Source organism: Lygodium microphyllum, chromosome 27 (genome assembly GCF_053477565.2).
Source record: "Lygodium microphyllum isolate KBCC chromosome 27, Lygodium_microphyllum_v1.1.10, whole genome shotgun sequence".
Classification (NCBI taxonomy): domain Eukaryota; kingdom Viridiplantae; phylum Streptophyta; class Polypodiopsida; order Schizaeales; family Lygodiaceae; genus Lygodium; species Lygodium microphyllum.
The window spans coordinates 68,773,010-68,845,098 of NC_141161.1; the positions used below are offsets into that span (position 1 = coordinate 68,773,010).

Below are 72,089 nucleotides of genomic sequence, written 5' to 3' on the forward strand. Positions count from 1 at the left end.
TTCCTACTCTCTTTGTTCTAAGTCTCCTAAAATCCGCAAATAGACAAAGATGGACCATAAGAGGAGCAAGCTTAAGACAAGACTAAGAATTTCAAGTCTGGGGATAAGGACATAAAGTCTGGGCATTAGCCTTTGTCACGCAATTTGAAGTTGTTTTTTCTGATAGTAATTTCTCAGAAAAGTCCAAGCTTAGGCATGTATGCATGTACTTGAAAGACACAGCTAGCAATTAGTGGTTGACTCTCATTTTGGAGGGAAGGAAACCTACAACTTGGGAAAAGTTCAAGAAGAAGTTTTATACTGAGTTCTTGCCTCCTAATTTTGAGAATGGTGTCAAGAAGGAGTGGGTTGGCTAGGCCAGAAAGAGCATGAGAAGGTCACTAGTTATGTGGACAAGTTTTGGTCTACTCTTCTCAAGGTTACTCCTTTCATGGAGATCAAGATGAAGAGAAGAAAAGGAAGTTTGAAGTCGGCCTACTCCCATTTTACACAGAACCATGAAGGCGTATCCACATGAAACCTTATCTTGCATGATGAAGTCTACCATCATAGATGAAAGTTTGCATACACCTGGTACATCTTGAAAGTTGGAGATGAGTTCTTATAGAGCTAGACAAGAGTAGCTCTATGATCAACCAAGAGACAGGACTAATCAAAGAAGACCTACCTCTACCCATGGCCAATATTCAAAGCCAAAGGGTAACAAGAAGAAGCACGAGTATCTCTCACCCTCAGAGATACAAAAGTACAAAGAGGAAGGAAGGTGCTTTCTTTGTGGTGAGTTAGGGCATATGAAGCCTGATTGTCCTCACAAAAGAAAGGAAGCAAATGTGATTAAAGATCCTCCTCCGCCATCCTCAAATTCTATTCCAGATGTACAAGCTAACACTCATTCAAATGAGAAGAAGAGACAACTCTTAAAGGATTGGGGGACACTCAACAATCAACGAGTTTTGATACTCTTTGATCTAAGGTCCATAGATAATTTTGTGTCAACAGATATTGTTGAAAGGCTAGAAATTCCACTAGATCGATTGGGAACACCAATTGGATTAGGTTCGTCATTTGAAGGACTTACAACTAATTTTACTCCTATCCAGGGGAAGTTGAATCTTAGAATTGGGAATTACCACAACTAATTATCTTTTCTACTTGTGCCCATTGGTAACTATGATGTTATCTTAGGTATGCCTTGGCATTACAAGATTAGACCTCTTTCCAATTTTGTTAAGAAGACCCTTGCATTTCAATACAAGAGTCGAAACATAGTATGCATTGTTGATACTGGAGATTGTCTTGTGCCAATGGATAGTCATGTTATCATTTCTAAAGAAATGAAGAAAGTTATTTCTGTGTACATGATTTTTGTGAGAGAGTCAAAAGAAGCCAATGATTCAAGGGCACTTGATGCCTCTAATGAACACACAATACCAACTAATGCTTCTAAGTCTCAGACTTTAAAAGAACCCCTCTCTTTAATTGATCAAGATAGACATGATTTTGTTAAAAAATATGAAGATTATTTTGGTGATTCACTCACAAGAGAGTTACCTCCTAAGTGCCCGAAAGATCACACAATTGATCTTATCTCAGGCAGTTCCAACCGCCTTACCGAGTAAGTGCAAGTCAGCGGAGATCCTAAAACAAGTAAATTAACTATTGAAAAAAGGGTTGGTTCAACCTAGCTCTTCTCCATACTGCTCTCTAGTCTTACTTGTTCAAAAGAAAGATGGTTCTTTCCGTATGTGCATAGACTACATATCTTTGAACAAGATCACAATCAAGAATCATTTTCCTATTCCAAGGATAGATTATATCTTGCATAAGTTGCAAGGGGCTAGTACCTTTAGTTGCATTGATCTCAAGAGCGGCTATCACCAAATGTGGATAGCACCTAAAGATGTTCATAAGACAGCTTTTCGTACAACGTTTGGACTATATGAGTTCTTAGTCACACCATTTGATTTTACTAATGCACCCGCCACATTCAATCGAATGATGGAGAGAATTTTCAAACCTCACTCAAAGTTCACATGTTTCTTCTTTGATGACATTCTAATATTTTCACGGTCTGAAGAAGAGCATAGAAAACATCTATCTATTGTTTTTCAGGAGCTTCACAAGCATAGACTACATGTCAATGCTAAGAAGAGTGATTTTTTTCTTTCAGAATTTCATTACTTGGGCTATATTGTTTCTCACAATCTGGTGAGAATGGATCCCGAGCCATTTTTGAATGGCCTACACCTACTTCTGTTCATGAAGTTAGAAGTTTCTTGGGCCTATGTTCATACTACAGGAGGTTCATATGAGGTTTTTCATATGTTGCATCTCCTCTACATGACCTTACTAAGAAGTGAATGCCTTTTCGTTTGCTGATCAAGGCAACTACAAGCCTTTGAAAGAATTAAGTTTCTTGTGACTCAAGAACCAGTTCTCACAGTTTTGGATCTTCAAAAACCTTTTGAAGATCCAAAAACCTTGTGACTCAAGAACCAGTTCTCATAGTTTTGGATCTTCAAAACCCTTTTGAAGTTCACTGTGATGCTTCTGGGATTGCATTGGAGCCATGCTTAACCAAGAGCATCATGCAGTAGCATTTGAGAGCCGACACCTCAAGGATCATGAGCTACATGCTCTAGTATATGAGAAAGACCTTTCGGCAATGGTACATCCTCTTCAAGTATGAAAACACTATTTACTTGGTGTAGATTTTGTTATTAAAATAGATCACCAAAGTCTAAGATACTTCCTCACTCAGAAGAAGCTCTCAGAGAAACATATGCATTGTGCAAATTTCTTATCTATGTTTCACTTTCAAATCCTTCACACATTTGGAACTAAGAATGTGGTAGCAGATGCCCTATCACAGTGACCTCGAGTGAATGAAATCACACTATTTACCATAACAAGTTCATGGATTTACCCAAAATGTATGCAACTAATTCCGACTTCTCAACCATATGGGATCAGCTTAACTCAAGTCAGTTGATTACACCTTACTCAATTCAAGATGGTTATTTGTATCATCATCAAGCAATTTGTGTAGCATTACCATTGCAACACAAGGTAATGGATGAAGCACATACATCTTCATATGTTGGACATAGGGGTATTCTACCCACTACTCAAGCATTGGAAAGATATTTCTTTTGGCCCACTCTTAGAGTTGACATTCAAAATGACTATTTTTATTGTATGTGTATTGTGATTTTAAATTACGTGAATGAATACTGTGATTAAATTCATCAATTTAGGAACTTGATTTTATATATACAACTTAAATGTGTTAGGTAGGTAGATAACTAAACTATTCAATAGAGGGGAGTGGAAAGGCCTAATTTCTAATGAATCCATGCTAAGACAGGGTGGTCTCGGTAAGCTGAGAGCTTCTCACCAATTTGATACATTAGAGTATAAGAAAAATTGACTCTTAGAAACAATAAGGACCTTGACTCTGTACCATTTTAGGAGAACGGAGTGAGACTTTGCCTTACAAACAGAGGGCTCAATGTACTCATACTCCCCCTCATTTCTCACTCTTCTTGAACCAAGTGTGATACAAGCCAGCTTCAGTTTGGGTAATCTAGTGCAAGTAGGTGCTTGAAGATTGATGCTAATTAATAACCCCAAATAGGAGACCTTAGCTTACTTACAAACCAAAATTCACATCGATTCTCATGCGAATGGCCAAGATCTTCCATCGCAAAGCGGACTTGAGAGAGTCTAGTCAGTAACCTCATGTTATTCAAAAAAGTACCGAGTAGTGTTGCCTTGAAAAATCATATTGATGGACCACTAAATTTTACTGTTATGGACATGTTAAGTAGACACATCACACATGGTATTAGAAAAAAATTGAATTAATATATAGAAATATTTGTTTGTAACCTTATTTAAGGAAATGTTCAATGAAAAAAAAAGATTCATCCTTTAACTATTGGTAGAATCTCTTTCAAAATAATGAAGGTTGGTAAAAATTCTTGGTATTCCAAGCAATGTTTACCTCGATGATACATTCCCTTGATTTTGATTGATGATATCACTTCATGAGGATATTGGACTATATATATAATCGTTTGCCACCACTATATCAAGAGCATCAATGGATGCGAATTGGGGCCTATTGCTTCATCAATATCGATCAACTTTCGTACCTTCAAAACAACCTTGAGAAAACCAAGTGGATGGAAGACCTCAAACTAATCAAGCTGTTTATCTTCCAAGAGTCGTCCCTAAATCCCATCCTCAACATAGGCAAAGAACGAGTTTGCCAGAAGTGTTTTCTTTATGATCAAGTGCTTCATATTCTCCCAAGTGAGCACATTGCCATTCTAGGGTGCTTGCACCACCACAATTATTATAAAAATGGTTTTCCAAATCTTTCCCAAAAATACGAAGTCCTAAAAATATTTGATAAACCTTCAATCTACAAAAATACAAAGACCTAAAAATATTTGATAAACTTTGATGTATTTGAATTGCATAATTAGAATTACTGTAATCCAAAGGTCTCTTTAGCTTGATTCCCAAAACTGTGTACTTGATGTAATAATGATCTGGTTAGCCCTATTACAAACCGTGAGTAATAAAAAGGATCTTAAAATTTTTCAAGATTGTGTACTTTTTGTAGTACTAACCTTATCTGGAAAAATTAAAAATTTCATGGATTCAAGTCACCTGAAAAAGACCTTAAACAGAGACAAAATTTGTAAGCTCACAAGATGTGAAAATAATTTTACAAATGTTAAAAAAACAAGGGCATTGCACCTTCCATATCTATACTTACCCCGGCCAAAGCATAAGAGAAGAAATCCCTTCTCAAGAAAATCAAAAATGCTCAAGTTTTATGGCAAAGAAAAGGATGTCGAGTCTAAAGCGAAAATTTGGATCAAGTCTATGGAAGATTACTTCATTGTTGTACGAATTGCTTCTCCAAATTAGGAAATGATAGCTAAACTAAAGTTGATAGGCGAAGCTTGGTGACTTTGGCGGAAGTAATGTTGCAAAGACCAAGGGGTTATGGAAATGACCATTACTTGGGAAAAGCTAAAGGAAGTTGTATGTGAGCAATACCTCCCACCAGTCTATCGTACACTAAAAATGAATGAACTCTTTAGCTTGAAGTAATCTAGATTAACCTTGGAGGCCTATTATTCTAGATTTGTGTCCCTTTTGAAGTATGCTCCACCCATGGACATCACACAATAGATGTAAAATTTCTATCATGGGCTAAATCCTCTATTGGATACCTGTCTCGAAGCAATGCACCCCATCCAACCTACAAGATGCATTAATTTGAGCAAGGCCCATTATACATGAACTTGAATGAACATCTAAGAGTGGTAGATTTTGGGGACAAAGTTCTCCATACAAGGGACTGTGAGGATATGTCAAGAGGATCCAAGGAAAAAATTAGCTCGAGGTCAAAACAAGAAGGCCAAGACAAGTGAAATTGGAAACTTTGTACCCGCAGTCAAAAATAAGGAGTTACCGAGATGTTTCCATTGCAACAAGTCTCGCCACTTCAAAAGACAATGTCTAAAGCTAGATCAACCAATCTGCCAAGGGCAATTTTGTAGCCAAAATCAAGTAGTTCGAACCACAAAGGGGAAAATTGCTAGAGTAATAAACAAAGATGAAGATCCCACTTTAGAAGCAGACATGGAAAGAGCAATGGTCCATGTTTCTATCAATAAGAAGGGCCCCAAGCACCAGTTCTTAGTAATCCAAAACCCGGCAACCTACCAAAGTAAAACCTTTGAGATTTTGATTGATTGTGGAAGCACCCACTCATTTATCTCACCAAAGTATACAAAGAGGCTAGGAATAAACACTAAACCTGCATCTAAGTTGTTAATGGAATTGGCAAATGGGAAAGAGGTAATTATACTCAAAAGACTAGAAGAGTGGAATTTAACTTAGGAGGCAATCTTTTCAACATGGGGTTTAGAGTCATGAATGTAGAGCTTACGAATGCTTGTTAGGAATGGATTGGCTAATCCCCAACAACGATACTCATATTCATTGTGGAAAAGGTCAAATAACATTCCTCGATCAAAAAGGAGAGTTAGTAACTACTCAAGGTGAAGATGGAAACCCTATAATCCAACTAGCAAAAGCTTCTTAAATCATGAAGAGGTTGAGAAAAGAAATGCCTATCTACCTAATCAAACTTAATAAGATTAAGCAAAGAAGGAAATCTGATAAATTGTTCCAAAAATCCATAAATTTGAATTTTCCTTTCTTAAATGCAACCTCCTCTCCACAAAATGCAATTCACTTCGTTGTTCTTTAATGTTTAACTAATTAATTTACTTTCATTTTGGATAGTCTTTCTTTCCTCTCTTTGAACTCGATAACAAACAAGAAAAAAAAATCTCTTTCTCACTCTTTCTTACACGGTTTATTTTTTAAAAACCTAGAAATTTCCCATTGCTAATGATCCTCCTCTCTTACCTTGTCTTACCGAGAATTTTTTTTTAACAAAGTTGTGCTCATTGATGAAATAAATTGATATATAGTTTTAAAGTTTCAATTCAATGTTGAGGCTCAACTTCCATATCACTAATGTGTTAATAAAAATAAAGAAACTATTTTTGAATATAGCACCAAATTTGCAAATTAACTATTTGGATTGTTTCCTTTACATGAAAAAGATAAACTCATATCGACTTATATGTTTACTCCAAATTATCACTCATCCCCAATACCCTTGTGAAACACAAATCAAAGTACACACATACTTTCATTTAGCGTATAGTTGTAAATAATAAGTTTTTACGTAAGTAATTTTTTTTAAGAAATACATTTAAACTCGTGCCTCTTCCCCTAAAGTCTCAAAATTTTAAGAAACCTTTTAAAATAATATTTTTAATTTTCTTTAATTACCATAATTTTTTTTATGAGTACACATCATTTTTCACTAATAAAACCCTTATTTTTATCCAAAATGATCCAAAATGATTGGTTTTTCAATTTTAAAAATATAGGAAACCTTATTGGAAAAATCTAAAACAAATTCACTAGACTTCTCATAGTATAAACTTTTATCAAAAAATATATTTTTGTATTAATATGATTTTATAATTTTTAATAATTGTTTTATATCTATTCTTCACCAATTTGATGAGTTTTTATCATTTTTTTATTTTTTAAAATTATCAAGCATGATTTAGAATTCATATGGAATACAAAACATACACATTAGGTTTGAATTCATAGGTTAACAATATTAGACATGAAAAATTAACAATTTCACATATTCTTAATTTATAAATAAATGTTGTGCTTGCTTGGGAAGTTTCAGGTTTTGTAGTTGCGTCTTTGGGATCGATTTCTCTGCAATCTAGCCCAGAGTATGTCAATATAACCAATCCTCTACTCAGCATCAGTTTGAATTTCCACTTCGATGCTAGAATGGGTGTTTGTACTCCTTGGCTCCTTGAAGGTCATCTCCAGGGTCTAGATGTTGATAACTAGCCTTCCACTCACTAGTTTTCTCCCCCATCTTTAGCACTTCATGATTCGTCTCAAGCCATTTTACTTTAATGCATGAACTATGTTCTAAAGATTTTGTTAAGGTTACAAGAAAATATTAATCAAATGGTTTTTGTGTGTCGATTGAATGCAATATGCCACCATGTTCATGCAATGTGTCAATTTTTTTGTCACTTTGAGAGAAGGAATAATGGTGCATTGATCAAGGGAATGGAAAGATGGACTCTGATGATGAATTATTGAGCAAAATACATTGATCAATATGCAATGATGGGAAGGGCTGATAATGGACAAGAGAGGTCGATGATGACAAAGACGATGATGATTCTTTTTTTTGTGTTCAATCAATGATGAGAATGGTCAACATCGAGTGCCATCTCTAGACAATCATGCCCCCTCCTTCCCTCATCAACATGGTGCTCCCCTTCTTCTTGGCGCTATCATTTCTTGCACCTTGCTCTATCTCACTCTCCTATGATTAGGAGACACACAACATATGTGGATCCTTCGCCCTCTCTCTCCTTTCCTGCAATTTGCACCCTCTCTCCCTCTTCTCTTCTTGGTGCCCCCTCCCAAGAAATCTCACGCCCTCTCTCCCCCTCCACAACTTGCAATGACCTTTATTTTCTCTCTTTTTTTTTTTCTTATTTTCTTCTACTACCCTTCAACTTTTTTCTTAGTTAAAGCTTCTCCCTTCCCTGAAGAGGATGGCAAACCCTCTACATTCTCTCATCTCCCAACAACATCCCCTCATCACGGGGTTTTTTTCTTTTTTCCATCTCATTTATTTCCCTTCTTGTAACAATTTACACCCTTTCAAAAACAGTCTTTGGATGTAGCAACTCCCAAGTGCACCCACTACAACCAAATTTTTAGCATTTACTTCATGCTAAACAAGATGACAAAGAACAAGCTCTATATGCCGTTGAATTGGCATTGCCTCACAACTAGCATTTGAAACCAGCCCTGGTAATGGATCATCATCTATAAGTAGGGATCTCCCTTTTATTTGCCCTTGTGTTGCTCCACGAGATTCACACTTTGCAAAGTGTCATATTCCTCTAGCAATTTGTGCAAAAACAATCTAAATGTCTTGATCTTATCATTTCTAGAAGATCTTTAATCCTTCCCTCTCTGTCTTAACTTGCCTTGCAACTTATCATTTCCACAAAGATTGGCAATGAGCCTTTTTTCCCTACCACAAATCCTATAACACTATGCTCAATGTAACATGTTTATTTTTCCTCTTGCTAGACTGCGGAGACCATTCTCCAAAGACACCAACTACAAATATCGCATGTGCATTAAATTAATGTAAAAATATGGCAATAATGTTTCAAATATATACAAAGTCTTGAAAAAGGTTGCAATATCTAGCACATTTCTAGGTGTTGTCAACCTAAAACCACCCCACATGGCCTCGCAGTTAGGAGCATCTAAGAACTTCGCATTTGTATGATTTTGTAGTCCAATGAATATTCTTCCCCACACTCCTCAAAGGGAGTCCCTAAACATACTGGTGTTATATACCACATAGGCACACACAAAGGAAGCACCCTCAGTTGATCATCGTGGCTCCACTATGGCTTTCCTACACCTCGGGGATTGGCCCCAAGATGCGCCGTGAACATAAAACACATTTGAAATAAACTCCACTCTTTCAATTAAACAATCCAAGAGATAATGAATAATCCTCACCAAATAAACCCCAAGGAACCGAATAGCTAGCCCTATGGCTTAGGATACCTCACACTCTCAACACAAGTCATCACTCATACAAATAGGTGCTATGTATCCAGGATATGATACCATATGGTGCATGCAATGCCATTGTCTATAATCACCCTACTCAAGCAAGTTTATTCATTAGCAATTAGTAACGTAAAAGTGCAAAGACAATTCTTTTCATGCTTTTCTTCTACTATGATGGTGCTTCGTTGCTTAGGGATAGTACTGAGCTTTCTCATGCTACTAGACCCTTTTAATTTTAGATGACAACGAACCCTAGATAATATGCATTATGAAACATCATAATTTAGTGTACTTTAACCACTCAACAATCCCCTACTCCTTACCATTTAAAATTTTGCATGTGTTGATAGGTTTAAGGCATGGTTTTTTATGTATTTTTCTTTTATGAAAGTGATTAAAACTCACTCTAACAAATAGATAGGGCTGAACTAAGGCTAAATCTCATGCTTCAGCTCTATCATATGTTCACAAACATAAATCTTACTTTTTCTTATTTTTTTGATGCAAAAAATCTAATTTTCTCCATTTTTCTCTTATTTTTTAATTAATTTCTAGAAAATTATTGATAATTACTGATTTTCCAATTTAGATTGATTGATCTTATAGAAAATTATTTTGTTAGCATGTTTCAACCCATAGGAACAGCATATACACACCAAAAATCCAAAAAACAACATATTTACCCTTAAACTGCGTAGTCTCGGATTTTTTGTGTTTAGCATAAAATTATTATACGATTTTTTTTGTGATTTCTTCAACATGACTGATCGAACAGAATATAGACAATCAAACACAAGCATTTCTAACCATTTCAAACCAAAATTGATCACATAAAACAATGAAATCGATGAGACTAACTCATAAAATCGCTCATTATGACATACGTTTTTCGAACTTGGAGGCATGTTGAGGCTCTTCCACGGTTTCTGATGATCCATCCAACCTTGATTCACATCTCTTTTAACTCCAGCATCATCTCACAATCAAAATCATCCATCTCAACCCACGCTCTTCTCTTTTACATTGATCCATGAGAACAAACCACAAGTGGAGATAGGAGAGAGAAATACTAAAATCAGATCTTTTTGTAAAATGTGTCATTTTCTACACCGTTTATCACAATGGAGGGTGAATGAAGCTCATTGCCCGGAGCATTTCCCTCATCTCCAACTACATAAGAATCACATTTTTTTAATGATTTTTGAGGGCGTTGAAAAAAAGGGTGCCCCCCACGTTTTGAAGAATCATGTCTTTTGGTTTCCTAAATCTTAATTTAGTTTAAGCTTTGTTTTTAAAAAAAACTAGTTCAATTTTTTGTGTTCACACTAAGGAGGAAGTGGTTTTTTCGCTTTCGGAAGGGCAAACGAGCTCGCATTCAAGATCTGTCTAGACCACTAGCTTTGTGACATTGAAATCTATAAAGTTGGCCTCCGTCATGCACTTTTTAGCTTCTGGATCACATAGCTGCTTCATAACGTGAAACCTTGCAGGGATTAAATGGGGGGTCAAACGAACTCCGATCGACAAACCGATACTTGCATTGGGTTCCTGGTATTGAACTCCATCTAGGAAAACTCTAGCTCATCGATCCACAACCATTTCATTTTGCATGAAAATTTTGGTATTTTATGGACTCCCATGCTTTTTTCACTTCAAAAAATGGCCTCTAGAATCCGCTCTCAAATATCAACATTTTTTATGATTACATTTTAGTGCACTTCTTTCCCATTGCTAGTTCAACTACATGTCTCCTAGCATGAGTTCAGGTTCCAATCATAACTTTCTAATGCACTTAGGAGACATGAATGAATGAGCAGCACCACAATCAATAAGATTTCAGAAATTCCTACCTTGGTGCTCTACAAGCACTTCTAGGACAATGAATTGGTATTTACCCTCTTGATTATTGATGGCCACACAAATAGTGCCTCTCTCAAATTCCTCATAAAAGGCAAGATCATCTTCCACTTCTTCTCTGGCAAAAGGAAACAAGCTCAACCACCCACTCCTTGTCCTGCTCCCTATCCTTGCCCTTGATTATTGAAGTTTTCCTTGGCTAGAGGGTTACGAGGAGGGCTAACATTCTTTGTTTGCATGGGACATTCAGCCTTGAGTGGCCTAGTTGGTTGCATCTAGAGCAATGGGGTTCGGCCCCTTGATTGGGATTTACAGGGTGAGGATGGTTGCTGTTGGGTTGGTGATTTGAACCATTGTTTACAAGGTTGAGACAATCCCAATTCGAGTTTCCCATCTGACGATTGACCCTAGCACTCTTTAGATAGGGAAATCCATGGTTCAAAAGGTAAGGGTAGCCTAAAAATTCCTTCTAGGGAGAGATTTCATCAAAGATTGAGCTCTCTATCAAGGCTTAAATCCATCCTTGAATGGGTAACTAAAGGCTATGAAATCTTTGACTTTGAAGATGCGTTGCTACTATGTGTACTACTTGTTGTGTCATTATTATTTTGGGGGTGTACTTTAGGAGAGAAACAAAACAAGAGTGTTTTGGTAGGCTGGAATAGGTATCTTCCTTGGATAGCAACCTTGATTTGTTCCTAGGGTTGGGATATCTCAATAACAGCCATGTCGTGTGACATCATTATTTCCACCATAAATAGGCTTCTCCTGTGAGACGTAATCAGGCAATCGTAGCCTGATTGGCTACACTCGTTCCAGTCATGGAAAAGTAGTATTCCATTTACTTAACCCATGTCTCAACATTTGTTTCTATCTTTAAGCATTCACTATTAAACTCAAGTGGTTTAGTTGCTTTAATAAAAAATTCTTTTCATGTTGATTGACCAAGAAAATTTGTAACGAGGGTACCTAAAAGATATATAATAACCTTAGACAAGTGGTGTCTTGTATAGAAAGGGCATGGATGAGGTTTATCATCGTTGTGTGGTGCTTGATTGGGTGCCATTCATTTTACATGAATGCCACAATTCAACATGCGGGGGTCATTTCACTGGACGGCTTACCACCATCGAGAAGGCTTTACGTACTGGATATTGGTGGTCAACAGTTTTCCAAGATGCTTTCAACTATGTGAAGTGTTGTGATATCTGTCAAAGGTACGACCCTAGGGAGAACCATAAGCGGCTACTTAATCCCATTCTAATGACCTTTCCCTTTGAAAAGTAGGACATTGATTTCATTATACCTATGCATCCTTCGTCTACAATGTGGAAGCATTATATCATTGTGGCAACTGACTATATCAAGAAGTGGTATGAACCTTGTGCTACAATGAAGGATAATATCAAGGAAACATCTAGTTTCATTCTTGAACAAATTGTTGGCCCATTATGGTCTACCCAAAGAGATAGTGTGTTGACCATGGGACAAATTTCTTAAATAAGGTTATAGAAGCTTTGACTAAGGCTCTGAAAATTAAACACAATAAAACTACACCTTGTAACCCCCAAGTGAATGGCAAGTAGAGAGCACTAATAGGCAACATGTGGAGATTTTATCCAAGACTGTATCAGAGGTCAAGCATGATTGGGACAAGAAACTTTACGTGGCTATTTGGCTTACAATACGACATTCAAGAGAGGGACACCCCATGTAAATTAGTATATGGGGAAGAGTGTGTCTTGCCCTGGAAGATTGAGTTACCTCTACCGTGAGATTTGCTTTAAATCATTATTTAAGCGAGACAAAAGTATTGCAAGAGTTATTCACTTCTTTATCACATCTTGAATGAAATCAAATTTCATACTTTGTTTCATTAACAGGTAGGGAAGAAGCGGATGAAAGTGCTACACAATCTATGTGCCAAGAATTATAAATTTATTAAGGTTCAATTAGTTCTATACTATGATGCACGTCGTGAGCTATTCCTAGGAAAGTTAGAATCCATGTGGAATGACCCTTATAAAATTGTTCATATAGGGAAGAATGGCTCTATAGCCCTTTTAGTAGAATTGCAAAGGTTAGAGTTTAAGGCTACAGTGAACTTCAATAAGCTAAAGCCCTATTATGTGTAGGGGCTGACATAGGAATTGGTGTCTTTGCTTGTCTTCCAAGATATAGCTTAAACTTTAGAGTGTACCAAGGCTATTGGATGGGAAAAGTCATTCCTTATCTTGAGCATCCATACATAGAGCACTGCTACCAACAAGGCATAATCATTTGGTAGAGTAAGAGATATCACATTACTGAGTGGTTGGATAGATCCATTGTCATGCATTTTTTTGAAAACTAAAAACCCCTAGTAAAACTATAGCTAGGTTGGACTTTTTGTAGCTTAGTTGTTTGCATGGATGTTTGTTTTTTCGTTTCGTTGTTGGATTTTCTGTGTTTATCTCGCTTAGAATTTGTTTTTGTCATTTTGTTTGGATTTTTTAGTGTGGAAACTTGATGGCCTTGGTCGAGTTTTGTATTTTTTTTGGACAGGTTAAGCTAGAGTTTGCCAATAAGCTACTAAATATTATGGAACATGTATATTTTCTTGCCGAGACATTTACACATCATAGGGTTTATGGGTTCATGAGCATTTCATTTTGCACTTGTTGGATATACTGCGCTCGAGGGGTCATCTTCTGAATTTATCAAAAACTTCCATGCCATATTTGGATTGAAGCACATTTTTACACCATCGTTGAGCACTAGCACGGCATGAGGCTTGCTACAACTATATGTTGCATTAAAGTTTAGATGCAAACTTACTTGAAAGAGCACCTTCATTGAGCACGCATTATTTCGTGCACACACGAGGGTTGGGAATTTTCACTGAGTTAGGTGCCTCTAGTTGAGTGGGTAAGATGGTTGGATGAGTTTGAGGGTCATGAAGGATACTGCTAGTTGTGAGATGGATTGTTTTCCTAGTCAAATCATGAGGACCATATTTTCTTGAGTGGTTGTGAGATCTTGAGTGGATGGAGCAGAGTATAATATTTTCTCGTTGAGTGTTGAGAGGTGAGGATAAGGATCTTAAATAATCAAGGAATTGTATTTGCATTTCACATGACGCATGGGCACATGTAAATAGGCTGGGCACTCTATTTTCCAATGCATACATCTTTTGAGTGGAGCATTGCATGTTTGTTTGCATCACATAGATCCAAATCTGCATCTTTTCTCAAATCATCAATGGTTGAGCACGGAGTACATTTCAATGGCATATTCTCTAGGACACATTGCATAAACAAAACCAAGTACATATGGAAAATATCAGTCTTTGAACACTCAAGGGAGGAGTTAATCGAGTCCGAACTTTTGATCTTGGAGGAGACTTCTCTTCAATTTAAGTTGAAGATGGTTACATTGGTTACTATATATGAAGTTTAATTTTGTGATTTTCATGTGCAATAGAAGACTTTCTAATTATAAAAAGTCATGTATAGCTTCGAGCAAGATGCTAAGTTTTCAAATTTGGGTTTGATAATTGATGTTTCAAGGTAGGATGAAGAAGAGAAACTTTGTAAGGAAGAAACATACAATACTAAGGATCGAAGCATACAAATTATAGTTTACCAAAGACGATCAATGGAATCAAGTAGTATTTTTGCTCTAATTGGACCATCATCAAAGTGGTTCACATTTTGAATTTGATGGAGATGTTGTAATGGAGCTTACTTGTGCAGTTTTGGTCTAGTGGAAGTGGCAACTATGTTCCAGTTTGTGGTGAAATAGAGATGGAGTTACATGGGATTATGCCATCCAAAAGTGAGGTTTCCTTGGATGGTGATGACTTTGCAACAAGAGTCAATGTCAAGCCTTTGCTTGGAGTGGAAATATTATCACTAACTAAGGTGAGAATGTCATAATGGCCAATTAAAAGAAAATTACAGGCGGCCAGCATAAAATCAATGTCAAGGATGCTAAACGAATGGCCACATCAAATGCGCCATCGTTGCCACAAATGCTTTTGAGCGTTAATCAAAAAAATCTTCAGGATCTAAATGCAGAAGTTTAAACTGTCGTTATGCAATCATGAGAGAGCACGAAGGACCTATAAATCACAATATGAAGAGCCTTGAAGAGCCAATACACTCCTCTCATGAGCCAGTGTCAAGTGTCATGACTGGCCATGAGCCAGTCAGGACAAACAATGTTATCTTGAGAGGGGGGAGTTGTTATCTTGAGAGAGAGGAGAGAGGAGAGAGGAGAGAGGAGAGAGGAGAGAGGAGAGAGGAGGATCCCATACAATTGTATGATTGTTCATGTGTGACCATCACATGACCACCAAGCTTGTGTAAACTCGGATATTGGAAGCGCAAGGAGTTGAATCAAACTCAAAGAGGTACGAAGTATTTGGTTTTTTATTTCAAACTCAAGTGTTCGGTTTTAGGTGTTGTTGATTAGTCTACTCAATAGTGTTTTTTTAGATATTTTTTAGAGCTACAAGAGGCATTGTTGGTCATTTGGTTTCACGTGTGGCTTGTGTGGTGTTTGCAAAATTTTAAATTTTTCTTGTTTACGTTGTTCAGCAACAAAGTCAATTATCCTAACCAGTACTCATTAACATCTTGTTATTAGGTTCTTGTTATCAGGTTGTGAGAGAGGTTTGTCTCGATCACCGCTCTCGCATAACACGTTATGTGGGACATTAAGGTCTATTGCCGACATTGTTGTATGGTTTTTTCTAGTGCCCCTATTTTTAGTGAGGAAAAAGGGATTGTACATGTCATATATTCCCTCTCTCGGCTAGACTTGACTATAAGTAAGAGTAGGTTGATTGGTATGGCGTGGCACATCAATGAAGCTTTGGTCTATACATTGTATTTTAATGGAGCTTCTCAAGGGCCCACCAAGCATGCAAGTATAGGGGGTTGTCATTAAAGATCCCCATCATAGAGTGATTATGAAAATTGAAGTTTATTTAGGCATCACTTTCACAAATAACATGGCAGAATATAAGACCTTACTCATGGGGCTAAATTTAGCCAAACATGGTGGTATTCATCATTTATTCATAAAGGCTAGTTGGTGATCAACTAGTTGAATGGGACATATAGCATGAGGTATCCCATTCTCCATGGATGTATTATCATGCAACCATGGACATGCTTGAGATCATTGAGTTAGTGACTCTTCAACAGCTATAGGCACTAGCCGGGCCTCTATAACACTCACAAGTCAACCACACATGGCCTTGTGGCCAGGAGCATCTAAGGGACACACTGCCCTAATCACTACTGTAGATATTGCATTTGCAATAGAAAGTAGTCCAACGTTTGCCCTTCCTTACTCAGAGGGAGATGCACTACTCTAACATAAAGAACATACAAGTAATCTCCACTCTTATATACTTTGAACGATCGAGGAGATTTGATATTTCCTTACCAAGCTTGCCCCAAAAAACTGTTCATCTACCCTATAGCTCGGGTTTCCTTACACACTCCACATAGGTCAATGTTTGGAAAGAAATTGCAATGCGTCCAAGTTTGATACCATGTTATGTTATCAATGGAATTGCTTTGCAAATTCCGTGGCTAATTATGCATTTTTTGAAGATTTGTTCTTAACTGTGGTCATGATAGTCTTCTAGAATTACCCAATGATATCAACCCAGGGCTACTTTGGGGATTACTCATCGTTGACATGTCCTATTGCTTTGGCTGGGGCTGTTGATGGCTAGTGTGGATAATGAGTCAAGTAGCAATTGATTACCTTTTGATCCTTTCGTGGGCGCATCAAGTTATTCAACATCATATCCATCAAACACCCCTCCCCCCTTGATATTTATGCAGGGAGTTTGGCCAATAACTTCATAAATCTAATGGAGGGCTTGAGTGGCCCATCCCTTGGTTTGGTTTTTGTGCTTCAGGGGAGAGATCTTGAGGGGATCAAGGGATTAAATCAACATTATTTTGCTGAGATTGTTGCTTTCTTGATATATTTTATCATGCCAAGAAGGCCATTTTCCTTAGTACGTGTATTTTTAACCTGTGGGCTATTATTTGAGTTTGGTTTTACAGGTTAGTCCCTTCACAATCTAGGATGGTGTTTTGTGCATTAAAGTGGAATCTTTTTAAATCCCAAGTGTCTCTATCACCTTGTCTCTTGTTGGTTTCTACTTTATGATTTGAGGAAAAGGAGTAGGTATTACTTATGTATCATCTTCCATGGATCTAAGGCCAAGACTTGGACTCGAGTTTAAGTGTCATTGCTGAGTGAAATGCCTTGATTGCTAATTTCTTATTGGAAGGTGCTCATAGGATGATCTTGGGTGCTATCCTTGTCAGTTTCATAATAGGTGGTTGCCTTTCTTCTGTGAGGTAGCTCTCCTGGTTAAGAGGATTTAATTTGATTGCTTGTCATGAGATAAAGTTCCCTAGTGTGTATAAGGGGTCAGGTTTGGAGTGAAGCTGATGGGCTGAAATTTGTTGCAAGTCCCATCATAAAGAAGCAAAAAGAAAACATTGTGCTAAAGATACTTGTTACCTTGTGAGGGCTTGGTAGGTTCTTGGGTTCGAGGCTAAGGCCAATGTTCTATCCTCCTTGGGATGAGACCTAGTCATGGGATTAAAAGAGGTTTGGGGGGGGGGGGGGGGGGGGGGGGGGGGGAAACATTACATATGTGCCGTGCCTTGCAAGGCTGTTGTAGATTCTTGGGTTCGACCGATGCCTTGATCTCGTCAAGGCACTGCAGTCAACAAAGAAATGGTCGACAACCCATCCCTACCTTTTTTTTTAAAGAGAATAATATATATGGTGATGGACTGAAAGCAAGTTTCCCAACAAGGAATAATAGGCTTAGTGGTTATTTTCCTTGATATTTGTGGATCCTAAGTAATAGGGAGTCAGCCTGGGCCTCTTGCTAATGCTTGTGAGCCTTATGCGAGGGTGGATTGTCCATTAGGTGGTTATCGGGCTAGGCTAGGATGGCATTTGGGTCACCTTGTGAGTGTTTGATAGCAAGGATAATTATTGAGTAACATTCCCTTTGGGAGACCCTCATTTCTTGGTCCTAGTCTTAGCTATTGGAACCATGGTCTATGGGGCAAAATGTTTTATCTTTTCTTTGTTTTCTCTTTTCTTGTCCTGCTTTCATGTTTTATGTTGTCTTGCAGGTTTGGTTAGTGGATTCAACAGGCTGAGTCGCCCTATTGCATGGTCACCAATAATAGGTGGATTTTAATGCGCACTTTATGAGATTTTTAGAGCATTTTGGTGGATCCATAAGGCACTTTAAGTGAAAATTGAAGATTTGAACCTTCAAAGTGGCCATTTGTGTAAAGCATTTGAGGCGCATGATGTGGATCATTTTAAAGCTAGAGGTGAAGCAGAGAGCAAAATCAAGTCTACAAACAAGGAAGAAGCGTCCAGCCATCATTTGCACATTAATTTGGCACACTTGAAGTGAAATTTTACATCGAGAGACCTTATTTCGTGGAGAAACGTGATGTGGGCAGCCAAGGAGGCCAAAAATTGACCAAGATTTGAAGAGGTGGACCAATTTTTGAGGGGGCATGGGGGCCAAAGGCTAAAGGGCACATTATTGTATGCAATTCTTGCATGAAAATTTTGTGGAGAGAGAGGAAAAGAGGGTCAAAAAAAATGATACGATGATTTTATGCCTTTGTTGATTACTACGCACAAGATCTCTACCATTTATCGCATGTGAAACATGAGAAATGGAAACCCCTCTCTCCCCTCGCAATGATGTCAATTTCGTGGCCTGATTTGAAGAATAAAGATTCCTAGTTTTTTTGTCTTCCTCTCTCCTCTGCATTCTAGTGTTTCTCTCTCTTCCCTTCCTACACACATAAAGTATGTTTTTCTGAGAGGAAGGGGGTTGGGAGGGAGTAAGAGTGGAAGAGATGAGAGTGGTATGCAAAAGAATGTTCATGGTACATTGCTAGAGTCCGTGGAGAATTTCCAAAGGGTGTTAGTGGATATCTCAAGCATCAACGACCTTGGATTCCACACAATGCCTCCTACGTGTTACAGTACATAAGCGGCCTAAGCGTAAGTGCTCTAAATTTTATAACAAACGAAATCCAAATTTTAAAAAAATTGGTGGTGGATAAAGAAAGGCTTGAACTTAATTTTTAGCACTTCACATTTACTATTTGTTTTTTTTTTTCAATTTATTATAATATAAATAACCAAAAAATAAGAATAATAAAAAATAGCAAGAATAATAAGAAATTACCAATATATAGTAGTATGTTAAGAATGTACTAAGGAATCAAAAAATATAAAATATATCTCAAATTCATTCTCAAAATATCAAAAAACAAGGGATTTTATGTCCTAATATGGCAGTTTCGTAGCACGCTCGGTGTCGTCAATTGGACTAAGTGCAACAAGGAGTTGAAATTTTGATAAATATTGTTGAAATGGATCAAATTCTAATGCACATCATGTATAGATCATTCTTATGTTATTTGTTTACTCAAGGGTAACATGAGTTGGGATACTCGGTGCATATGAGTTTATGTAGCAACGCATATAGCTAGATTGTATTTATGAGAAAATATTGAAAGATTGTTAGCCACACATTGGTTTTTGCATTAAAAATGCTTGATCACCTTTCATTTTCTTTATGCATGCAAGCATTATTTTGCACACACCAACACATGGTACTTGTTTTATATTGACCGAGTGTGTGAGGAAGATTCAAGCCATTTGGTTGCAAAGGTTCAAGGGTATCTAAGTGAGAAAGAGTGGAGAAAGTGTAACAATCTATGAAAAAAGATGAGGACCAATGGGAAAATCCTTATCTGGTTCAGTATGCTTGTAATTAGAGGCCACAGCAATTAGCTAAGGAGGAGCCTATGTTGCATTTGTGGTGTGCTAGACACCCTATGTTGGGTACTCCTGCTTAGACTTTAGGGAAGGCAGTTAGTTTATTGGACTACAATGTAGCATGTTATTGTTTAGAGAGAGTTCTACTAATTATAGCCAGTCATTCAGGGCTACAGGGTCATGGGGATTAGTTGTGTGAGGTTCGACAGTGAGCTTAGAGTGACAAAGACGCTATCAGGCCCTTTCTAGGTCCCAACATGAGTGTATGAAGACAGACTACACAAACACTAGATTGCATAGACTAAATGTTGTTAATTGTCTGTAAGCTCAAGTTAGAGACATGTCAATCGAGTTAAATGATCTAGCTGAGTTATTATTGATTTATAGAATGGATAGAGAAAAGAAAGCAAGACAAATCAAAGGAAATGGGGTAATTTAGTGTATGAAGGTAGGTTGGGTAGACATAGAGAAGAGGATATAGTAGATTATTGAGAGAAGAGGAACGGAGCAAAAGAGCTCAAAGAGAAGGGATGGCCAAGAGTTTTTGTATTTTGGAAAATTCTATTGTACCTCCAAATATATTTCCAATCAAACAACAATTTTATTTCTTGACCAAAAGCTAGAACATAAAAATATTCAACAAATCTTAAAAAGACCTCTCAAAATTTTACTTTCTTGTTTTCTATTTAGAAATAAATTATACCACATCTACTAATCATTTTGCATAGAAAAACAAGCACCATACTCCTATAATCTATCTAAATATGAAATTTGATTGAAAAAGTGATGTTGAATTAGGAGAGAGAAGAAATTTGAGCAATGGTGAGGAGAATTATTTCACTATTCTTCTCTTCATTTTTCCTTGTTTTTAGGAGGTGGGGGGGACTAAAAGTCCCAAAAGAGAATTCGTCTTTTTTCTAATGCTTGCAATTTGCTCCTATAATATACCATTATTTTTTCACTATTGCTTAAAGCTCAAAGTTCGACTCTCTTCAAAGACTTATAACAAGGCTTTTCATAAGATTAGTACATGCAAACGAAGAAAACATCCTCTCTTAAGGAAAAAAACCCCGCAAGAGAAGGAAATTTGTCACTTAGTGTGAGACCTACCTCAATATTCTCAAGGCTAAGTTTGACAAGCTTGCCCAAGAAGGTGATCATAGCAATGAGTCCTTGAGGACTTCTATGATATGCACCCACACCCCAACTTGTCTAGAAAGACTCCTTCCTTGCGTCTAAAGAAACAATGAAGGCTCACTTGAAGAAAGCCTTATTTACTATCACCCTGATGCCAACCTGCTTTAGTATACAGATTGGAAGATGTTATGAGAAGGAATCTACGAATATCTCACTAGAAGTACGAGATCTCAAAGTGCCTGATTTATGCTTTAATTTAAGGCACTTACAGCTCTCGTAATTACATTTGAGATATTTGCAAATTTTTCCTCATAATATCTTCCACTCGTCACCTTAGAGCAAGTTGGCATCAAAAGTAGAGAATGGATTTCTTCAAGCTAGCCTTCACGGTTTCTTTAGAGGCAAGGATGTATTGGATGTTCCTTGACAAGTTGGGTGTTCCAAGGCAAGGATGGATTGGATATTTCTTTAGAGGCAAGGATGGATTGGATGTTCCTAAACAAGTTGGAGTGGGAGGTGTCAAAACCAAGAAAACATTGTTGCACAAGATGGTATTTTTCTCAAAGAGATATAGGAGCGACCATAGTTTATAGAAATCTAGAAAGTGAAAGTAGACAAGTTCAATCAACAATATGCATTGAAACTACAACTCCTTATGGAGAATCAATCACTAGAGGAGGGGATGTCAACATCAATAGATAGGTTCCAATAAGCTCAACCTTCTTTAGAAATTCTAAAAGATCCCTTAAAATTTATCCTTATTTAAATGTGTGTAGAAATTCAAATCTTGTCTAGAAACTTCAATGCTTATGTCATCACTTATATTAATTGTTATCTTAGCACCTATCAAGAAGTCTCCATGGACTGTTATACATACAAATGTTCGGATACAAGCCCTTCAAAATTCTTAATATTACAACATTCCCAATTTTCCACCAAATTATCATCATCTATTTTATAAGGTTTATGCAATTGACAATTCACATTCTTATCAAGTGCTTGTCATGCTAATAGCCTGAAATTGCCACAAGGTTTTCAAGAAAGATTTAACTGCAAATAAGGCTTTAGAATGGAGATCTACTTGATCAATTTAGATACTTTAACAATGAATATCAACCCTATATCAATCTTCAAATCTCTCAAGCCATAGCTCAAATTTGAGTATATATCAACTACCAGATGACATAAGTCTTCATAGATATCACCATATCAACTAGCTTAACTATCAAGAGCTAATTCAAAGGAAAGCGGGTAATAAAGCGACTGCACATATGGTAACGAATTCAGGATACTCATTGCCCTACACTTTTTATAAAAGCCTCAAGATTGTTGATACTATTAGTGCAATAAAGGCACCCCTACATCTAAAAAGATTAATATCTTTTGGCAAATGCAACTAGAGGTAAATGAAAAGTCATGGTCATTAATTGCAAAATCTACAACAAAGTAGTGAAACAAGTCACACTTTACTAGGCTTGTGATTTTTTAGTTTTAAAAAGGGTTTGCATCCATTGACATTACACTCTTCTCGAGATATGTGGAATTTTGTAGTATTTACTCCAGATTACTTAACAGTATCCATACAAGCATTTTCATATAGGAGGTAAAAGTCCACACTTTATAATAGCTGAATTCTCTCTCTCTCTCTCTCTCTCTCTCTCCCCCCTATATATATATATATATATATGACGCACATGCACATGTGCACAGACCCCTCTCTATGTATGTATATATGTATTTAATGTGTTAAACTAGCTGGCAAGCTGCAATACCTGAGAAGAGCTGAAGTCGAAGTTTATTTGTATTTATTCTGCTTCATTTTAAGAGTTTCAAATCTTGTGCTGTAAGACCTTATCTTTGGATATTTTTCTATTTTGTGTGAATTCTGCTCAAAGATCAATATTTCACTCCAAGGCACCACATGATGTGGTTGGAACTTCATTGAACAACAATTGGGACATTGCATGCCTTCCATACACCAAAAACAATGCACTTAACGAGACAGGTATTCTCTGTCAGCGTTAAGGTGTGTTGCATAACACATTATCCAGCACATGGATGAGTAAACATAAGAAACTGGTTGCTCGTACAACCACTGTTTCCAAACCCAATAATTCTAATTTTCAGCCCTTTTCAGCAGTCTTGTTTCACTAACTTAGGCTAACTAGTGAAGGATGCAAGAAATCAAAGACTATCCACAATTTTTACAAATTGGCAAGTCCACATCACTCACTCATCACCCATCAGGCTCTGCTAAAACTTTTGATCTCTGCTTCCTTTTCAGATCCTGGAACTATCCTATGTGTGGATAAGAGGCTGGAGCCAGCAGGCAACAGATCTCAGGAAGCCCTGGCTTTTTCAATACTCTGCACAAGCTCATCAAATTTGGCACCCTTCACTTCTGCAACCTCCTGTCTATTCTTAAACAACTTAAATGTTGGAACTACTCGAACACCCAGTTTCTTAGCCAAAGCCTGTCAAAATTCAAGATAGAGAAGTTAATGAAACTCGTATTGCAGAAATGAAAGAAAAGACTTGTAGCATGCATGACTTCTTCCTATTAACATGTTCGGAAGCTGTTTGAAGCATTTGAACCATTAACATACAACCTTGTTTGCTTGATTGCAGTCCAGCTTCAAGAACACAACATCTGTATACTTCCCAGACAATTCAACTATCTTCGGATACATTATCTTGCAGGGCCCACACCTGATCAGAGGCACAATACGTGAACCTCCTCTCTCTCTCTCTCTCTCTCTCTCTCTCTCTCTCTCTCTCTCTCTATATATATATATATATATATATATATATATATATATATATATATATATATATATATATAAAACCTGGCAGGGATTGTGAGACAAATAGTTCGATATTGTACAAACTGAAATGGAGAAGGTTTGAACTTTAGTATACAGCAGAAAAGTGAGAAGGGCCCACACCACATTACAAGAAAGTTATCCTCAACTGTCTTAGAACAAAGTTTCAGTCTATATAAGCATGTACTTGACACTCATTTCATATATATAGTACTACCATTCTGTGTCACTCAAGCTTGTGTTTGTGAGTCCAAGTTAATCTATCTTGGAACCTAATTCACTTGAGTTACAATTCTTTATCTCAATCATGTTTTATGTTTATAACCTTTGTTTACCATAGCTAGCACAGCTCTAGATCCGTGTTTCTCAACATTACCGATGCAGACTGTGCTGGTCAGCCTAACTGCAGGAAATCTACTTCAGGATACGTGTTCACGTTCACAAGGAGAGCCGTCTCTTGGATATCCAAGCTACAGAAGTGTGTTGCATTATCTACTACAGAGACAGAGTATGTGGCTGCCACTGAGACATGCAAGGAGGCTTTATGGCTTTTCATGTCTAGTGAGAGAGCTTGGCATTACACAGGTTCCTATCCTCCACTGTGACAGTCAGAGTGTTATCATGCTAGCACGAAATCCTGTCTTTCATGCAAAGACAAAGCACGTACATGTGAAGTATCATTTTATTAAGGATGTACTTGACAGCAAGAGCATTGGGCTTCTCAAGGTACATACTAACCCTACAGACCTCACGAAGAGTCTCCAACAGAGCGGGTGCTCATTGCCACTGAATGATGGGGGTTGGATGGTATATGTGTATTTCAGCCTTGTACATATATAGACTTAGTTGATTCTTTCCTCTACCTTTAGGCACGTTGCCGTCAGGTGGGAGGGTGTTGGGAATAAAGGATCACCGTGCCTTTTAAGGTGTTCAGATGTGCATGCACCCTTACACATGTACTCTACATATATATATATATATATATATATATATATATATATATATATATATATATATATATATCTCAAAAACCTGAAGTGGTACTTTTGAGATTGTACCCACATCGAGTCTTGTGCTCTCTATCATGAGGACATGTATTTTTGAAACCCCACTTAACATGTGGATTAATTTTTAATCACATGGTTAAGAAAATGTTGCATATATGAGGTGTAATTGGGATTAGAGTAAATTTACGAGCAAGGGACTCGATAAAATTACGAGATGTCAAAGGCAAAAGTTGCTATAAGTTATGCCGCACAGATACTTCGTGGTATCTGGTGCCAATTGTTCGCCTAGGTCATTCATTTGGCCATAAGTCTCACTTGGTGACACTAGGGAAGAAGTGTTTAATGGCACCTACCACCAATCTGATGGTCAAAGGTGACACAGAGATACTCGGGAATGGAAGTTGCCTAACCAATTTAATTATTGACCAGTCTAATTATTTTTCAGGACACCAAAATAATTATTAGATTAATTTTCAGTATTTAAAGACTGAAAATTAATATTTAATTATGGATAATGCTGGAAAAACCATTTGGGAAGGTTGCCACTTGTCAAAAATGCCCATGTTGTTGGGATAAAAGCCTGGTAACCTCCGTGTATAATACACACACATTGTACATGTGAACGCACCCTTTACATGCCCTAAGTATAAATACATTTTATTCTTTGTGTACCAACACATTGTTGGTACATTCGAATCAACTCGTACTTTCACTCTGCTCACTCTCTCCAGCCGTCACACTCTCACTCTCACTCCTGCTCAACCTCCATCTCTCTCAGCTTTGCCCCTCTTGATCCAACAACTAATATCAGAGCAACGGGCTCTGTGCACGCTTCCCAACTCAAATACGACCTTCAAACAGGCGAGCGACAGGCAGGCAACTTGCTGCAGCTGGAGACCGGCGTGACGGTTTCTTTAGGCAGGCACGACGGTTCTTGCAGGCGGGCGATTGGGCGACACGCGAGCACAACGGTTCCTACAGGCAGGCAATTGGGCGATAGGCGGGCACGACAATTCCTACAAGTAGACGACTGGGCAACAGGCAAGTGTCGATTAACCAGCAGTTTGCATGATAGTCAACAACCTCCTGTCAGTCTCCCAAAATCAAAAAAAAAATTTAATTTTTTCAATTACTCTCTTCTTTTTTATGGGAGTTCACACGCCAAAAGCACACATCTCAGATCTATGAAGATTTGAGCCAAAAATTTATGGCATTTCTCAGATCTGACATCGTTCATGCCTGACAGTGACTTTCGAGTCAGAAATTGCAAACATTGCGAGCGGTGACCTAAATTAATTTGGGGATTTTGCCAAATTGGTCAAAATTTTGCCCCTTTGAGCAAAATTTCCTGACATTTGATCCCAGAAAACTTAGGGCTTTTCATGTATTAGCAAAGTCTTGTTCAGTTGGGTGAAATTGACTCACATTTATGCAATTTTAAACTTAAAATTTTGAAAATTTACACAGAATTTGGTAAATTTCTGCACTTTTGCCCGTGTAGTGTCTCGTTCATGTACAAACAGCAGATATTTATTTCTGGTTGAGGAAAAACAGCAGTGTATTTCGCCGGTTCGGCTTGTGCTTCCGCAGATTAGTGCATTTACTCCTGTGTTTGTGATAAAATGGCTGCAACTTCCTCCAGTTCAGACATCAAGAGTTTGATGGAGATTAAACGGTTTGATGGTCATGGCTTTGACCTTTGGAAAGATCGTATGCAGGGCATTTTGTTCCTAAAGGATTGTGAGGATGCTTTGCAAGAAGATAAACCCGCACTAATGTCTAATGCAGATTGGGCAAGAGAATATAAAAAGGCTGTGGCTTACATAAAGATGGGTGTCATTGATGACATTCTGACAGACATTAAGGGTTTAGACACAAGTTATGCAATATGGGAAAAGCTGAAAACTACTTATGAGATCACCACACTTGTTAATCAAGTGCATTTAATGCGCAAGTTGATGAATATGCGACTGGATGAGTCAAAGCCTGTAGCCAGGAGCATTTAATGCGCAAGTTGGTGAATATGCGATTGGATGAGTCAAAGCCTGTAGCTAAGCACTTGAGTGCATTTACAGGAATTCTAAATCAGCTCAAAGATGCAAATTTGGACTTTGATGATAAGTTGAGGGCGATCTTTTTTATCATGACACTACTGGACTCGTGGGAAACCTTGGTGGTTTCACTCAACAATAACCCCAATCTCTCATATGATGGGGTGAGGGGTTCTATCTTGAATGAAGAAATTAGACATATGTCTAGTGGAGAAGACAGCAACTCAACTTACAATGTAAGAGACGGGGCTGAAAAGAAAAATGCAAATGCAGGACACAAAAACAAGAGCAAGAGCAAAGGAAAGGAAAAGAGTGATATTACTTGCTATCACTGTGGTCAGAAGAGCCACAAGAAACCTAATTGCAGGTACTACAAGAAGGAACAAGAGAGAAAGAAAAATGCACGAGATAAAAAGAAGAAGGAAGAAAAGACAGATGCATCGAAGATAACCAAAGGCAAAAAAAAAGGCCAATGTGGCCTCTAGTGTGGTCATAGAGGAGCTTTCAAATATAGAGGCTGATGTATTATGTGCAGTTCATTATGATGCCCTTGTATATCACATGCAAGATATGCAAATTATCAAGGCTGATGTGATTGATGCACTCTTCTCAATTGATGACGGTGTCACTCAGACTTGGATTGTAGACTCTGGTGCCTCTTTCCATGTAACTCCTTGCTTGGAGTGTTTTGCTATGTTCAATGCAAGCAGTTATGGAAAGGTGTATCTTGGAAATAACCATGCTTGCAGCATTGATGGAATTAGTACAGTACACTTGTCTTTAGACAATGGTCAAGAGCTTGTGCTAAAAGATGTTAGATATGTGCCTAGCATTAAAAAGAGCTTACTATCTATTGGTTGGTCAGCTTGACTTGCACAGCTACACCACACTATTTGGTAGTGGTTTGTGGAAAGTGAAAAAGGGTTGCATGCTGATTGCAAAAGAAACCAAAAAGGGCACTTTGTATTGTTTGCACTGTAAAGCCTTGAATGGCAAGTTTCTTGCAATTGCTGAAATTTGCAGCCACTTGGAGTTATGGCATAAGAGATTAGGCTATATGAGCCAAAAAGGACTTGATGTCCTTACCTCTCAAAAGAGGGTTGATGGAAAAGGCTCTAAACTTGACTTTTGTAATGAGTATTAGTTTGGAAAGCAAATTAAAAAATCATTTTACTCTGGTGTCTCTCGGAAGTCCAATGTCTTGGAATTAGTGCATTCTAATGTATGTAGTATGCCCGTGAAATCATTGGGTGGTACTGCATATTTTGTCTCCTTTATTGATGACTGTTCCAAGAAGATATGGGTGTACTTGCTGAAAAAGAAAAGTGAAGTGTTTGCTGTTTTTAAAACTTTTCATACATTTGTGACCACTCAAACAGGTAGAAAGCTGAAATGCTTGAGAACTGATAATGGGGGTGAGTTCACGTCGACTGAATTCAAGTCCTTTTGTGACTTGCATGGTATTAAGAGGGAGCTTACAACCCCTTGTAGCCCTTCTTCAAATGGGGTGGCTGAAAGATATAACATGACTTTATGTGAAAGAGTGCGGTACATACTGTCCACTGCTAATCTCCCTCGTGCATTTTGGGGAGAGGCACTCAAAACTGTGGTTCACATTTGCAACCGTTCTCCAAATCAATCCTTAAATAATGGCATCCCTAAGGAGGTTTGGTCTGGCAAATCGACCTCATATAACCATTTACGCATATTTGGCTACGATGCTTTAGCGCATGTTAGGGATGAGCTGAGGAACAAACTTGACCCAAAATCCACCAAAGGTATTTTCATAGACTATGGTGATGAGGGTGAATTTGGCTACAGAGTGTGGTTACCTCAGTCCAAGAAAATTATTCGCAACCGTAATGTTGTGTTTAATGAGGCAATTTTGCTAAAAGGTACTTTAGCCTCTAATGAAGATCTGAAAAAGGTGAAGTTTCACGGTTTACAGCCACCTATTACTTTAGAAAATGAGTCTCATGGTGCTGTACCACAGGCCGAAACTGATAATCAGCCGGTTATTTTTGAGCCAAATGATGATGGACAGCAAATAGAAGCAAAGGAAGTCATAGACAACAAGGCTTGCAGATTATGAAAAGGCAGGTGCTGGAAATGAAAATGAAGTGTTGTACAGCATGAATAGCATGCTGAAAATGGCTTACAGCAGCCAATAAATGCTGAAAATAATATACCTCCAAATGTAGACCCAATTCCTGAAAATGTTGATCATTGCATACGCAGGTCTACACACGTAAGAAGGCAACCACATAGGTTTGACCCCTCCTTGCATTATGTGATGCTTATAGATGAGGGTGAGCCTCTTACATACAAAGAGACCAAGCCATGTGAGTTCAGCAGTAAGTGGGAGCTAGCTATGCAAGAAGAGATTAAATTGAAATCAGCTTTCTCATGAAAGATTTGGGGAATGCAAAGCACATTTTGGGTATGCGGATTCGTAGAGATAGAATGCAGAAATTGTTGTTTTTATCTCAAGAAAAGTACGTTGGAAAGGTACTGGACAAATTTAACATGGCTGAAGCTAAGCCTTTTGGGGTACCCTTACTTGCTTATCTCAAGCTTAGCAAAGCCAACAGCCCGAAAGATGACGTGGATTCAAATGCTAGGGAGTTCCTTATGCATCAGCTTGTGGCTCTCTTATGTATGCTATGGTTGCTACTCGTCCAGAAATTGCTCATGCAGTGGGAGTTGTTAGCAAGTTTATGTCAAATCCTAGCAAAGCACATTGGAAGGTTGTTAAGTGTATTCTTTGATACCTTAAGGATACACAAAGAAAAAGTATTTGCTATGGGCAGGGTGCACGTAATTTGCAAGGTTATTGTGATGCACACATGGCAAGTGATTTGGACACTTGTAGGTCCACCAGCAGGTATGTCTTTATAGTTGCTGGTGGGGCAGTTTTTTGGTGTTCCAGGTTACAGAACATTGTTGCACTGAGTACCACTAAAGCTAAATATATATCAACTACTAAAGCTTCTAAGGAAGCTATGTGGTTGAGCAAACTTGCAGATAATCTCGGCATGTCTATGGTTAGTGCAGTTTTGGGATGTGATAGCCAGAGTGATGTGTATCTGGCTAAGAATGCCATGTATCATTCACACACAAAGCATATAGATGTGCGATATCACTTCATCAAACAGATTCTGGAAGATGGTCAAATCACATTGACCAAGATTAAAACACAAGATAACCCTGCATTGTTCTCACTAAAAGTCTAAGTAAAGCTTAGCACGAGCATTGCATTCGACTAGTGGGAGTTGGTTAGCTGGAGTTGGTTAGCTAGAGGTTTATATCGAACGTTTAAGTGAAAGGTTATTGGAATAAAGGCCCGGTAACCTTTGTATATAGTACACGCACATTGTACATGTGAACGCACCCTTTACATGCCCTAAGTATAAATACATTTTATTATACCAACACATTGTTGGCACACTCGAATTGACTCGTACTTTCACTCTGCTCATACTCTTGTTGGGATAAAGGCCCAGTAACCTCCATGTATAGTACACGCACATTGTACATGTGAACGCACCCTTTACGTGCCCTAAGTATAAATACATTTTATTCTTTGTGCACCAACACATTGTTGGTACACTCGAATCGACTCATACTTTCACTCTGCTCATACTCTCTCCAGCCGTCACACTCACTCTCACTCCTGCTCGACCTCCTCTCTCAGCTTTGCCCCTCTTGATCCAACACATGCAAGATTTAAAAATGTCTTTAGAGGTTGGAGAGAGGCATTTTTAGTGTATTCAACTTGCAAGAGAGAGGGAGAAGATGCTGTTGGTCTGATTTGCAACCATTGGGAAACCTTCTGAGGCAGCCAAGGGCAGGAGAAGACTAATCAACAGTAGGTGACAGCATCTATAGGCTGTTGAGACAAGGCAGCAGTAGTAAATGACTGATTTTCTTCCGTTCTTTGCATCTACAAGTTGTTGAGACAGAGCAGCAATAGTAAATGACAGATTTTCTTCAGTTCTTTGTGAAGAAAGTCTGAATTTTCTCTCTCCTCAACATTCTCATCTCCCAACCTTTCTACAACCTTGCTCTAAAGATTACAGCATTGAGATCACCAAAGGCTAAGAAATTTCAATTTCTCTGTTGTAAACTCTAATAGAAATTAGGGTTTAGCAGCAACCTTGAGAAGCTTGCCAAAAATTGGAAGCTCCAAGACTTGGATTCAATAAGATTGAAGCTATTTTTAGCCTATTCAAGTGGACGGACCAACAAATCATTGAATTTGGGGCATTTTCCATCTTCATCAAAGCGGGTGAAGGCCAATTGATTGTCCGAATCAAGGGGCAAATCAAATTGAAGACTTACTAATCATTTTGGACAGCAAGGGGAATTGGAATACTGAAAGGGATTGGGAGAACCCCATTGTACATCAACTTCTTCTTCAATTAAGTTAAATAAATACCGAAAGGAGCACTAGTTTTGGGGCCAATAGGGTATCCAATGTCCAAGATTATATAATAAAGTGTGCATTTCAAGTTTGTGAATTTGTTAATTGACGTAAATAATGCTTAATCAAGTTATTTACCACCCTATCCAAGGAGGAAGGTTGGTTTCATGGCTCCATTGCCGGGATACCACTCAATCCCTTGATTTGGTGGGCCCGAGGCACTTGATTGCAAGCCAAAGCTTTATACTAGGGCTGATTTTTAATCTGAGCTAAGAAATTACAACAATATGTATTCATACAGTGAGATGGACTCAAGCAGTGATGATGCCTCTCAGTATGAACATTCACATGGGAATGAAGGGAATGCAATGCCTAACCTTGGACAAGGCTCAGACCATGGACAGCAAGCTGAAAATGTTGTTGTTAGGCAAGATGCACGGCCTTCGAGGCATAAGAAGACTAATAACCAGCAAAGTGAAGAGGAGTTTAATGACCAATTCAAAAATGGGATGAGGACAGTAGCAAATCTCTTCGTTGAATTGGCAAAGAATCCTTACATTTTCCCGATTTTTGAATGCTCCAAAGAAGGACAGCAAAGGCTCACCTTCGGGATAGCAAGATGCACCAAAGATAATGCCAAACCCTTCATTTGAAGCTCCCAAAGATGCTAATGAAATAAAACAGTTGGTACCTACAGGGCAAGAAATGCAAATGCAAGGCCATCACGGAAGTACCAATCCAATGGATTTTGGACAGCCAAGCATGCATGCTATGATGGGGAAGCCATGATATTTTGGTGGAAGCACGATTTTTCATGCTATGGTTGAACAAGAACCACATACGGGAATGTATGGCACAAATCCCTATGGTATGCAGCAACCAATGCATGGTATGCAAGGCCCAATGTGTTCGGGTATGGCTAAAAATATACAAAACCCTATGTATGGCAGCATTGGCTTGATGCCTGGGGAACAAAGTAGCATGTTTGGTACTACATCTACACCCCCGAATGCTTATGGGGCTCAAGGAATGACCACTGGTCATCCAAATGCTTCATTTGGGCTTGGTCATGATGTAAATACAGAAAATGCACCCTTTTTGCAGCAGCCAGTGTATGACAACTTGACTCCCAAAGGGGAAGCAAAGGACTATAATGAGGGTGGAAAAGCAATGAAGTTTGAGTCCTTTAATGGTGCACAAGATAGGCCGAAAGCTTTGACCTTCATTCAGCAGTTTGATGCAGCCTATTTAGGGGGAAACTTCACCGAATCCTCTAAGATTCGAAAGGCAACCACTTTCTTGAAGGGGAATGCATTGCAATGGTGGTCCACGCTCTTGATGCAAGGTAGAGCACCGTCAACATGGATACAATTCAAGCAAATGTTTGCATCGAATTGGTTGATTAGTACCTTTGAGGTGGACATCATGACAGCTTGGAACAAGCTTGATGCAAAGGAATGCAAGAATTTAGAGCAATACAATAAGAGGTTTTGGGATGCATTGCTGCCCGTCACTTCTTATCGTGCCGTACCCCTTCATGAGCAAGTGAAAAAATATGTATGTGGACTGCCCAAAGGAATCAGGGATTTTTGCATAAAATCCACCGTGTCTAGCATGTCTCAGCTCATAGAGACTGCTGCTACAGCCGATGCTTTGTTGCGTGGAAAGAATTCCGGCTTCCAAGAGAGCGGGAGAAGCCGAATAAAAAGTTGTTTAAGGCTGAGAAAAGGGGCAAATCTGAAAACCACCTTGAAAAGAGGCCAAAACAGCAAAGAAGGGCTCGAAAACATTGGCACATCGTAGAGAATTGATGGCTGCAAATAAATGCTTTATTTGTGAACAGGAGGGTCATATTGCAAAGAACTGTCCCAATAGGCAGCAAGCTACAAAATCAGAAAATAAGGGAGATCCTAAGGGTAAAAGGCCCAAACCATCAGTGGGATTGATACCCGATGTTGTTAGTGATCAGCCCAACGATGATGCTACTGAGTTGTGTAGAGCATGGGGCAAAATTAGAGATCAGCATGCATTGATCTTCTTTGATAATAGTGCACGAGCCAACTTCATCTCTACTAACATGGCAGCCCGTCTAGGCATCAAAGAGGATGAGATGGGAGCCATGGGGAAAGTTGGAATGGCATGTAAGGGTCATGCAAAACCTGTCACACCACTCATTGGAAAGCTTCGGTTGCACATACAGGGATATGTGGACAGCGAAGAGTTTTACATTGCTCCACTTGAGGGTTGTGATGTGTTGCTTGGTATGCCATGGTGCCACCGTATACATACAGTGATTGATTCATGTGCAAAAGAGATCACTATTCAACATAAGGGAAAGACACTCACACTTGACGTAAGAAAGGGAAATCTGTCCTTGTTGTATCTGCAGCTGCTATTTCTAAAGTAATGAAAAATCACCTTTCAACGTATTTAGTTTTTGCTAAGGATAAGGATGATAGTGAGAATGTTGGGAATATGTCTAAATTAGAGAAGGATCGCATGTCATTTCTGAAAATGTATGCTGATTGCTTCTCTCAGTCACTTCTAGGGCAGCTACCACCTGAAAGACCCGAAGATCATGGCATAGACCTTATCCCTGGAAGTAGCCCCCCTAATAAACCACCCTATAGAGTCAGTGCAGCCCACCAGGAGGAGATTATGAGTCCGGTAAATGAGCTGTCAGAAAAAGGGCTGATTCAGCCTAGCTCATCTCCTTTCTCTTCTCCAGTGCTTTTGGTGCAGAAAAAGGATAGTTCATGGCATATGTGAATTGACTATCGTGCTCTGAACAAGATCACAATAAAGAACTACTTTCCGATCTCTCGGATCGATGATGTTGTGGATAGATTGCAGGGGACAGCAATATTCAGCCGTGTAGATTTGAAAGTGGGTATCATCAGATACGCATTAGATCAGAGGATGTGCCTAAGACAACTTTCAGGACATCTTTTGGGTTATATGAATTTCTTGTCATGCCTTTCGGACTTACGAATGCTCCTGCCACTTTTAATCGGATGATGGATCGCATCTTTCGACCACATAGAGCATTCGTGGGTACTTTCTTTAATGACATGATTGTCTATTCAAAGAATGAGACGGAGCATAGAAAGCACTTGGACATTGTTTTCAATGAGCTACGTAAGCATAGGCTAGTTATCAATGACAAGAAGAGTGAATTCTTTTTGCATGAAATCCACTTCTTGGGACATATTGTATCGGCTGATGGTATTCGTATGGACCCTGCTAAGGTTAAAGCAATACGTTCATGGCCAGCTTTGAAGAATGTTCATGAGATCCGCAGCTTCTTGGGTTTATGTTCTTACTATAGGAAGTATGTACGCGGGTTTGCTGAAATTGCATCTCCATTGCATGCTTTGCAAAAGAAAGATGTGCCATTTAGATGGACAGCAATGGAAATTTCAGCATTTGAAAAGTTGAAGGAAAAGATGACTTCAGATCCTATGCTTGTGTTGCTTGATCTAAGGAAGTCATTTGTGGTTCAGTGTGATGCATGTGGTAACAGCATTGGGGCTGTCCTTATGCAAGATGACTGAGTTGTGACTTATGAGAGTCGAATTCTCCACGGTGCAGAGAGGAATTTACAGGTTTATGAGAAAGAGCTCTTGGTTGTAATTCATGCACTGTCTATGTGGAAACATTATTTGTTGAAGGCTGATTTTACAATGCAGACAAACCATCAGACTTTGAGGTACTTTCTGACGCAAACAAAGTTGTCAGAGAAGCATATAAAATGGGTAAATTTTCTCTCTATGTTTCATTTTCAGATTGTACACATTGATGGTAAAAAGAATGTTGTGGCTGATGCACTGTCACGTAAGCCATAAATTTCAGCCGTCACTATGGTTTATCACACTGAGTTGGATGCCATGAAAGAGCAATATACTGCTGATTCGGACTTTGCTAATGTTTATGATCAGCTTTGCAATGGCCAAAGGCATGAGCATTTTATGCTAAGAGATGGATTTTTGTTGATGCATGGACGACTGTGTGTCACAAAGCAGTTGAGGCCTAGAGTGATCATTGAAAGTCATGCTCCTCCATATGCACGACAAAGAGGTATTGATGCCACACTCAAGGCAGTGGAACATTTCTTTTATTGGCCATCTTTAAGACATGTAGAGCAGTATGTTAGGGCATGCATCATATGTCAGAAGGTAAAGCATCATAGGCAAAAGATGCCAGGCTTGTTGCAGCCCTTGCCTATTCCAGATAGGCCTTAGCACAGCATTGCTATGGACTTTATCTTTGAGCTTCCTAGGACACCTACAGGGAATGATGGGATATGGACTATTATTTGCAAGTTTAGCAAACAAGCCCATTTCATTCGGGTGAGAAAGAAGATAAAGGCTGATCATATGGCACAATTATTTATGCAGCACATTTTTAAGTATCATGGTATGCCTGAGTTGATCATCAGTGATCGAGACCCTCGGATGACCAATCTATTCTGGAAGGGGTTGTTTGAGAATATGGATACCACGCTGAAATTCTCATCATCCTTCCATCCGCAGACAGATGGTCAATCTAAGGAAGCAAATTCCACAGTGTTGGATCTTTTGAGGTGCTATGTTCCAAACCACAAGACACAGTGGGAGCAGTATTTGCCATTGGTTGAGTTTGCATACAATAATACGGTGCATAGTTCCATTGGCAAGGCTCCATTTGAGGTGGTTGAGGGTGGAAAGAAAGTTCCACCTATTTTGCACACTAAGGATAAGATCTTGCAGAGGGCGATTATGTATTGCTGCGTTTCGAAAAGGCAAGGCTGAAAAAGATGAAGGGAAGAGAGAGGTTGTATCCGAAGTTAAGCATGAGATACTATGGGCCCTTTCAAGTGTTGGAAAAGATCAGCGATATTGCATATCGACTGCAATTACCTCCACATTGACGGATACACAATGCCTTTCATGTCAATTTGTTCAGACCTTTTCGTAGTGATGTGCGAGAAGATGTATCTGTTGAAATTCAGCCAGAGGTTGACGAACTAGATGAGATCTTGGTACCCGAGCAGATTTTGGCACATAAGGAAAGGAAGGTCAGAGGTAAAGTTTCCAGAAGATATTTGGTGAAGTTTCAAAACTATTCACCAATGGATGCAAAATGGATGGAAGAGGATGACTTGGCAGACCATCCTCAATTGTTGCAACTTTATCTCGATGCCTTTAAGTTAGAGCCGACTTTGGATCCGGCTCACTCAGGTTCAGCAAAGCGGGGGTCCGAAGCATTGCCTGATGCTCAAGGGGGAGATAGCACTTCCACTCCACCGGTTTTGGACAACTCTTATATGTAGTGGATCTCGGATGTATTCAGCATGCATCCAAGGTACTGTGTTGACAATATGTCTGCTATGAGGTCACTACTCGGTATACTAGTCACTATGAGATACATGTATATGAGTATGGTTGTCACCGCGGCTCTGAGACTATACTTATACATGAGTTTTTGGACGAGTTTGACATGAGTTTTTTCCTCAGTTTTGACATCAATTTCTGATTAGTTTCAACTCAGTTTTTGATCAGTTTGAGAACCGTTTATGATCACTTTGGGATCAGTTTTGCATCAGTTTTTGCATCAGTTTCTGATCAGTTTTTTTTACCATCAGCTTGTGATCAGTTTCGAGTCACATTTGCAGCCATTTGTGATCAGTTCTCATATCAGTCCATGATCAGTTTATGATCAGGTCATGCTCAGTTTTTAATGGTTTACAGCTGATTCCATGGACAGCCGCATGTAAACGAATGTCATCGACAGTTTCAGCCATGGTTTATGCTGAGAATATGCTTTACTATCATTTTGAAGTCAAAAGAGTTGAGAAACATGAGTTATGGATGCATCCAATGGTTTCTAGCAACAGTTTTGGACTGTTTTTCAGTTTTCTATTATGTTTTGCTGGCTGGAAATTTTCAATAAGTTTTGCGCATATGCAATGGTTCGACAACAGTGGCCAATGTTGTGATGACTGTCATACCAAATTGAAATTCCAGTGCAATATACTTTTCCTTTGGCCCAATGCAGTGCAATCAAGGACGATTGCAAGGTTTTCAAGGGGGAGGTCTGTCACGGGGACGTGAAATTTTGAGATGCTTTAATCTTGCTAGTAACATTTGATTAAGTTATTAATCAAATGTGCAAGGTTGTTTAGCACATGTGATGCACATGGCAGTTATTTCATGGGAACATGCCAAGGACCCCAAGGATGCAGTGGGTGTTAAAGGCAAAAGTTGCGTTAAGTTATGCCAACTGGGTTCTGGTGGTCAATTGGTACCAGGTTGGACCCTAGGACAATTGTTTGGCCATTAAGTCACAGTGGTGACACTAGGAACTAGCATTAATTAATTAATGCTAGTCTAAGGGTCAACAAAGATTGGGAACCACTCTGAGTTGCAAATGGCCTGTTGGGGTATAAAGGCCCGATGACCTCCATGTGTATGGTACACACACACTGTACATGTGAACGTACCCTTTACGTGCCCCAAGTATAAATACATTTTATTCTTTGTGTACCAACACATTGTTGGTACACTCTTATCATCTCAAACTTTCACTCTGCTCACACTCTCTCCAGCCGTCATACTCATACACTCGCTTTTGCTCGATCTCAAACTCTCTCAGCTGTGTTCTTCCAATTCCAACAACTGGTATCAGAGCCAAAGGTCCCGCACGCTTCCCAAGACTGACAAGTCTGGTCTGACTTGACGGGATCAACTGACAAGAGCTGGGTGCAGCTGTCAAGTTGACCTGAAGGACCAAGCGGGACCAGGACCAGTCAAGGTGCTAAGCGTGTAGTTGACGACAAGCAACAACAACGTGACAACTAGGCAAACTGGGAACGAGGCGGCAACTTGTCTAGGCGGTGTGCGATTGGAAACGAGGCGGCGACTTGTCTAGGCGGTGTGCGACTGGGAACGAGGCGACGTGCAGGCAACCTCTGCGGGCGGTTCGCGACTGGACAGGCGCAAAACGTCTAAGGGTGACGTGACACGACAGGAGTCAACAGAACCCCCCTCCCCATTAGATCCTTTGTTTTTTCAAAAACAAATCAAGTTTTTTTCTCTAATTCCCTCATTACCACTTGCCACTGACGAGAGTTCACACGCCAGAAGCACAAATCACAGATCTGTGAGGATTCCAGCCAAAAATTTGCAGCTTTTCCCAGATTTGATATAATTCATGCCTGTCAGAGACTTTTGAGTCAGAAATTGCAGACATCGCGAGCGATAACCTCAATTAAATTGGGGATTTTGCCAATTTTGTCAAAATTTTGCATTTTTGGGTAAAATTTCTTGACATTGGATCTCGAAAATTTGGGGCTTTTTATGTATTGGCAAAGCTTTACTCAGTTGGGTCAGATTGACTGACATTCATGCAATTTTGGACTTGAAATTTTGGGAATTTGCGCAGAATTTTGGTAAATTTCTGCATCTTTTGCACGTGCAGTGGTTGGTTAATATATAAACAACAGAGATTTATTTCTGGTTGAGGAAAAACAGCAAGGTACTTTGCTAGTTCAGCTTGTGCTTCCGCAAATTAGTGCATTTACTCTTGTGTTCGTGATAAAATGGCTACAACTTCTTCCAGTTCAGACATCAAGAGTTTGATGGAGATCAAACAGTTTGATGGAGATCAAACAGTTTGATGGTCATGGCTTTGACCTTTGGAAAGACCGTATGCAGGGCATTTTGTTCCTAAAGGATTGTGAGGATGCTTTGCAGGAAGATAAACCCGCACTAATGTCTGATGCAGATTGGGCCAGAGTGAATAAAAAAGTTGTGGCTTACATAAAGATAGGTGTCACTAATGACATTCTGACAAACATGAAGGGTTTAGACACAGGTTATGCAATATGGGAGAAGCTGAAGACTACTTATGAGATCGCCACACCTGTTAATCAGACGCATTTAATGCGCAAGTTGGTGAATATGCGACTGGATGAGTCAAAGCCTGTAGCTGAGCACTTGAGTGCATTTACAGGGATTCTAAATTAGCTCAAAGATGGAAATTTGGACTTTGATGATAAGTTGAGGGCAATCTTTTTTATCATGACACTACTGGACTCGTGGGAAACCTTGGTGGTTTCACTCAACAATAACCCCAATCTCTCATATGATGGGGTGAGGGGTTCTATCTTGAATGAAGAAATTAGACATATGTCTAGTGGAGAAGGCAACAACTCAGCTTACAATGTAAGAGGCGGGGCTGAAAAGAAAAATGCAAATGCAGGACACAAAAACAAGAGCAAGAGCAAAGGAAAGGAAAAGAGTGACATTACTTGCTATCACTGTGGTCGGAAGAGCCACAAGAAACCTGATTGCAGGTACTACAAGAAGAAACAAGAGAGAGAAAATGCACGAGATAAAAAGAAGAAGAAAGAAAAGACAGATGCATCGAAGATAACCAAAGGCAAAAAAAAGGCCAATGTGGCCTCTAGTGTGGTCATAGAGGAGCTTTCAAATATAGAGGCTGGTGTATAATGTGCAATTCATTATGATGCCCTTGTATATCACATGCAGGATATCCAAATTATCAAGGCTGATGTGATTGATGCACTCTTCTCAGTTGATGATGGTGTCACTCAGACTTGGATTGTAGACTCTGGTGCCTCTTTCCGTGTAACTCCTTGCTTGGAGTGTTTTGCTATGTTCAATGCAGGCAATTATGGAAAGGTGTACCTTGGAAATAACCATGCTTGCAGCATTGATGGAATTGGCACCGTACACTTGTCTTTAGACAATGGTCAAGAGCTTGTGTTGAAAGATGTCAGATATGTGCCTGGCATTAAAAAGAGTTTACTATCTGTTAGTAAAGCTTGACTTGCATGGCTACACCATACTGTTTGGTGGTGGTTTGTGGAAAGTAAAAAAGGGTTCCATGCTGATAGCAAAAGGAACCAAGAAGAGCCCATTGTATTGTTTGCATTGTTAAGCCTTGAATGGCAAGTTTCTTGCAATTGCTGAAATTTGCAGCCACTTGGAGTTATGACATAAGACTCAAGAGATTAGGCCATATGAGCCAAAAAAGACTTGATGTTCTTACCTCTCTGAAGAGGGTTGATGGAAAAGGCTCTAAACTTGATTTTTGTAATGAGTGTCAGTTTGGAAAGCAAATAAAAATTTCCTTTTACTCTGGTGTCTCTCGTAAGTCCAATGTCTTGGACTTAGTGCATTCTGATGTATGTAGTATGCCCGTGAAATCATTGGGTGGTGCTGCATATTTTGTCTCCTTTATTGATGATTGTTCCAAGAAGATTTGGGTGTACTTGCTGAAAAGGAAAAGTGAAGTGTTTGTTGTTTTTAAAACTTTTCGTGCATTTGTGACCACTCAGATAGATAAAAAGCTGAAATGCTTGAGAGCTGATAATGGAGGTGAGTTCACATTGACTGAATTCAAGTCATTTTGTGACTTACATGGTATTAAGAGGAAGCTTACAGTCCTTTACAATCCTTCTTCAAATAGGGTGGCTGAAAGATATAACAGGACTTTATATGAAAGAGTGCAGTGCATGCTGTCCACTGGCAATCTCCCTCAAACATTTTGGGGAGAGGCACTCAAAATCGCGGTTCACATTTGCAACCACTCTCCAAATAGGTCCTTAAATAATGGCATCCCTGATGAGGTTTTGTCTAGCGAATCGGCCTCATATGACCATTTACGTATATTTGGCTATGATGCTTTTGTACATGTTAGGGATGAGTTGAGAAACAAACTTGACCCAAAATTCACCAAAGGCATTTTCATGGGCTATGGTGATGAGGGCGAATTTGGCTACAGAGTGTGGTTACCTCAGTCCAAGAAAATTATTCGTAGCCGTAATGTTGTGTTTAATGAGGCAAAATTGCTGAAAGGCTCTTTAGCCTCTAATGAAAATCTGAAAAAGGTGAAATTTCAGAGTTTGCAGCCACCCATAACTTCAGAAAATGAGCCTCAGGGTGCTGTACCACAGGCTGAAACTAATGATCAGCTGGTTACTTTTGAGCCAGATGATGATGGACAGCAAATAGAAGCATAAGGAGGTCATGGACAGCAAGATAGGCTTGCAGATTATGAAAATGCAGGTGCTGGAAATGAAAATGAAGGTGCTGTACAGCATGAACAGCGTGCTGAAAATGATTTACAGCAACAAATGAATGCTGAAAATAATATACCTCCTGATGTAGACCCAATTCCTGAAAATGTTGATCACTGGGTACGCAAGTCTACACACGTAAGAAGACAACCACATAGGTTTGACCCCTCCTTGCATTATGTGATGCTTACAGATGAGGGTGAGCCTCTTACATACAAAGAGGCCAAGTAATGTGAGTTCAGCAGAGTAAGTGGGAGCTGCCTATGCAGGAAGTGATTAAATCTCTATATGCAAATGATACTTGGGACCTTGTGTCATTACCAAAGGAAAGGAAGCCACTTCCAAACAAATGGGTGTACAAAGTCAAGACAGTTGATGGGAAACCCAAGTACAAGGCAAGGCTAGTTGCCAAAGGTTATGCACCAAAGGAAGGGATTGACTTTCAAGAGGTCTTCTTTGAAGATGACCACTTTACGCGTGCTTTTTGCTCTTACTGCTGTTTTGGATTTAGAGCTGTATCAAATGGATGTAAAAACAGCTTTCTTGCACGGTGACATTGATGAGGAAATCTACATGAAACAGCCCGAGGGCTTTGTAGTTCCTCGAAAAGAGCAGATGGTGTGTAAGCTAAAACGCAACCTGTATGGGCTGAAGCAAGCACCATGGCAGTGGTACAAAAAGTTTGATACTTTTATACTATCTCATGAGTTTACATGCAGCCATGCAGATCATTGCTTGTACATGAAAAAGGATACAGATGGCAGCCCCATAATACTTGTTTTGTATATGGATGATATGTTACTAGCTGGGAAAAGAAAGACTAGCTTGGATGCTCTCAAAAATCACCTGAAATCAGCTTTTTCCATGAAAGATTTGGGGAATGCAAAGCATATTTTGGACATGAGGATTTGTAGGGATAGAATGCAGAAATTGTTGTTTTTATCTCAAGAAAAGTACATTGGAAAGGTACTGGACAGATTTAACATGGCTGAAGGTAAGTCTTTTGGTTTACCCTTACCTCCTTATCTCAAGCTTAGCAAAGCCAACAGCCCGAAAGATGACGTGGAAGCAAATGCTATGAAGGGAGTTCCTTACGCATCAACTTGTGGCTCTCTTATGTATGCTATGGTTGCTACTCGTCCAAACATTGCTCATGCAATGGGAGTTGTTAGCAGGTTTATGTCAAATCCTGGCAAAGCATATTGGGAGGCTATCAAGTGTATTCTTTGATACCTTAAGGGTACACAAAGAAAAAGTATTTGCTATGAGCGGGGTGCACTTAGTTTGCAAGGTTATTGTGATACAGACATGGCAGGTGACTTGGACACTCGTAGATCCACCAACGGGTATGTCTTTACAGTTGCTAGTGGGGCTGTTTCTTGGTGTTCCAGGTTGCAAAACATTGTTGCACTGAGTACCACTGAAGCTGAATACATATCAGCTACTAAAGCTTCTAAGAAAGCTATATGGTTGAGCAGATTTGCAGATGATCTCGGCATGTCTATGGGTACTGCAGTTTTAAGATGTGATAGCCAGAGTGCTGTGTATCTGGCTAAGAATGCCATGTATCATTCACACACAAAGCATATAGATGTGCGATATCACTTCATCATACAGATTCTAGAAGATTGTCAAATCACATTGACCAAGATTAAAACACAAGATAACCCTGCAGATGTTCTCACTAAAAGTCAGTAGAGCTCAGCACGAGCATTGCATTCGCCTAGTGGGAGTTGGTTAGCTAGAGATTCATATCGGACCTTTAAGTGGGAGGTTGTTGAGATATAAAGGCCCGGTGACCTCCGTGTATATAGTACACGCACACTGTACATGTGAATGCACCCTTTACGTGCCCTAAGTATAAATACATTTTATTCTTTGTGTACCAACACATTGTTGGTACACTCTTATCGTCTCGGACTTTCACTCTACTCACACTCTCTCCAGCCGTCACACTCATACGCTCACTCTTGCTCGATCTCAAACTCTCTCAATTGTGTCCTTCTAGTTCCAACAATGGCCTAGCCAATTTCATTACAGATGGGCATGTCTAATTTTGGGCAAGGTCAAAAGGGTTGAAATTAATTTTCAAAATTAATTAATTCTAAAAAATTAACTTAATGGCTGAAAATGCATTAGGAAGGCTACCACTTGGCAAAACTTTCCCATGCAACTAGGGAGAAGACTGTTGGAGGGTGGTGGAAGTGGAATTGCAGCCATTCGGAGCTTGCTAGAGGGAGAGGAGGTGATGAGATTTGACTCTGAGAGGCGATGACGACTAATCGCGCGCCGCGACAGGACAAGGGGCAGCAGGATTTCTCTTCCGCCTCAAGAGAGGCAGCCGTAGAAGAGGAGGACTCGCCAGCCAAGCTACTATTTTACCCCCCTTTTGAAGCTATTGATGCCATCAGATTTGTCATCAGAGCTACGAATCAAAAGATACATTTTAGCTTATTTTCTCTCTCTCTACAGCATTCTCTCATCTTCTCCAGTCTATGCTCAAGCATTCTCAGTAATTCTCAACCATTGGTAGCAGAGTACAGCCAAATTTGGGGACAGCATAGAGTTTACTGCTGTAAACCCTAAATTACAGCAACAATTAGGTTTAGTAGCCACCTTGGGACCTGTGCCATCAGTCAAAGGCATTGTACACTGAAATCAGCACTGGAAATTCGTGGAATTGTGAGGATTTCAGATGTCAGCCCATCTATTGTGAATTTGGGGCAGCATTTGACCAGTTGGGGTTCCATTAGAGCAAGTCCTGGGTAAAAATCAAGGGGCAATTTGCCCAAATGCTTTCCTGATTATTGGAACAACAAGGGGCTTTTGAATCAGCCAAGGAGATCGTGGAATCTCGGCTTGTAATTTATCCATCAGTAATTGAAATTAAAGAAATACCAAAACAGGCGCCAATTTTGGAGCCAACAAGGTGTCCATTGTCCAAGTTTATAAAGATAAGTGAGCATTTCAGTTTATGTTCATTTACTAATTGCTGTAATTAAGTGCTTAATCAGGTTAAACCACCCTATCCGAGAAGGAAGGCTGGTTTCAACAGCCTATGCATGTGGTCACTACTACATTAGTGAAGGCACCGGACTGCAAAGCAAAGCAAGGGAGAGATTTGATTGAGGAGAGATGAGAGAGAAGATGAAGATGGTTGCCACTTGGAGAAGAAGACCTGCTACAGCAAAGTGACTACGAACAGCAGGAAGGAGAAGAGGAGGCTGAATCATGAGTGCAATGATCAAATGATCATGACCAGCTGCCCTAAATTGGAGAAGATCAGCAATCTCACCAATGTCTAAATGCAAGTTAGACCTGCTGTAAAAACAGCCAATTGCATGTCAAGATGGCTGACATGCCTCATAAATGCCCAAAATGCATTAAAAAAGAGTCTTCTGCCTAGAGTGGCATGTGACATGCTGGGCAATAGAGAGGCAGCAGAAATACATACCTGGGTGCCTAATGAGGCTGCAGCAAGTTGCTCACAAAATAGGGAATTGTGAGAGTGTGCAACAAAAAGGAAAGCAAACATGGAGCAAATAGAGAAGACTGAATAAAATGCAAAAGGGAGAATGAACAAGCTAACTGATGATTAGATGATACAAGGTTGCGACAATCAGCCCCAACACGCAGCACTGAGCATCAGTGCAGGCACCAAACGGAAGCAAGGGGATGAGAGAAGAATGAGAAGGGTTGGCTAAATGATGGATGGATGGATGGTGTGAGGAGGCAAATTGCCTATAAATAGGCAAATTGAGGCCACAAATAGTATACAACAGGCCAAGCCTAAAATGTGGGCACCTAGGTCAACCATCCCAACTGACCAAAATGGTCGCTGTGCCTAAAAATGAAATGCACTGATAACACCTCGACATGAAGTGTTTAAAACACATAAAATGACAGGCAAACACAATGTCTAAGCTCCGAATGTCCTCATCCGACTCAAACTAAGACTCACAAGCAAAGGATGATCGTACAAAACACACATGTTTGCTAACATCTCCTCTCAAATCTTGGATGTGACAGAAGGCCAAGGAAGATGAAATGGATCTAAGGGTGGCAAGAGGAATGCCATTGCCGACAAAGTCTACCAATGAAGAATAATATCCATGGACGTCCAAGCAACAATTGATACCTTAGCCTCTGAGAAAATTGGATAACATGGAAATCAAGGACGTACTCAATATTGGCAACCATCATATGTACTTGTGTTACCATTTCTTATGGTTGTCTTGGCTATCATCAACCATTTTTAAAACTAAGAACAAGAACAAGGACCAAGGGCCATGGAATGGGTGTGCAAGTGGCAGGAGACGGTGGCTCAACAACAAAGAAAAGAGGTCGGTACATGAAGGAAAGACTCGTAGGAGACTACAATCCCTAAAGAAGCTTCTCTAGTTCCTGGGAATCCCCCTTTGAAACACAAAGGCCTAGAGAAGGGGGGTACAAGGGAACCACCTAAAAATAGGATGGGGGATGGGAGAGAACTTGTGGGATAGGTGGTGCACAACTGGAAATGGGTATGGCAATGGAAACCTACCTCAAATGGCCCTTCACGATGGAAGGCAAATGTATCCCATATAGCCCCCTCTCTTGCCAACTTGTTGGAACAATGGCTCTTGAAGAACACTCAATAAAGACAACCCGAATACCAAGTCTCGTATGTCCATGAATTGAGAGGAGATGCAAGCCTAAGTCCAAAACATATAGGACTTTTGTGATGGGGCTCGAAGATGGATGGTCAAGCAATAAAGACAAGGTACCTACACCACAAATAGGCACAAATGACATGTCACCTATAGAGATTGTACCCTCTGATGAACAAAGATCTTGGAGCCAATCTCCTCAAGGAGTCATGTGACTCGATAAAGTGTTATCAATGAGCCAAGGCCTCTCCAATGATGAAACCACCAAAGAAGACTCCTCCATTTCATAGATATGAAGGAACACTAACTCATGAGTAACCACAAATGTAGACTAAGATGTAAAGGTAGAGGGAGGCTCCAATGTACCTTCTTTCTTCACTCCTAGACGAATGCGAGGATATTTCTTCTAGCACTTCTTCTTAGGGTGCGAGGTATTCCCACAATGAGGACACTTGGGATATCTCTTCCGCTTTCCCTCTAAAATTGTATCCGAGCCTGCAAATGACTTTGCAGACTCCAATTTCTTAGGCTTCTTCTCTTTCTTCTACTTGGCTTGTCTTGTGCATAAAGACGATGCCACAAAGGCATGACTCTATGCACTAGCCCCCCCATAATCTCTCTCCATGTGACATGTATCAAGCACCATCGAGATTAGGTCCTCCCAAGTGAGTCTCCCTCATACGAGAGGTGAGGAGACTAGTGTAGAACACATCATACTTCAATGGTGAGATATAAGAGAAATGTCACAACTAGGTCCTCCGAAGACAATCTTACCAAGGGATGTAAGCTCATCCCAAATCTCCTCCATCTTGTTGATGCGGTCCTTCATCATAGGGAAATCTCCAATTCCACAGATAGTTGTCAAAGCTTCAACTCGAGGATATGTGATGCCCAAACCACTAGTCCTAGTAAAAAGTTGCCAATCTCTTCCAAACCTTTGCAATAGTCCAAACATGTCTTACATGCACAACCACAAAATATGCACAAGACAAAAAGAGAAAAGAGCAGGCTCTTACATTAAGCCAATCCCATAAAGCTGTTGAGTCCACAGTCGCTCCAACATGGGGATCCAGAGTAGATCGAGGAATAGGGACTACCACAAAATCCCGAAGGTCAAAGATGTCAAGGATACAATTGACTTTGCACAATAATAGTGGGTGGCTCGTCCCATCCAACTTTTAAGATGCGGGTAGAAAGGGTAGGACAACTTAGAAGGTGCCGTCCTCCACTGGTTTAGGGCCTATGGGTCTGCTATGCACCAAAATCCGATATGCAGCAGTGGAAGACGAGGAGTATCTGAGGTGGGAGGGACCAAACAATGTCACAAAGGAGGGTTGTACTGCAAACGCACGAGTCAGCAGGTGCAGCAGTCAGTAAACACAGCCTGCCATAGGCTGTAGGCTGCACAAATGGCCTGAAAAACGATGCTCTGCAGTAGACGGGAATTGCCTGCCCTTGGACTCTAGAGGATGATATCAGCACTGAATATGTGTTGCCCAGCAGGAAAAACTGGCCGCATGGGTGCTGTAGCAGCCCCCAAGTTGAAAGTGCAGTAAGAGAGGGGGTGCCTGCAAGAAAACACAAGGTGTGGGATGTCTATCCCTGCAAAATGCAGCCTGTAATGGGCTGAAAACCGGCTCCCCTAGTCATGGACTATAAAAACATGGGGTCTTCAACTCTTGTAGATCTCACCCAGCTGATGCAGATGGGGACAGCAGCTCCTTTCAATAACTCCAGCTCGCACCAATACGAACGATACCATGTGAGTGCATGACAGAAAGGAAAGCGAACAAAGAGCAAATGGAGAAGGAGACTGAATGGAACGCACAAGAGAGAAGGAACAAAGTAATTGATGACTGCATGATACAAGGCTGCAACAGACAGCCCCAACTTGTACTACTGAGCATCAGTGTGGGCACAATACAAAAGCAAGGGAATGGGAGAAGAATGAGGAGGGCTGGCTGAATAATGCATGGATGGATGGAGTGAGTAGGCAGGCTGCCTATAAATAGGCAAACTAAGTCCACAACTGCTCTACAACTGGCCAGGCCCAAAATGTGGATGCCCAAGTCAACCCATCCAATTGACCAAAAATGGTCACCATACCAAAAACAAAATGCACTAGAGCCACCTCCATTGAAGTTTCTAATACACATAAAATGGCAGACAAACACCATGTCAAAGCTTGTAATGTCCTCGTCCGACTTGGACTAAGGCTCACAAGTAGGAGATAGCACAAAAAAAGGCATGCATTTGCTAACAAGAACCTCCACCTAATGTGTCGGGGATGAACACTTGTCACACAAATGGCTGATGGCTGCAAAGAGTGCCAGAGATCTGAATGTCCTTGCTCTTTGGCAAGGGCTCTCCTCGAGACTCAACCAAGAGACAAACACATAACAGAACAAGAAATAACATATCTCCATAAGATGTGAGGCATGAGAGCACTGTTGCAGCTTGCCTCACCATGGGCTTATAAGAGTAGAAACCCCAAAACAATGTCTCTCTTTTGACAAAAATTAATTAAATATTGGAGGGGCAAAATAAAAACTCACGCAATAGAATATTTTAGTTCACGAAATATGCTCCCACTTTTCACTTTCGTAATACTAGAAAAAGACAAAAAACAGTCACAAATTTTATCCTTTTACCTGATTCCAAACATTCTCTCAGCATGGCTGCAAATAGCCAGCCATTGTATGATGGGCATTGCCACTCATTTGCATCACTTCTATGTTTTCTAAATCCACTTTCATACAAACAGTTGCAAGGGACCTTCACACACCTTGATCTTGTTCTCACCCTTATTCGTATATTCTGTCTTACTTCTTTCCTACTTTCCACTCTTCTGTTCAGCAATCTTCAGATAGTTGTAATTTATCATATATATCATGTAACTTTTGGTCTCATAGGTAGTTTGGATGTTTTAATAGATGTAAATCTCTATGAGATCTTCAGGACTGACTCAATCAGTAATCTCTCCTTTAGGAACTGTCAAATACTGAAACAGCATCACAAATTTATGAGATCTCTGTGTTTTGTCTCTGTGTGTATATTTTCGTATGTGTGTGTGTGTCTGTGCCTGTGTTTGTGTGTGTGAAAAGAGAGATACCATTGAGTGTACATATCCAACACAACCAGTTTGTCTCCAGAAGCTTCCACGACAGGCCAGAAGGTCTCCTGCGTCACCTCTACCACTCCGCCGATTGCAGAGGCGGTGGCGGCTTGCTCGACAGCTTTGGTGGTGATGGCCAACAGCCTTGCTCTGCCCACAGTGGAAGAGAACCCAATACCACTCCTGGGAAGATGCTCTGCATCTCTGCACTCGGATGCAAAGCGAGAGCCCACGGAAGAAGCAGAAGAAGAAGAGGGCAGAAGGGAAGCAGGGGAGCCTAGCTGGGAGGGCGAGAGGGCGAGACGAGAAGCCATGGGCGCTTTGACTCTCTCTCTCTCTCTCTCTCTCAATATTGGAGTACAGGTATGTAAGGAGAATGATCCAATGCAGCGGATTGAAAAGAGAGAGACGGAAGATGTACAGTCGATCACAAACAAAGGTCGCTCTCAATTGTTTAGTCTAGGACTGATGATTGTTGATTGATAGGCAAGATCCTGTTCTTTCCCACATATTGCACAGTAGGCTATTAGCCTTCCTAAGTTGCTAGAGAGAGGCTATCAATCCATTTTATTGAAGCCCTTTTTCTGAGTGCCCAATTCCCATTCTCCCATTTGATTCTCCGATGATGCTAACATCACTAGTTTCTCCTACAACATGCTCTCCCCCCCCCCCCCCCCCCCCCCTTAGTGAAAAATCTATCTTGGCTTTATCTTCCATCCTAGCATCATTGCACATGTCATGTACCAATCAAGTCCCACATGATGTTGAATTTTCGCAAAATTGCCCATGCCTAACATCCCTTGTAAACAACTATAGGCTAAGGCCAATTACTTATACTACACCGGACAATCCTATGATATAGGAGCATGACCCTAACTTATCACACTTTGAGAATTCCAAAAAGATGTCCACACCACAAAAACTCATCCACACAGCAAAGCAAGATCTAGATTCGTGAGGTTCGCATTATAGCCATACAACTTCATAATAGACCGATTATAATAAGTAATTAGACTATGAAACATTTATATATTGCCTATTTGATTCGTGTGAGCAAGGAGCCCCTATCTTTATGGAGATGAGTGGGGTGTCTCAGCTAGTGCGTATTGAGCATAACATTTATCCACCTATTTATTACATTAATAAAAACCAATATCTTAAGAAACCATTTATCTATTGAATCAAGTGTTATGGTTTATCGAGATATATATTTACCTCGGATTAACTAATTACATGTTAGGATTGGGGACAATAATGCTAGAAATTTGAAGTGCCAAAATGATGGAATACATCTTAAGAGATGTGATATAACATGGGCACAATGTGAAGTTGTCCCCATGTCATGTCATTTTCTTCGTAGTGGACAAGAGCACCATATCGAACCTACCAAAACTTAAGTGTGTAGGAAAATGAGATCCTCCACATGAGGCCGTGGTATGTTGTGTCACATCAACTTCGTACCTTTTTGGTAGGGGTAAAGTTTAGTGCCCCATGTTATGTGCCTTACTTTACTCTCAAAAGGAATTGTGCTTCCATAAGGACGTAGGGATATTTCTCTTTTACAATTTGCATGTGACTACTTGATTAGGAAGTATGTAACAGTCATTTCTTTTGAGAACAATGTGATAAAAATCACAAGCCCTTGACTTGAAAGTTATGGAGAAGTGGAAAACAACGATTTAAATTAGTCTATGTTCCACTAGTTGTAGGTAACATAGCATGGTTCTCAAAAAATTTGAAATAATGGTTTTCGAACACTTAAGGGTATGAGAAAAAAGAAAGTAATACTTGCAACATTTTAAAATGCCATTTTATGGTTGTGTTCATTCTTTGGGTTTCCCATTTTTGTTTCAATCCAATGTATTTTTTATGTTCATATTCTATTTTATAGCTTACAAAACACAATTGGTAGTCATTTAAGTGTGCCACTTCAATTAACCTAGCAAAAACATTTGCTAACTTTCCACATCTTTTGACATACTTTTTTAGAATGAAACAAGAGTGCACTAATGCATGTGAGGATTACCTCTTTTAAGCTTTTTTTGTTTGGCTTGTTCTTGTTGTAATAAGAGGACATAGTTTGTTTTGTTGTTAGAGAGGAGACAAGTTTTGTGATTGCAAGAAAAACGTGATAGAGATTTGGATGACAATCACTTGTGATAGTTGAAGAGCATTTGCAAATCCTTTTATGAAAGCTTTGTCCATTAGACTTTGCCAATTAAGCTTCTTCATGAGTGTGGGTCTCACTTTGTTAGTTAGATGGTTTTTAAAGGCATAAACTTTAGCTTTATATGTGTACATATGCGCTTGTTGATGTTTGTTTAAGGGGGTTGATCTTTGCTATTGGTGAAATTTGGTAATGTCATATCCTCATAAAAGACCCATTCCCATATCCCTCACATATGACCCCTTCCATTCAGTAAGCAAATGAAGAAAAAGCAAGAAAAAGAAATAAAGAAAGAAAGAAGCCAAGAAGGAAAAGGGCCAACTAGCCACCCCCCTTCCTTTGATGAAGACCCTCCCCCTCCTCACTCAATCTCCCATGCCACTCTCCTCTCCCTATTCTCCCATCCTTGACCTACTCACTCCCTCTCACCACCCTCGTAGTGATGTATCCATGTTGTTTCTTTAGACATTAGTAATACTGAACAATTATCTTAATAAAAATTATCAAGGATGTTCCAAGTTTCATTGCATATCAACAAGGTCCTAGACTAATAGCATTTAGGGATTACACTTCAAATGGATCTGAATTTCAAGTTCTAGATCAAAAGTTATGGACGTTTGGTGTTCTGTATTGTGTGTAGGAGTTTTTGCACACACTTTGTGTAAGCATGGATGTGACATGTTTTTGCTTTTTTGGACCTTTGCTAATAGTATTTTGAGATACCTTTGTTAATAGTATTTTGATAAGGCAAAGTCAAAGCACAAGTGTCAGTCATTATTTTTGGACAAACATTATTTTTGGAGCTTCAATTATTATTATTGGACACTTTGTATTATCTCTTGTACTTCATGGACACATTATTATCACTGTTGTATTATCTTGTGAGAGCTAAGCCTTTCTCATGCACATTGTATTTATCATTCACAATTATATTTGTTGCACCTACAACTATTGTATGGGTTACACACATGAAAATGTGATTGCAATAGCATAAGTTGGGTCTATTTAGGCTAAGCTACAATCATGATTCAAGGATTGACCTACCTAGAGCCCACAAAGTGGTAGGATGACCAAAAGAGGGTGCAAACCCTAATTTTTGGTTCTTGAAACCCTGAACCCAAAAGGAGTGCAAACCCTAAAATGCAAATGAGGTGCCATCCTAGAGAAGTGAGCCAACCTTAACCCTAATCTTGGTTTACATAAGACCATGGAAGCTCTATCAACGCAACTATTGAAGGTCTTTATTATCTTATTCTATTCTATCAACTTGCCTCCATTGTTGAGAGTGAGTGAGAGTAAGAGAGTGGGATGTGTGTTGAGTGAGGAATTGAGGGAAGGTGAAGCTCTGCGTCAACTTCTTGCTTTTCTTATTCTTCTCTATTAGCTTCTCAACTCATTGGTATGCTTGGTGGTGGATGCGAAGGAGTGACGACATTGAGTTGTATTGTTTGGGTTATCGAAACATCTTGAGCCTTCAAGCTCCAGATTACAAGGTGAGAAGGTAAGTATGTGAGTTCACTACACCTAGAAGCTTGTGTTCTTGCTTTATTAGGTTTGAGAGGAAGATGCATGGTTAGTTAGAGTGGAGTGTCTGGAAGATCGTGTGAGAGGTTGATTACTAAATTGAGTTGCAGCTTCTAAAACAATGGAAGTCCATCCAATGTCCCAACTGTTATGTGTTTAGCCCAACATTTTGGTTCCCTTGTTGGGACAAAGAACGCTACCATCACCAAGGTTCTCACACTCGTTCCTTTGCAATGAACTAGGAGACTTGATGCTAGAGGATGGATTGGATTGGCCGAGGGATCTTCTACACTCGCAACTTGCACGCTCCAAAATGCATGCAGTTAGGCTAGGAAAAAGATTGCTTTGTGAAGTGAAAAGAAAGAAAATTTGTTGGAGATGGAAGAAAAGAAAGCCAAACACATAATAGGTTAGAAGAATACCCAAAAAAAATCACCCAGACAAACAAAAAAAAACACACACACACAAATACAAAATGTAAAACCCAAACATGTATACTCTTCTTGTTGGACATCATGGGTGCATGTTGCTAGTCATGAATGATCATTGTGCATATATTCAAGGGAAGTGTGCTAACTCAAGAGCTCATAGGCATGGTCGTTGTTTTCTTCCTTGGATTGTTGTTGTCTTGTGTTATACCCTTAACCCTTGAGATCCTAGAAAGAGAATACCACCATACAAGGTTAGCTAGGCTCTACGGACAAGACTAGTCAAAGAGAAAGGCTTGGGTTTAGGATTGAGGTAGCAACATAGGTAGCCATACAAGAAAATCCATCAAGGGTTGTGCTCTCATGCTTTGCCTCCATCATGCACAAACCATAGCTATAGGCATTTTGGAATTTTGTTGGCATTGGAATTTTGTTGCCATGTCGACCTATGGTTGCCTTGTCTTTTCATTACAAGCCTATTCTTTCTGGTAGGAGGGAACCATTTGAAGTGTTGTGGTAGGAGAGGTACAAAAATTCAAGTGAATAAGGTTGCTACATGTGCACTTAAATGGAGGTTCTCTCCACCTTCTAAGTGTCAAAAATGCAAGTGAGTAGGGCCTCTAAAGGTGCATCTAAGCTGGGCTAACAGTTCAAGGTAGGAGGTAGTATTGCCTTGTGATTTATATTGGCATTATATCGACAAGTGTTTGCCTTGTTGGTGTTGATTTGCATGCCTTCATTGTCTCATCTTCATCTTTGCTTGCATTATAAGAAGGTAAGGAGGCTTTTGCTGCATTGCCACTATTCTATCCTTTGCACCTACACCATTTATATGTAGTATGGATCTGATTTGCCTTATTTATTGATTTGTATGGTCGTAAGTTGTTGTGGTTGCTACTCTGATTTGTGGTTACTACATGCTAACATTGCATTTTTAGCCTGGTTAACATAGTAACTGGACTCTTAACGGCAGCTAGTGGTGGCTAGCGCATGTCTCCCACCAAATGATGATTTTCCTAGCATTTAATGATGACATGTTAGGGAGTGTCAATTTTGGATATGGCAATACCAATAGATCTTGTTGACATGCCTACATCGGTGCCCATTAAGAACCCACAAAATTGTTTTTCACCACTTGTTTACTTATAATAGACCCACCACTCATTCAATAATTATACCCAAGGGCATCATGGAGGATGTCTTATTTGGTAGGATAGCTAAGGGGGATTTGCATGATTTTTTGTTGGATCAAGTTTGTGATTCCCTTGCCAAGGCACATCATGCTCTTCCCAAAACTCTTGGGGATAAGCTCACACTAAAAACTTGGTTGGGACTGGCAATAAGCACCTTGGCCAATTTTGACCAAGGAAGAGAGCTTAGACTATTAACCTTAGACCCAACCAAATTCCAAATGATTTATCTGAAAGGTAGAGCTCGAGTGGAAGCACACAAGCAAAAGCAAGAGCAAACCAGGAGCTAAGGCAGATGGAGCAAGAGAACAAGAGAGAGAGACATTGTATGTGGGAATTCCAACAGTCATAATGTGTGATCGGTCGTCCCCTATTCAAATATCACTGAAAGAATAAAGAATGAAGTGATAATGATGGCTTGCTTAAAATCCTTAGCAATCTAGCCTTATAGTCTGGCTTGGGGCATCCATGGGGTACTTTTCAACTTGTACACCCACTTGCATGACAAGGCACATTTTTCACTAGGCAAAGGAACCAAATCCCACATATGATTTTTCTGTAGTGAGTCATAGTCTGATTGTATGGCCCTTTCCCAATAGTGAATATCACTTATGTGCATGGCCTCATCATAGAAGAGGCTCACTAGCATCTGTCACCATAACATAATCCATAGAGGGTACAATCGATCAGGCCGATGTCTATCTCTAGTAGACTACAACAAAATAGGTTGTGGAGCTTGTACATCCTATCTAACTAACATCTCAGGGCCCTGGGCCACTAGAGCATCAGCTCTACAAGCTCTCTAGCTGGTTGTACAGTAACATAAGGCTCCTCTTAAAATATCACATTGCATATCTCAATGAGCTACTTAGGCTACTTATGCATTTTCTTCTCATGGAAAACAACATCATGGCTTACGGATGACCTTCCGAGCCGATAGTCCATCTCACCTACATCCCCATAACTAAGAAATATGCATGGGTTCTTGGGAGAATGACAGAAAGCCTCACAACCAAAGACACTTGTTCTTGGGAACATGGCAGAAAGCCTCACAACCAAAGACACGCAAATGAGTATATGATGGAGGTTTTCTAGACCATACCTCCTTTGTGACCTGATAGTTAAGAGCAGTGCAAAGGGATCAATTAATCAAATGTATAGTAATAGTAATTGCCTCAGTCTAAACGTAATGTGGTAAGCCTGCCTAGCTAAGCATATTATGTGAACTTGCTCCTAAATCATCCTATTCATGTGCTCAACCATACCATTCTAGGATGGTGTGTACAGGGTGGTCAACTAACACTTAGTACCTCTTTCATCATAAAACTGCTCAAAGGCTTTAGATACATCATTGCCCCCATTGTCAAAGATCGTAGGCATTTTAGCTTATACCAAGAGACTGGTTCTCAATAAAAGCAAGCCAATGTTGAAAGGTAGCCAAGACTTTCGATTTTTACTTTCTAGGGTATGCCCAGATCTTATGCGAGCAATCATTAATGAAAGTAACGAAATACTTCGCACCACCTAATGATTTGCAAGCAGTAATAGGTCCACAAATATCAGAATGAACAAGAGCTAGAGGCTCACCCATGCACATAATTCAAGACTTCTTAGGTGAGTTATAAGTCTTCCTACCATAAAGGGAATGATCACAAGAATAGAAAAAAACACTTATAGTCAAGGGATGAAGATACTACAAATGGATAAGCATTTTTATTCCCTCTAATGACATGTGTCCAAGGCAATGATGCCATAATGATACATGTGGTATGCTAGCCACCATTGCCAAAACATGGTCAATAGACCTAGATATAAGGGATAAAGAGTGCCAGACTTGGCACCTCATGCAAATACAAGATTCCCATGGGTAAGTTTCCATGAGGAATCACCAAAAGATACAACATAACTTGTGTCATCCAACCGTCCAACTAAAAGCAGGCTTTTAGTCAAAGCCATCATGCAAAGTAAGCATACTACCGAAAAGAAACTGTACCTAGACATCTTCAATATCAATAATATCCAAGGCTAAGTCATTACTCAATCTAACAGATCATGTCATGTTGCGATAGGAGTGGAACTACTTGCAATGAGGGGTCACATGAAATGAAGCCCTTGAATCAAGTAGCAAACATTGAGCATAGGCAGATAAGGCATCAATCAACTACGAAACATCAAAAGAAGAAGCTACAAATATGTAATCATCATCACAGTTTGCATGACATTAATCTCTTCAATCTTAATGTTGGACTTGCTAGGAACAATGCTACAATCATCAAACTTATCCTACACTTTATCCTTTCCCTTTTCTTTGTGCTTGTCATCATGCATTTTATGGCATTGTGGCTGAATATGACCCTGCTTTCCACAATAGTGACAATTCAATAAGGACTTACGGCTATGGGACTTACTACGAGACTATCCATGTGACTAAGAATGAGACTTCTGAGGGCCTCTCCCAGAGCAACCATTACTGCTCCTACCATTATTGCCTTTGACTATCAAAGAACGAGAGGTGTGGGAAGCATCTATATTTTTTCTATTAACCTCTTCATTCAAGAGAGCACCCTCTACGTCCCACAATTTCAGCCCATCAATAGGCATATTTGCATACATAGTAGCACAATATGTGTCCCATGACTCAGGAGATGTAACTACTAAGAATAAGGGAGGAAGATTGTTCTTAAATTTAACTCCCTACAAAGACAAGTGACTGAAAATAGAATGAAACTCATTTAAGTGGGCAAACATGGAAGTCGCTCCTTCACACGAAGGTCCATGAGTTGCTTCAGCTAATACATTTGAGAGGTAGGGCTTTGCTTAGACATTGTGAATCTTGTCCCATAACTCCCATATGGCTTGCCCGCTTGCCTATAAAGCATTCTTCGAGGGTCATCCCATGAATTGTAGCTATGGGAGTTCTATTCATAATACAGACAGCAGTATGAAAAGCTTCAAACCAAAAATGCTTTTGCATATTCTTTTCAGCCCCATCAATGCCCGTGTAACTTCTACAATATGCCTATTTCTTCTTTCTGTAACCCCATTTTGCTGTGGGGTATACTTGTAAGTAAATTGCCTATTTATCCCATGAATCCTCAAGAAGCCACTACTCTCCCCCTCCATCTAATCTCAAGCACTTAACTTTCAAGCCTGTTTCTATTTCAACAGCTGCCTTGAAAGATTTGAAGTGCTCAAATACATCACTCTTTTCCTTCATGAAATATACCCATAGCTTCCTTGAACAATCATCAATAAATGCGACAAAGTATTTGCTGCCACCAAGAGATATATTTTTTGTAGGCCCCCAAACATTTGTATGCACTACATCAAGTATATTTCAGCTCACATCTCTGTCATGGGAAAAGGGTTGTCTCACCTGCTTACCAAAGTGGCATGCTTCACACACTTTATAAAATTTTGCAACTCTAAAAGAAGACAATTCTGAAACCAATCCTTTGGACTACGTTAATTTCAGCCTTTGCACATTTGCACGTCCAATACGTTTATGCCATATTTCAATGTTTGCAACCATTTATTTTCCTTTAGCATGCATACTAGCATCCATTGCAAGAATTCCAACATCTAAAGTAAACATACGACCAAATCTACTTCCCTTTGTGACCAACATGTACTTATCATTAAAGTCTTCTACAAAACAACCTTTTGCATTGAATCAAACCTGCAACCCTTGCTCTACCATTTGGCCATCATACACTAGATTCTTTATGATTGTGATGGCACATGTAATACATATATTAGACTCTTTGTCTAGCCATCATGCAAGGACAAGGAAACCTTTCCAATGTGTGAAATTGGGTGCCATGAATCGTCGCCCATTTGCACATAGCCTGGATTTTGTAAGTCTTGCATCCCTCCAATCCATTCAACATGACTGGTCATATGATTAGATGCACTTGAATCGATATACCATACATCATCATGTGTTCCCTTTCCTGTAGCTACATTCATCATATGCTGCATAACAAACAAATGCTCATTTTTGTCTTCATTCTGTCATGAAGACAATGCATAGTTTCCTTGGTGCAATTTACCACTATGAATAATATCCTTTTTAGCATAACAATGGGTTGCAATATAACCTGTTTTGCCACAATAATGGAAAACAATAGTAGAATTTCTAGAACATCTATTCTACCATCCACCTCTTCCTCTAGAGCTCCCCCTGCCTCTAAAGTTTTCTCGGCTTCCTGAAACCTGCATTTCATGATGAAATTGCTGATTTAACCTATTTTGCTGATTATTGCCAGCATGTCCCATATCACGGCCTCTCAAATAGGATCTACCACTTCCCCTTCTTGAACTTGAGTAAAATGCTTGGACCTATTCACCATTTCTTTCAGATGAGTCATCTTGCATATTGATCTCTTCGGTAACCATGAGAGAGACTAGCTCATTAAAATCTAGAAATGGCTTCCGTACGTATATAGAAGTGACAAATGATTTCCATGCCTTCTCATTATTAAGGCCACTCAAAGTGGATGAAACCAAATCATCATCATCGCATTACATCAATCGCTACTAAGGCATCTGCAATGCTTCTCACCTTTAAAATATACTCATTGACAGACATTTTCCCTTTCTTCAAGGCATTCAACTCTTGCTTGAGTTGAATCTTTTATGCCTTTGTATTTACTAAAAACATGTTCTCAAAAATTGTCCAAGCTGCATGTGAAGTTTTTGCATTCTTGATATGTCTCAGCATAGTATTATCAATGATTGCATTTTGTCTTTTGCCATAGAGGCCCTTTCCAAATGAGGAAGTTCATCACACGGAACTTCCATGAATGGCAGTTGTTCTTGTTGAGCTTCTCAATAATGGGATTTCCATTGTTCTCTGCCATTATCACAAAGAATGATATAACACAACAAACTAGTCTTCTACAATCTTTCACAAGTGTACAGTAATATACCAAGTAACCTTTTTCACTGATTGCTCAATAGTACATGTAATATGCAACCTGTTTGTAGATAAAACTTATGTTTGATTCTTGGCAAACACTTAAAAAATTATAGATTTGAAATCTATAACTTGTGCACCCACTTTCCATCAATATAGTCGAAATCACAATATACCATAAAACTGTTGTCTACAACCTTATGGCTCTAAAATGAGGCCCAAAACGGCCTCAGATGCCCAAAAAAAGACCTTGAAATATACAGTGCTATGCTCGCACACCAAATCTCACAGCAATTTGAGATTTTGACTCTATCCTGCTTCCGGTGCCTCTATAGGCACTATCCAAGAGAAAGAGTGGAAGAATGGGAGAGCTTCTTACTCGTTGCTTGCTTGCTCAAACCTTGCTTCTTTTCCTTCACTTCGGCCTTCAAAATCAGCCTCTCTCAGTGGCGCCGCTCTGATACTGTGTCAAGAATCACGTGGTGGGGGGACTTGCTTGAGTTGTTGCGCCAAACACACACTATATACACAAGAGGAAGCTCACTCAAGAACACAAGAAGAGAGATGGAGGCCAAAACGTTTTTTTGTTGATTTCTTCTTCTTCTTCCACACACTATACAATGTATACAAAGTATAGATAAGATAAAATATAAAGAAAAGTGGCCTACTAAGTCAAATAGTGCATAACAGACTACACTAATCGATTGGCACTATATCTTTGCCAGCTGTAGGTAGGTGTAACAAACTAAATATAATAAGTGATAAGTTAGTGGCCATGTTGAAAGGTGAGAAGGATCAAAGCTTGCACTTGGAGAGCTATGGCGGGAGAGCAAGAGCAAGAAAGAGAGAGATACAAAATGGGAACTCCAACAGTCACAATGTGTGACCGAGCCTTCCTTTATTCAAACTTTTACTAAAAGAATAAAGAATAAAGTGACGGTGACGGGCACTCGCCACTTGCAGTGTGCGGTGGCGGGTACTATCAGTGTAGTAATACATGGGCGGCTAGGCGGAGGCACCTTTACTCCCAACAACCTCCCACTTAAAGGTGAATCTGCCTTAGTGAGGAGTGAAAAGAAAAAAAGAAAAGACAGCATAATGTACACGTACAAACAGGATGAGGAAAAACATAATCTCATCCAATGCCCATCAATCTCCTAAGGAAGGCAACGTGCTTTTTGTGCCCTTCAGATATCTCATGATATCCTTCACACCATCCCAATGCTTTTTGCTAGGTGTAGCCATATAGCTTGCCACAACACCAACTGCAAAGGTAATATTTGGACAAGTGGCTATCATGGCATACATCAAACTGCCCACGTCTAATGCATAAGGGATCTTGGCCATCTCGGCCATGTGCTCATCTGTCTGCGGACCTGTCTACGAATAATTGGCCTGTGAGACCTTCACATAAGAAGGTAATGGACAACCAATAGGCTTCATGTCCTGCATGCAAAAACACTCAAGGACTTTATGAATGTACTCCCTCTATGAGAGGAAGAATAGTCCCTCATGCATGTCGTACTTAATGCGCATACCAAGAATGTGAGAGGTCTGTCCCAAATCCTTCATCTCAAAGCTCTTTTTCAGCTGAGATTTAAGAGCATCCAGCTCATCATAAGCTTTCCCTGCTATTAGCATATCATTCACATAAAGTACCAAAATAAGCAATGAGCCATCACGGGCTTTCTTCGTGTAAAGACACGAATCCATAGCACTCCTGCTGTAGCCCTGTGACTGCATCAAGGCATCAAACTCATGATACCACTCCCTAGGTGCCTGCTTTAAGCCATACAAGCTCTTTTTCAACTTGCACACTAGGTGCTCCCTGCCAGGTTTTGCAAAGCCCTTAGGCTACTCCATGTATATCTCATCATGCAAATCCCCATGCAAGAATGTAGTCTTGACATCCATCTGATACATGTCCAAGTCAAGCTACGCGACTAAGGCCAAAACCAAGTGTAGGGTGGTCATCTTTACCACAGGAGAAAAGATTTCATCAAAGTCAACTCCATGCTCTTGTTTAAAACCCTTAGCAACAACTCTTGCCTTATAAGCTGGCTTGGGGTGCCCAGGGGTACTTTTCGGCTTGTACATCCATTTTCATGGCAAAGCCTTCTTGTTCTTAGGCAATGCAACCGAATCCCAAGTCATATTCTTATGCAGGGAGTCCATCTTAGACTACATAGCCCTCTCCCAAGAGTGACTGTCACCCCTGTGCATAGCCTCATCATAGGTGAGAGGCTCTCATGTATCTGTAACCAAGACATAATGCATTGAGGGCTCAAATCTATCAGGTGGACATCTACCTTTAGTAGACCATCTCATTGGAGGCTCTCAACATCGTATCCAACACCCTAGAGGCTATGTGTACCAACTGCTACTGTAGGCTGTCCAACTGGCTGTGCAGGTTGTACTAGAGCACGTGGCTTCTCCTGGAATATAACCTTGTGTATCTCTACCACCTTCTCAGCCTACCTATGCATCTTGTCTTCATGGAAGGCTACATCATGGCTACAGATGACTTTCCACACATGCGGATCCTAAAGGCGGTAACCCATCTCGCATGCATCTCCATAGCCAAGGAAAATGCTTTTGACACTCTTAGGATCCACCTTACTATGCTTATCCTTGGGCACACTTCAGAATGCCTCACATCCAAAGACACGTAGATGCGCATAAGACGGAGGTTTCCCACTCTATACCTCCTCCGCAACCTAAAAATCCAAACCACTGGAAGGTGATCTATTTATGATATGCACAACTGTACTAACTGCCTCAGCCCAAAAGCTCTGTGGTAGGCCTACATAGCTAAGCATACTGCATACATGCTCTTGGATGGTTCTATTCATCCACTCAGCTAAACCATTCTGGGGTGGGGTAAAGGGGGCAGTCAATTGATGCTTAAGACCTCTCTCATCACATAGCTGCTCAAAGACATGTGACACATATTCTCCCCCATTGTCAATCCTAAGGAATTTCAGCCTATACCGAGTCTAGTTCTCAACCAATGTAAGCCATCTCTAAAACAGAGCCAACACATCGGATTTAAGCTTAATGGGATAAGCCCAGACTTTCCGTGAAAAATCATCAATGAACGTGACAAAATACTTTGCACCACCCATAGACTTACATGGCATGGGCCCACAGACATCTGAATGTGCCAATGCCAAGGGCTCACTCATGCATGTCTTACCAGACTTCTTATGCGTATTCCTAGTCTGTCTGCCATAAAGACAATGGTCACATGAATCAAAACATGCATAGTCAAGGGGCGGTAAGTACTGGAAACCAGAAAGCATTTTCATTCCCTTCAAGGACATATGGCCCAAATGGGCATGCCAAAGAGATACATGTGGGATGGAACCCACTGACAAAACATAGTCGATAGAGGACCCATCAACTACAAGAGCATAGAGGCTGCCAGCCTTGGCACCTCTAGCAAGCACAAGTCTACTACCTGTGATCTTCCAGGCATAATCCCCAAAAGATACATGAAACCCAACATCATCAAGCTACCCTGCAGACATAAGACTACACGTAAGCACAGGTACACGACGTACATCTTGTAACAAAAAAGTACTACTAGTAGAGAATTGTAGTCATACATCCCCAATGCCAACAATAGCAAGTGACCTATCATCACCCACACGGACGAAACCAAAGGAGTGGAACCACTCATGGCATGGTGTAACATGAAATGATGCACCGGAATCCAAAAGCTAGCACTGCGCATACATAGAGTGAACCTCGGTCAAAAACCTCGATCAACTATGTAGCATCACAAGAACTAGCTACAATTATGTACTCCCCATCGGAGTCCTCAATCTGCATGACATTTATCTCCTTGATTTTCACACTGGATTTGTAAGAGAAGATCTTCAACCTAGAACATGTTCTCTTAGTGTTGAATCTCAATCTCCAAGTCATGGAGGAGTTTAGGAGGAGCACCTTCACCACTCATCCATACTACATCAATGGATCTTATATATCTTGGTGCCTTTGGACTAGCTAATGGGCATGCAAGATGAGAAGATCCACAAAAAACTGGTCAACAAGTGAACACATGTGGCCTTGTGGTACAAAGCACATACTATACCTATGGATAGTGCACCAGGTACAATACCCTTTGAGCTCATGGAGTGCAACTCTGACTTGGCCATCTATTTGCTTCCATTGGACATACCCATAGAGGAGGAGAGTGGTGAAGATGCAAGGTTAATGGCTCATCCTATCACTTATAGTGGAGAAGAGCCTATTGACCTTGAAGAGGAGTACTCAATGGTGACAAAGTAAGGGTTGGCTGTCATAGTTCCATCATCTTCATAAGAGCCAATCTTGGAAAACCCCTCGAAAAACGTAATCTCGCTTCCTTAACACCTATAGAGATAGAGAGCATAAAATATCTCATACTATTCAATGTGCTAGAGTACTTGGAGATGAAGGAGGAAGGGCTATTCTCAAATCTATTAGATATGTGGTGGATGATATCATCAACTATCATTACATGGACGCGCATCTACATAGTGGCAAAGGTCAGAAGGTACAATGGCACGAGCTTGGATATAGTGAGCCATCACAACTACCCAAGATGACATTGTAGTAATGAGGCAAATTACAACATTTTTGAAGTTGAGTTCTAAGGTTTGCAACATGACCTATTTGAACCAAGACCTAAGATTTTTATTACAAGGGGTTTTGTCAATCGCTCTCCACAAAATAGTGCTTCATTAACAAATGAGTAGTTGAAGCTACAAGATGAGTTGGAGAATTAGGTTTTTCTAAGTTTCATACCTTTTCATGTGAGAAACTCGACCATAGGGTACGTCGGGTCTTAATGAGGTTACCAATCAAATCTTGATGAAAATTGAATGCTGCAAGGCCCTAGCCTACTAGCCAAGTCTAGTGTCTAGGACCATTTTCCTAGTCTACCCAAGTTTGGCATCTAAGGCCAAATGCCAAACTTGGGTGGACCAAGGCCTTGAAGCATTCAATTTTTATCAAGTTTTGATTAACAAGCTCATCAATACTCAATGCACCCAACAATCTGTTTCTTCATAGTATGTAACTTAATTTTATCTTAGTGATCATATGCTTGTTTTGATAATGTGATCCTAGATTTACTCTACATTGATGAGTTCATGTCATGACAAGGAGAATCTAGACATGTGGAGTGATGCAAGAATTCAACCTTAAAGAATTACATCAACAATGAATATTTGAGCATTGATCAAATTCGCACCCTTTTGTATAATATCTATAATGTATAGCATGGAGAAGGTGGTGCTCATGAAGCGGTAAAAGCTCTTGTACCTATTTGATGAACCATGTGGTGGAGCAATCTACATGCTTGCTAGATTAAGTGAGCTTGACCCGCTTCTCCTACAGGAGGAGTTGAAGGACAAGTGCCTCATATTTGAGTCAAAGAAAGATTTTTTTTTTTTTTTTGCATTTGAAGGTCCTTCATCTCCATCATCAAAGAAACTAAAGAAATGTCGAGTTTCTTCATTTGCATATCTTTCTAAATCATTTTGTATCAATCACTATCAGCTTTCACATGTTGTATCCTTTGCATTAATATAATCTACTTTTCCTTGTCACAATATTTCTAAATTTATTAAATAAATGTGTGTCGTATGTGCATGTGATGATATTGTGTGATCCAAATGCATATGATAGCATGTGGCATATTTGCACTGAATAGTGCATGGTACGTTTTCATGTGATAGTGTAATGTAATATTTATATAAACAAGTGGTATGTTTGTATGTAATAACAAAACCTAAAATGATTAGATAGATACATGTTTCTTGTTTATGCAACAACGTAACTTGAATATGTTAAAGACACACAATACATCTAATGTAATCATGCATATTACATGCACGTAGGATAATGTGCAGTACATGTATGCATTAAAGTAATTTGAATTTCTTAAACATGTGTGATAATGGTTGTGAGTAACCATTTAAAGAAACACAATAGTTAAGTTTACTCAAAATAAAGGCAGTGAGTAAACAAATATACAAGATTTACATTTTTTTAGTGGAGATGATTTATGAGATTGTAGCAAGTTGAGTTACAAGCAGATGTGTGTGTGTGTGTGTGTGTGTGTGTGTGTGTGTGTGTGTGTGTGTGTGTGTGTGTGTGTGTGTGTGTGTGTGTGTGTGTGTGTGTGTGTGTGTGTGTGTGTGTGTGTGTGTGTGTGTGTGTGTGTGTGTGTGTGTGTGTGTGTGTGTGTGTGTGTGTGTGTGTGTGTGTGTGTGTGTGTGTGTGTGTGTGTGTGTGCGCATGCGTGCGTGCGTGCGTGCGTGCGTGCGTGCGTGCGTGCGTGTGTGTGTGTGTGTGTGTGTGTGTGTGTGTGTGTGTGTGTGTGTGTGTGTGTGTGTGTGTGTGTGTGTGTGTGTAAAAATCATGTTTTAAAAATGAATCGTATAGGGTTATTGAAAACTTAGTAAAGTATTGCAAATCCAATAACTAATTCAAATGCATATAGTGAGATATAAAGACGAATCTAAAAAATGATTAGAAATTACATACAAACAAAGATTCTTTGGATATGATATATATATAATGTATAATTTGAGATAGTATTTGAACAAAATGTCATTGAAATGAATATAAATATACAAAAAATGTTGAATATCATTGATAATAGTCCCTGAGAGTAGTCTCTCCACACCTAAGTCAATGAAGGGTCAAGTTATTACCAATATCCATACAAAAGAAGAAGGTGAAAACCTTGCCTTCTGATGTATATTTTTGATATTGTCATGGGCCTTGGTTGTCATCTTGATCACACCTACATAAATGCTAGAAAAAGTCAATCCTAAGGACTTATATCAAATTTGCCATGAAAAAACAAAATATCCCATAATCAAAACTATATATATATATAACAGCGGAAGAAATCAAATGGAGTACCCCCGAAACGAAATAGGGGAAAGTATCTATGACTTCTCCGCCGGGGCCTACTCCCCAGCCTAGAGTAGCTAGATGAGGAAGTAGGATCAGTCCCTGCTCATACATGGGTTTTTCAGAAACAAAATGGGCTACCTTGAAGAGATTCATGGCTATATATATATATATATATATATATATATATATATATGCAGTTAATTATTCACTATTTTCACTACATTATAAATCAAATTCTAATATGGATCACACATAAAATGGGAATGATTTAAGCTTAAGCCTCAGGATACCATAGCAATATGTAAAACGACCATGCTAGTCAATGGTGGGATTGTCAAAAGTAGAACATGCTATCCTACTAAGCATCCAATGCATAGATATCCACATCCCAACTCTATCTCTCTTACATTAACTATTATGAGAAAAATCATTGTCAATGTATCATCATAAAAGAAATAAAGTCAAAGCTTTTAGAGCAAGGTCAAAACGTATCCTATGGTATGAGTTCATCTTCCTCCTATAGAATTACAATGTTCCACAAATATATGAAGATGTTCTAATACCTAAGGGACTCATCTTTCCATAACAGAGTGAAATACTCCATTTTCCTACAATTATTTTAACTTGCAATTATGTCATTTTAATTATACTCAATATTCAAGTATTTTACTAATGTGTCCAAACCCCCATTTTTGGGTCTAAGCAATGTATTTTACTGTAACATTTTCGCAACGAAATATTGAAGACCCTAGATCTCGCGCAAAAGCAATTCAAAGTAATCTCCCGCAACAGAAAAACTTTGGGCTAAGTACTCCATCCTTGTGTACTAACAAACACCAACCCCGCGTTGTGCATAAGAGACCGTGGCTCAAAACCGTAGTCCACCGCAGGAACACCCCTTCACGGGAAAAAAAGATCATGAATTGTTTGCAAAAAAAATTGAATAACTCCCTCTCCTTTACTCGTTACATGGCGGGGAGAGAGAGAGAGGGAGTAGGTTTCATGGAGGGGCATGGGGGAGGGAAGCATGCAATTGCCACTTGTGTGGCCAACCCCCCCCCACCCCCCCCCCCCCCCCCCTTCAGCCTATAAGAACCCCCCCTCCCAAGCTTGGAGGGGATGGTGGTGCTGCCCAGGATCGTGCCGCTACCTGCTATCATCGCCCAGCTGCCGCCGTCATTGCAGGCTGCTGCCGCCCCCCACCATCTTCATCATCACAATCATCATCATCATCATCATCGTCGTCGTCGTCGTCGTCGTCCTCTCCAATCATCTTCTCCACATCATCTCCCTGTTATCCAGAAGCTTGAGAAGCTTCTATTGAAGGTTCTCTAGGCCTAGTTCACCCGTGCCTCCCGATTTTCTTAAAACCATGTCTTGCAAGGGCCGATTTCTGCGCAGGGAAGGAGATCTCGGGCAGTAGTAACCTCGAAGCTCGTAAGGGAGCCAAGGAAGAGTCACCGAGTCGAAGATCACCTCGTCAATGGCCCCTAAGAAAAAGTCAAGAGGAGCGCACGCGGGATCTTCCACCCAAAGTATGAGAGTGGACAACGCCCCGATAAATGAATGCCCAGGTTCCAAAAATAGTTCCGCATGGAAAAGATGCATAAAGCATGTTTTGATTCACATAGGGAAACTTAAATGCATCGTAAAATTTTTGTACTCGTTCGATTTACAAAGTTTAGTTGCATGACGAGTACTTGCATTTGCTTGCATTTCCATGGTCAAGGGTAGTTGCATTTTTTGAACATATGATGCATAAGTTAAAAGATGGATTTGTGCAAAGCATCCTTGTTGCATCACGCAAAGGATAGGGCATATAATACATAGTGCACTTATGTAATAATTTCCTAGTTGTGACTCGTGTATAAGATAATCGTAGACGGCCATTAAATGATGTCTGAATAGTTGCAATGCATGGAAAGGATTTATGTACTTTGCAAATCGCATGCGATGATAGTTACATTCTAGGTTGGGTTAAGTGCTAAAGGAAGGATTAAATCTATGATGGATTCATGGCATTTGATCATGAAAGAATGATACACCCATGCATGGAGTTCTTTTATCAAAGTTTGAATTTGGGAAATGATGCATCTTCATATTAAAGCTTGAATTCAATGCATAAAACGTAGGGTTTATAAGAATAGCTCTGAATGTCAATCAACATCACATAGGGCAAGGAAAAGAAAGATCACTATAGATCCTATAGTTGCATAAAGGCAAAAGGTCTATGGTCTTGAATTTGCATATTCGCATGGAATGATACATCTCATACATCTTACAATTACTTACATCTTCTAGGGAAAGTATTTGCATCTCTAAGGAAAAGATCACCTTTAATCGTAAGACAATTAGATCAATTAGGTAGATCGCATGTAATCGTATAACTCATATGAGATTCATAAAGGCATGAATAGTTAGCATACAACAAACACCTCAATGTGCTGGGTTAGGTTAAGTTATGTTAAAATTCTACCTAGTATCGCACTTAGGATGCCGATCTAATATTTCCAATCTCAAAGATCCTACCCACATTCTCCAAATGTTAGGACTATCTAATCACCCATGCAAGAATGATCTAGGGTTTTCACCCTAAGGATCAGTTGACCAAATGCTAGACTCCCGCAAGGAATTTAGGTACCTTAGGGCCAAAACGTTTATCAACCTAGTAGGGTTAGGGTTTTGGATTGGGTCAATAGGACTCCGAAGCCCTACATCTTGATCAAAGGTATTCTTGATCAAGGAATACTGTGTAATGAGAAAAATAATCCCACAAGTTAGGTGCTGACACCTATCTCGTCCAACAAGCTGTAACATCATATGCTCTTGCGTTTAAATCACAAAATAAAACCCCTACACCTTAGACCAAGTTTGGCGAGTTCTAATTACAAGTCTGACTTTCTAGAAGTTGAGTAGTCATCCTGCTACAACACTCTTCCTTGGGATTGATCTACCAAGCCAGGGTAGTAATGAATTGCCAAGAAAGCAGTTGACCAACCAAGTTAGGGTGAGGAGATTGCCCAGGATTTAATGTCTATAATACAAGGAAACCTAAGGTAGAGACAATTTGGGTCAACAGGGTATAAACCCTAACCCAAGGAAAAAGGGTAAACAAGCAACTCAGCTTACGAAACCCATGGGATCTTGCCAAGTCACGATTGATCTAGGATCGAATGCTGGAAGCATTCGGGGAGAAGGAATCACACCTTAGCATTAGGCCATACAAACGACCGCTGAAATGCTCGTGATTGTACACTTAGGTGCACTGTTTGTACTTCTTTGCTCAAGGAACCAATTCAGGAAAAACAACTAATGCTTCAGGTTAAAAGCCTGGAGGGAGAGGCATTATCAGTTACCTTTGATTATCTTCCTGACCCTATCCAAGGGGGTTGTTAGCCGCGTCGGGTACGTGGACCAAACCCGCCTCGAGAGGTCTCTTCGTGGGTGTTACTTGGAGCATGAGGACGCTTGGGTGCCACAAGAGGCTCTGGCCGTAAATTCCTTGCCTCTGGATCCTGCACAAGAGGCCGACGTGACTCCAGATGGGATATCGAGGCCCGCATACTAGTCAATAGGCAGAACTTGGAATAGTGATCCCTGAGGATTGCTGGGATAGCATTCGGGCATGTTTATTTGATGTATTCCAAAGACTGATAAATAAAGATCAAATGTTGAAAAAGGAACTTGCTTGAGATTGTTTTTCTGTGTCAGTGCTTAAGTTACGTAAAGGAACCGGTGATTGATTTGGTTAATTAAGGAAGCTGTTTTTGCTTATCAAACTAAATGTGGTAGGTAATTAGGTAACTAAAGCAACTTGAGAAAAGTGCGGTGGATGTGACTCTGGGTCCGTCCTATGGAAGGGTGGTCTCGGTTGGCGGGGAACTTTTCTCAAATGAAATTGACAGCGAGGTAACAATGACCTAGAATCTATAGAGCTAGAGTCCCGATTTGTGTTGTTTTAGGGGAACAGAATGGGACTATGCCTTACGGGTAGAGAGATCGAGCTTCGCATCCCTCTCATTTCCCATTCTCCTTGAACCAAGTGCAGTATAAATCTGCTTCGACCCTGATGTTCCTGCGCAAAGTGGTTCGTCTGGGGCTCGACGCTAGCTACCTCCTAGGAACTTGATTGTTAGGAAAACCCTGATTCAGGTCAGTCCTAAGTGGGAATGGCCAGGTGCTTCCGCTTCATGGTAGACTCGGGAAGACCTAGATCGTAAACCCCGTGACATTCCTTGTGAGTGCCGGGCGGCGCTTTCTAGACTCTCTTCCCGATGGGCTGCTAAGATGTGTCCCACAAGTGGACAGGGGGACACGTTACATTTACCAATGCATGCTCTTATCATCAATTGATGGATATTGATGGTGTATAGATATACCCGTTTCTATTGAGATGTATAGCTTGTTCATAGATAACTGCTCATAAGATAATACCTTCTAGTAATGTCCAACTAGTATAGGGCTTACACACAATTATAGAATGATTGATAACTAAATGATAAATACTTGTAAGGCTTTAGAATCACAAGATTAATCTTAGGTATATCATTCATAAGCAATTTACATCTACTTATATACACCCAACGCCCTATATGAAAGGATTCACCAAATTAATTAAGCCTGATAATAACCACCACAGAATAAGACCACAAATCAAGTGATTATGGCCAATTGAATGAGACGATGATGAGTAAACTACAACATGTTTTATAAGGACTATTTATATTTATATCAAGTACAGTCACAACGACCATGGCTAGAAATAATGATGTATTTCGTATATTAGTTGTTGAGGATAAGTTGGACAGAACCAACTATCCATTGTAGGCTTATATGATGCATCACATATTGGTTACAAAGGGGCTTTGGAACATCTTACGTGGAATCGAAAGATATCTTGATGGTGTTTCAAAATCCACAAAGTGCACTAGAAGCAACAAAAATAGGTGTTGTTGAGGATGTTGCACATTTCAATTTTGCTTTAGTTGATGCTAGAGCGCCACCACCACCTATCCTTAAATGGATTCATTGGGATGGTAGAGATGCAGAGGCTCATGCTTTGATTGCATTGTCTTTTAAATGTACCATGATCCCACCACATACCCGATCATGTTAGATAGATAGGGATGGTTGGGCTTTTGCACATCTATATCAAGGAAGAAACGAGGCTTGTGTTGCTTATCTATATAAGGTGACTCCATGGATAGTTTTTTGATATAGATCAAAGATCTTAAGAAGAAATTGATTGTCGTATATGAGATTTTGCTAAATAGTTTACTTGTGCATATTGTTCTCAATGGTGTTCCTAATTTTTGTCAAGGATTTGTATATACTCTTCATTTGATGATGAAAGGAAAATCAATTGCTTTGTCATTTGATGAGTTGGTTTCTACTTTCCTACAAGAAGAATGACCTAAATAAAACAGGTCCACTCTGCATGTTGTAGATCAAGGTTTTGTAGCTAATCAGAAAGGTAAGTAAAGCTTCCTCTTTTGCTAGTAAGCAAAAATCTACAAATGCTACTCAAACAAAGAAGGCTGATAAGGATGAGAAGAAAAAAGAGAGTTGTATGATTTGCATGTATTGTAAGGCAAAAGATCATGTCGTAAAGGAATGCCATAATTTGGTTGTGAAAGAGGCTAAGAAGAAAGATACTAGTATGCTTGCTCTATATGTCTCTTCTTATATCAAAATTTGTAA

At 39.7% G+C, this 72,089-nt stretch overlaps 1 protein-coding gene across 1 annotated transcript; it reads right to left on the bottom strand.

The window, feature by feature from the left end:
- Nucleotides 1-23,034: 23,034 nt before the first annotated feature.
- LOC148012429 (thioredoxin F-type, chloroplastic-like) lies at nucleotides 23,035-49,860 on the bottom strand. The gene is made up of 3 exons (XM_087669621.1): nucleotides 49,242-49,860; nucleotides 23,703-23,802; nucleotides 23,035-23,567 (listed from the first exon to the last, which is right to left on the bottom strand). Exons 1-3 carry the CDS (start codon nucleotides 49,556-49,558, stop codon nucleotides 23,433-23,435), a joined length of 552 nt encoding a protein of 183 aa, XP_087525747.1. The 5' UTR covers nucleotides 49,559-49,860; the 3' UTR covers nucleotides 23,035-23,432.
- Nucleotides 49,861-72,089: the final 22,229 nt, after the last annotated feature.

Coding starts and splice junctions, on each gene's coding strand:
- LOC148012429 (XM_087669621.1), bottom strand. CDS start 49,558: ATGGCTTCTCGTCTCGCCCTCTCGCCCTCCCAGCTAGGCTCCCCTGCT. Junction 23,803..49,241: donor TTGGATATGTACACTCAATG/GTATCTCTCTTT, acceptor GCCTCTGATCAG/GTGTGGGCCCTGCAAGATAA. Junction 23,568..23,702: donor ACTGCAATCAAGCAAACAAG/GTTGTATGTTAA, acceptor GAATTTTGACAG/GCTTTGGCTAAGAAACTGGG.